This window comes from Mustela putorius, unplaced genomic scaffold (assembly GCF_011764305.1).
Source record: "Mustela putorius furo isolate JIRA1106 unplaced genomic scaffold, ASM1176430v1.1 tig00003845_pilon_pilon_pilon, whole genome shotgun sequence".
Taxonomy (NCBI): domain Eukaryota; kingdom Metazoa; phylum Chordata; class Mammalia; order Carnivora; family Mustelidae; genus Mustela; species Mustela putorius.
In genome coordinates this window covers 83,374,738-83,443,767 of record NW_025421998.1, presented here as the reverse complement: position 1 = coordinate 83,443,767, position 69,030 = coordinate 83,374,738, and the positions used below count along the sequence as shown (strand labels likewise).

The following is a 69,030-nucleotide window of genomic DNA, read 5'->3' as shown; positions in this document are numbered from 1 at the left end:
TGCTTATGACCCCCTTCCTCCTGTGAGGACTCGGCCACTTGCCTGAGCTTTCCTGTCCCCCTTCTCGTAGGACTCCTCCCAAGGGAACTCTGTGTATCAGATCGCCATGGTGCACTACATCAAGCAGAAATACCCCCACCTCCAGGTGATTGGGGGGAATGGTGAGTGCAGGGTCCCCGTCAGCCCCCAGCCCTTGTTCCCTCGCTGTGTAACTTTCCCTCTGTCCTTCAGCCTCTCTAGGTGATGGCATTGCTCCTGCGTGGGGGCAGAAGACTGAATGAACGGGCTTGGTCGGTGGGGGGTGCTGAGGAGGACTAGACTGGGGTCCCAGGCAGCCCCAGAGCAAGGCAAGGGCATCCCACCCTCACAGTGTTTCTTGTTCCCTGCTTCTCCAAACCCTTGTCCCCACCCCTTCAGTGGTGACAGCGGCTCAGGCCAAGAACCTGATTGATGCCGGTGTAGACGGGCTGCGCGTGGGCATGGGCTGTGGCTCCATCTGCATCACCCAGGAAGGTAGGTGTCAGGAGAGCGATGCCAACAAGAATGCCCCCCGGGCCTTCCGCAGGCTCTGGGGACCCACTCATGTCCCACAGATGCGTGCTGAATGCTCGCTGTACCAGGCCTCTTCCCAGGATGAGGGGTGCTTCAGGGGTGACTTGGGCTCCAACTCTGTCTCTCTGGCCCACTGACTTGGGGGAGGCTGGTGTGAGATCAGGTTACTGTGAGTTTTGGGGTGTGTGCCAGCCTGCTTCTCAGATTCTGGCCCAGGAGGCCCAGTCCAGAGGGCCAGGGCTGGTGTGAATCCTTCTCTGAGGGGCTCTCTGGAACCCAGCTCAGAGTTGGGATCAGCTTTGTGAAAAGGCAGGAACTTGGGGACATGGAGATAGCATGTCCCTGAGTGTGTAAGGACATAGGAGCTTATCACCGTGTGGCAATAATGGGGAACGGGGATCCAGCTCAGTCACAAAGCCCTTTTTTGGGGTGTGCTCCTACCCATGAAGTGGGGGAGACCCTGCTGTGTATCTCCATGTGGTTGAGGGGTGCTCCCTGGAGGCTGGGGTCTGACTTGTAGGTCCTGGCTTGGCTTGAGGGGATGTATCTGGCCCCTCGAGGGAAGGTCATTTCTCCACAACACCAAGTGACCCATTTGGTCTTGGTCTTTTCTGCCCAAACGTCTCCTCCTTTTGGTCTTCAGAGCCTCTGCTTTTAAGTTTTGAGCCTTTGTCTTAGCTGACCACTCTGGTAAAATGGGGGCCTTCCCTTGGTGACTCGACAAACTGAGCACCTGCTGTGTGTCAGGCACTGTTCTAACTCTTGGGAGGCAATAGGGACCAAACCAACCACAGGTACTTCCCCAGAAGGCCTCTTCTCCACTGTATCCCACTTCACCTCCATCCCCAGGTACATGCTAGTTCCTTAGACTTCCCACTTAAAACCTCATACTTAGAGACCCTGGACAATTAAACTCAGAGAAACGCGCACCTGTATCCCAAAGGAGGCTGTGAGTACCTCACCCTGGGAACAGGCTTCGCAAATCACAGAGGTCGAGAGAGAGAGAGAGAGAGAGACCTTGAGCCTGGGGACCCCCTCCCCCAGACCCACGTGCCCCGGTCTGGGGGTGGGGGCGCTCTACTCTGAAGGCCACCGGAATCCTGCAAGGTGCGAATGTTCTGGGTGAAGTGGGCCAGGTCCCTGGGGCGCCATTGCCCCTAGTGTTCTTTGCTGCTATCTCTCTTGTGCCTCGGAAATACTGTCTAGCCTGGTCCCTTTCCCCACGCGGAGGTGGGGCACACGGAGAAGGGGGGCTTCTCCCTGTGTTGCTGCTGGAGCTCTGATGGGTATCCCCTCCAACACACAGTGATGGCGTGTGGTCGGCCCCAGGGCACTGCCGTCTACAAGGTGGCTGAGTATGCCCGGCGCTTTGGAGTGCCAGTCATAGCGGATGGTGGCATCCAGACCGTGGGGCATGTGGTCAAGGCCTTGGCTCTGGGAGCCTCCACAGGTGAGGGGGCTCTCCTGGGGTCGGCGCGTGGAGGGGTGGGTGGCCGGGAGGTGGGCAAGGGCAGTAGGAGGTGTGTGGTCCTAGACACACTGACCCCTCAACCGTCGCAGTGATGATGGGCTCCCTGCTTGCCGCCACCACGGAGGCCCCTGGCGAGTACTTCTTCTCCGACGGGGTGAGGCTCAAGAAGTACCGGGGCATGGGCTCCTTGGACGCCATGGAGAAGAGCAGCAGCAGCCAGAAACGATACTTCAGGTGCCCCACTGTGGAATCCCGGCCCTGGGCAGACCAACCACAACCCTCCTGCGTCCCCACCACCTGTGACTTCCCCATGTGGTGCCCGGTCCCCACATGATAGTTCTGGAAACAAAGCACAGGGTACAAGTAGTGGGCCTGGGATGGTCCCTGGGCCGTCTGACTCAGAACCCAGGGAGGGGCTGCTCTTGGGGGCCTTCTGCATGGTGTCCCCTCTGCTGGTTCCCTCAAGAGGCAGGGTGGGCTCCCCCGAGCCAGGGGGCCGCTTGGCTTAGTGTCTTTGACCTCCACACAGTGAGGGGGATAAGGTGAAGATCGCACAGGGTGTCTCGGGCTCCATCCAGGACAAAGGCTCCATTCAGAAGTTCGTGCCCTACCTCATAGCGGGGATCCAACATGGCTGCCAGGATATCGGCGCCCGGAGCCTGTCCGTCCTGCGGTGAGTCCTGCGACTGGGGCTGGGGCCGTTGGTTGGGGGCACAGGTAGGGGTCCCTGGGAGGCTCCCGGCTCCTTCCTGCTTCCTCTCTCTCTCTCTCTCTCTGTCCTCGGTGTCCCTGACCCTCTCCGCCTACCTGCCCACAGGTCCATGATGTACTCAGGAGAGCTCAAGTTCGAGAAGCGGACCATGTCGGCTCAGATCGAGGGCGGCGTCCATGGCCTGCACTCGTAAGTGTGGCAGCCTCCTCACCCCAGCTGGCAGGCACTGGGTCGGGCAGGTGGGGCCATGGTTCTGAGGCCAGGCTGAGGTCTCAGGGAACCCGTGGACCATCTGCTCCAGGGACGGTGCTGCCGCAGGAGGAGCCCATCTCCCTCCAGGGCTGGGCCCACTGTGGGACCCTGTCCTTTAGCCCCCAGTGAGTCAGGCCCTTCTGCTCCCCTCGGGCACCTCCCCGAGCAGGACATGGGAGGCTGTGGCCGCTGACCTCTCCTGGGCTCCCAGTCCCTCGCTTGCTCAGCAGCTTGGTGGCTGGTGGCAGGGGCTGGTGGCGCCGGGCTCTTGCTGGTGGCAGCGTCAGGCAGGCAGGCCAAGGCTGGGGGCACGTGCCCTCTGGCGGTGACAAGGGCAGAGCGACAGATGCCAGGGCCAGAGCTGGGGCGGCCGTGGGCGGGGGCAGTGCTAGTTGGCAGCGGTAGTCGCAGAGGCATGTGTCCCTGCCCTGGTCGAGAGGGCCTACCCCCCCCCAGACACCAGCGGGCGTCTAACCTGTGTCTCTTTCTGCCCCACCCTCCCGTAGCTATACCTTTCTGCCGTGTAAGTAACCGCGCTGCCCGGGCCAAGCGTAGAGTAGAGCAGGGGCAGTCTGGGTGGGACCTGGGTTGGGGGCAGGGGCTGCTGGGTCGGGGGTGGCCCTGGGGTGTCAGCAGGGGACATGGACCCTAGGACCAGCACTGAGCTGGGGGCAGCCAACCGTGGCCTCTTCTCCAGTGGAAAGGAGGGGTGCAGACCCATGCCCTGACCACAGGCCTCGGCTACCCTGTCTTGGACTGGACCCAGTGACCACCTAGGCCTAGGCCGCTGTGTGTGCAGGGGTGGGGTGGAGATGTGGGCGGCAGAGGTGCAACTCGGTCTGAGCTTGCTCGTGAGGATGGACTGTGTCTTCATAGCTCCATAGCTGCATCTCCGCCCCCAGCACTGAGGACAGTCCGCTCGGCTGTGGCTGTGGCCAGAAGGAGCATGGCTGTCTCTGGACCTGGCATGGTTCTTTCAGGAGCCTTGGCCTGGGGAACACAGAGGCACAGGGCCTGCTCTTTCCTCCCCCACACCCCCCATGTGGGGGTGCCCTGGCAGCCCAAGGCCTAAAGGCAAGGGGATCTGGGAAGGGAGCAGGGTCCAGAAACCCACCCTTGTCTTCCCTCTTGCCTTGTCCCCACAGTTACGAGAAGCGGCTGTACTGAGGATGGTGGTGGAAGCCGGGGCAGTGGAGGGGGTGCGCCCCAGGGTGCCCCTTTGAGCACCGCCTCCCTCCATAACTGAGTGTGGTCCATAGATTTGCACTACGGATTCCGCAGCTCCTTTCCAGGGAGAGAGGAGGGGAGCCCCTGAGGGTCTGTGGCCCCCTCCTGGCCAACCCCTGCAGAGTTCGGACTGCTCCCAGGGCTCGGCTGCCCTGGGGGTCCCCCTAGGTTCCCCCTCCTTCAGTCCCCCTGAGCCTAGCCAGCCTGGGCTCTCAGGCCATGTGCCTGCCTCAGGTCTTTCTCGCTGCAGCCTGCTCCGGCCTGGCGCCCACCCCTGGGGCAGGTGGCCCCTCCTGGCTTCCGTAGGGCACCTCCCTCCCCACCCCCCACCCCAGAAATGGTGCTCTCCTGGCCCTGCCTCTGGCCTTTCTTGGGCTGCTGCCCCCTCAGCCATGTGGCACTTCTGGGCTCCTGACCTAGGCCAGAGGGAGGTCTCTGCCCCCTTCCCCTGGCCCTAGGCTACTCGGGCCGGCTCCTCAGGCCGCTGCCCCCACCCCCACCCTTGGCCCTGGCCCTGGGGAGGAGGCTGCCCTTCATTCCTGACTCACCGTCATCCCCAGGTGTACCATTCCTGCCCTCTCCTCTCAGCTGCAGTCGAAGGCTTTAACTTTGCACACTTTGGGGTCACAGTTATGTCATTGTATATTAAATAATCGGAATAAATCAAGAGGTCTTAATACCTCTCCATCCTGTCTCTGCCTCTTGTCCACTGGGCAGTTGGCCCCCATCCTGGTAGCTCCAAGCCCCCAACAGAGCCGGGCTGGGGTGGGGTTGTGCAGGGCTGGGGTGTGGTTGGGGGACACCAGGCCCAGCCTCCCCAGGAAGGGGAGGAGGGCATTGTGGGACTCTAGGGGGCGTTGGCACAATTAGGCCGCATGGCCAGGCAGAGGGGTCTCCCAGGCCTGGGCCTACGCCAGCATATGCCCCCGCTGCCTGGGGCCACCGAGGTCGCAGAAGACAAATGTCAGGAGTCTCCCTGGTGGCCGACCACAAGTCCCCACTGCGGCCTCGCGACACCAAACGGTGCCGCCCGGACACAGGTGGGTGCAGAGTGGGGCTGCAGCCCTGACCGGCACCTTCATCCGCGGAGACCCGTGTGTGGTACCGGGTGGAGGGGCCCAGCTCCCACGGTTCGTCCGCTCTCAGACCCCGCGTCCCAGCCTCAAACCCCGCCCTGTGGGGACGGCACCTAGGCGTGGGCTGCTGCATCTCCTGGGGGCCACAGGGGTCCTGGGGCGTTCCCCTTGCCTTCCTCTGCCTCTGTTGCAACTGGGAATTGGTCTCACAGCCAAACCACCCAGGTACAGACACCACTCAGGCGCGTAAGCCAAGAAGATGGCCCGAGTGCTCTAGAGGCAGGAACGAGCAAAGGCTGTAGAAACAAAACCCAGTTTGTGGCTCGTGAACAGCTGGAAACATTCCCCTGACTGTCGGGGAGGGGCTGCCTCAGGCTCCTCTCCACCCGCCTGCCAGGACCTGCCGGCCCTCCGACCTTTCCGGAAAGAGCCCCTTGGTCGGGGGGCTAACCTTTCATGGTGGCTTCTTCAGGGGTGAGAAAGAAAGAGCTGCTGGGCAGGACTGTCTGGTGTGGGGGGGGTGCTGTTCAGAGTCAGTTGAGTTGCTGCGAAGTGACTGGGTCACTGAGAGTCCCCAGAGGCCTCAAACCCTGGAGTCTGTGGCCTCAGTGAGCATCCAAGAGTCCAAGGTGACCCAGCTATGTGGGAGAAGGATCCACGGATACCAGGGGATGGTAGAAGCTGCGAGGGATGGACCAAAACGAGGCCGTGTCTCATAGTTTGTCCTGTACGTTGGTTTACAAAAACCGTACAGGAATCGGCTTGGCCAGATCTAAGGGTTTTTAGAGAACTCTGGAGTCACCTGGCATCAAGGGTGTGAGTGGTTCAAAGGGAGCATTTTCCTTCCGTGCTAGACCCCGGCGGTCCATTGGAGCTGACCAGGAGAATGGGTTACCTCGGATCGATGACTTCTCTGTTACTTGAGGTGTGTTAGCCTTACTTTGGCACTCCTAGAGGGAATTCAGGCACGGTGGTCCTTAAATTTTGGTGCATATCCAACCCCACCAGAAAGCTAAGAACAAACCCCGAAGCCTGGGCTCCCTGAGTTTGGACAGGGTCTGGGCCTCTGAGTTATCACTCAGTCCCGGGAGATTCTGACACATTCCCAAGCTTGAGAATCACTGTTGTAAGAAATTAGAGAATCCAGTTTCCGTGATTTCTGAGACTTGCCAAAGCATGTGCCATGAGGCCTTCAGATGACACGGCACCCACTTCGTGACCTCATTGTAGCAATGTGAGAGAATGTGTGGAAGGTTCTGGGCGCTCTGTAAATTAGTCTTGGCACACCCTATTTGTCCTCCTCTTCTGCAAAGGAACAGAGGCTAGAGATGAACGCATGCCAGGCTGGCCCGGACAGTACACTCAGGCCCAGGTGGGACAAGGGGACAGTTGCTCTAGGGAGGAAGGCCACATCATATGGACACTCCGAGGTGGTCCAGAGCCACGTTTGGGACAGATGCAGATCACAGACCTCACAGTCAGCAGGATGTGTCCACCCGCAGTCCAGACTGGTTCGTGAAGTGCAGGTGTCCCCTCACCTAGACCTGGCACCCTCGCCCAGCTCTGTGCGGCCCAGGGTGCCTGCCACCAGGCTGTGGAACATGTGGCTGCACAGGCCTCAGGACTCGCTGCTACAGCACCCCAGGTCTTGCCTCATGAGCGGTTGCATCTGTGCAGTGAGCCGGCCAGGGTCCCAGTGGTCCACAGCGACTCCAGCACCCAGGTGGCTCACCTTGGGCTCTGGTGCTGGCACAGGAAGTGGCTTGGCACACTCCGTGGCCTGCACCTTGAAGCCACGGGCCAGGGAGAGCAGCAGTTTCTTGTTCTGGCTGGGGCAGGAGCAGAAGCAGCACTGGCTGGCGGGGGCCCAGGGGACCCTGGGAGGTGCGGCTTGCAGTGCAGGTGAACAGAGCCCGAGAGCTGGGGGGTAGCCGTGCGGCTGTGGCTGGCCCACCCTGGAGGACAGATGGAAGAGTGGTGGGTAGCCCTCGGCTCTACCTTCCCCCTCACATCTGCCAGCGGAGGGCAGGGCTCTCAGATAGCTTCACTCGTAGGTAGCTCTGGAGGAGCTGCACTAGCCCTCTGAGGGCTCTTTCAGCTTCTGTGCTTCCAGTGCTGATCAGGAAGTGGGCGGGCAGCCAGCCAGGAGAGGGGTCAGCACCCCAGCTGTGTACGACTCCGCCACCCTCAATTCTCCCTCCACCCCATCTCCTTACATCCAGGAGTGGGATCTAGAGAGGAAGAGGGGCCAACCCTGGGGAGAAGGGGGGCACGCAGTTCCTCCCTCCAACCTCGAACTAAGCTTTTTTGTTCCTTCAGAATTCCTCCTGGCGTCTGAGAACCGCACTCCGACCCCAGCCTCTCTGGGTCCGTGCCTCTCCCCACAACTTTATACATGGACCCCTCCTTACTCAGGGGCTGGGGGCAATTCTGTCCACCACCCCACAACCCCAACGGCACTGACCAGGCCCCAGCTCCCAAACCCTGCTCCCCATACCTGTTGTCCCCGGGATGGGCCCCTCCCCTGCAGAGTGTGGGAGTCACTTTCACCAGCCTCCTGTACCTTCCTCCCAGGTCAGTTCCAGACGGAAGATAGGCAGGGTCAGGCACCGGAGAGACCTTGGTCCCAACCTCCTGCCCCACCCCTTCTCAAGGCCATTGGCAACAGCAGTCTCTGGGCTGAGAGCTTGGTGTCTGGCTCCCAAGTGAGCCGTGTTCCCCAGCCCAGCTAGTCGGAAGGAGGCAGGTGGGTGACAGGGTGCTGTATTAGCCTGGGACAGGTAGAGACCAGCCTTTCCCTCTCTAGGTGCCTCAGTTTCTCTACTTAGGAAGAGGGAAAAGGTGCCTCGGTTTCTGTTCTCAGGGAAGGAAGAGCGCCCCCCCCCAACCTGCACGTCAGGCATCTCAACGGCTTCCTGTCTCTTGACCCCGCACATCAGGTCCGCTTCACCCTTCACCTCTCAGGGCAGGGTCATCTCAGAGTGGCCAAGGGCAGGTGGGGGCTGCCTCAGGTGGCAGACCAACTCAGGAGACCTGGTCTCTCAGAGTAGTTTTCTGCTTCTCTCTCTTTTCTGCCCCCTGGGGTTGGTCTGAGACGGGATCATCTGAGGCAACCAGAGCTTTCTCTGACAAGCTGTCAGGGTGGGTGGGAGGATTCTCAGGGAAAGCCAGGAGAAGGGAGGCCAGGACGAGGCTCACCCGGGGTGGAGAGGCGGGGAAGGAAGAAGGGAGCCAGAGGTGGCTGTGATGTGAGGTCCTTGTCACTGTGATGTGAGCCTGTCACTCTCCCACTCCCAACTCTGATGTCTTCCTCCCTACTGCTCCTTCCCTGCGAAACGGGCTGGGGGGGAACAAAACGTGATCTGGGCTTCAGGGAATCAAGAGGAGGAACTTCATTTGGACTTGACGCCACCAGCAACCCTGCCCCCCTCCGCCCTTCTATGTGGGTAAGGATGGTCCCTCCCATGGTCCACAGTACCTCTAGCTCCTTTCCATGGCTCTTGCCTCTGGGAATATCTAGGGACATAAAGGAGAAAAGGACTTTTTACGGTGGAGATGTTGGGGGTAGAAGAGCGGAGGCCGTCGCCTTCCCTGCTTGGGAAAGGAAGCAGGAATCCCGGTTCCGCGGGCCTTAGGAGCAGTGTGGCACTGCGTCCAGCAGGTGGCGCCAGGACCCGCCGACCTGTGAGACCTCGGGGACCCTGGAGTGGGGCAGTTTCCTAGGCAACAGGCAGCCTTTCTGAAAGCCCAGCCCTTGGCAACCATTCCTTGGTTGCCAGCGTCCCCAGTAAAATTTGGTTTCTGAAGGACAGGAGGAGCACGGGAGTAAAGTAATCTCTCAGAAAGGAGAGAAGCTGGGGGGGGGTGTGTGTGGAGAGGAGTCTAAAAGGCCTGCTTTCCGCCGCCATGTATGACCAAGCAGCAGTCTCTGTGGTGGGTGCATCTTATCCTCAGCAATCCCATGAGGTGGGAGCAGCACATATTCCTTGATTACCGACGGGGAAAATAAGGCCTGGGGAGACAGCGACTTCCCAAGTCGCCAGACGGCAAGACGTGAGCTCAGTTAGGAAGCAGGGCCTGCCCAGATGTCTTCCCTTCCATTCCGCCCTACCTCCTGGGGAGCATGGTGTCCCAGGTCCCTCAAGGAAGCTGGCAGGAGGGGGCTGGGGACCGGGAGCAGTAGGCGTGGGTGAAGAGAGCTGAAGACGAATTTGCCCCTTGCGACAGGGCTGCTACCTTGGCCCAGCCTGCGTGGGGCACCCCTCTGCTCAGGGTTCCCCTGACCTTGCACTGAGGCTCCCCTCGGTCTGAAGCCCACAGAGGTGGAGGGGAGGGGATTTAGGAATTCTGGAGCTTCTGTGAACTTTCTAGGGAAACCGAGGACAGGCGAGTGGTCTGAGAAGGACGAAGCTGGCGTCCAGGACTGTGCAGGATTGGATTCCGTGTCAGCAGTTGTACAGAGAAAGCCGGCTTCAACTGGGTCAAGGGACAGATCTGGAAGATTCAGATTCAGTTCAAAGATCTGATCTACTCTCACAGTGTTGTGCTGGCATCCACCTGCTTGCTGCACATGTCCGTCAGGATATCGAATAGGATCTCGCCCTGAACATAATCATGAACGAGCACCGATACCTGTGAACCAGAACAATCCAGTCGGAGTCTATGTCCAACAGCAGGGGAAGGCCAGTGTCCCAGCTCGAAGACAGGCAGGGAGAGCAAATTCTCTCTTACTCAGCCTTTCTGTTCTATTCAGACCTTCAATAGATTGGATGAGGCCCACTCACATTGGGGAGGGAAATCAGCTTTACTCAGTCTACAGATTCAAATGTTAATCTTACCCAGAAACACCCCCACAGACACATCCAGAATAATGTTTGACTAACCATTTGGGCACGCTGTGGCCCCGTCGAGTGAGCACATAAAATAAATCACCACACGTCCTCACCATCGTCCCGGACCTGATCCTCCTTAAATCGACCGCATTTCAGAAAATAGCAATTCTCTTCTTCTGGTTGCCGAGATAAAAAAAAACAAAACAAAAATCGTGGAGCCACCCTGCACTCCTCTTTCTCTCACGTTTGTGTTAAATTCATCAGCAAATCTTGTTGGCGAGCTTCCATAATGTGTCCTCGGTCTGGTCACTTCTTCCAGTCTGTCCCCCAGCAATGGCAGTCCGGGCCACTGTCGTCTCTTGCATTGGTCTCTTGCATTGCCTAGCCCCCGGTGTTGCCTCCCTACAGAGACTTCCAACATAATGGCCTGGGTGGTTCTTTTCATGCTTCTTCTCAACCACCATCTGGCGGCTTCCCCAGGGGTGAAAGTAAAATCCAGGGTACAAGGCCCTTCACCATTTAGTCCCCTTTAGCAGACCTTGCTTTCCATCTGTTTCCCCTTGCTAGTTCTGTTCTAACGACGCCGGCCTCCTTGCTGACCTCAAATGCTTCCACCAGGCCTGTTCCTTCTGGGTCCCCCAGACATCCACACGACTCACTCCTTCACTGCCTTTGGGCGTCGGCTCCAGCAGCAACTGGTTGGACAGACCTTCCCTGACCCCATGCACAGAACAGCAAACCACTCCCCTACCTTCATCCCTAGCACTTCCTTTTCCTTTTCTGTTTTTTTCCATAACACATCACAAACATACTCTGTGTTTGCATATATGGGATCTGTTTTCCTTTGTAATGTCTTCATCATGGAAAACAGCCTTGCTCCGAAATACCTGTTGAATAGAATGAATGAAAACATAGAACTCATGTTCGTCACCTAACGCGAGTACAGCAAGCAGAGGTGGCAAAGACAGGGTTGATGCTACGCTGGGCACTGTGTTTCATGCATTAGATCATTTAATACTGCCGCATGTCCTAGAGGCTTATTACCATCCTCTTTTCTGGAGGAGAAAGCAGGCTCAGAGAGGGGAAGTGACGTGCCCAACGCGGCCCAGCTACTCCACCACTGAGACAATTGTGACCCAGCCCTTGCTCTCTGACCCCAAACTCTGTATCCCTCCCTCTCTCCCAGGGGAGCCCAGGAGACCCCAGGGGCAAAGAAGGAAAAAGAAGAGGAAAGGAATGCTCCTGCTCCCTCTGCAGAGAGATAGAGTAGGACTGAGCTGGTGGGGCCCTGGGTAACAGGAACCTTGCCAGCCCCTACCGGCCTCCTCCCTCCACTCGTGTGGCCTCTACAGCCCCAGGGCTGATTGGGCTCCCTCCCCTGGCACCAGCCTTCTTTGCCACACCCCCACCCTTGCCTGGGGCCTGGCTACACAGGGATCCCTTTCTGGCCCAGTGAGGCATGTAAGCCCAGGCTGACAGGCGTCCGGATGCCAGGGCAGCTGTGGCTGGCCAAGGGTGAGGTCACGGGCTGAGCACTCCATACCCAGCCCTCCTCTCTCATCACAGGCCCACTCCTTGCCCTGCCAAACTGCAAAAACTCCTCTCCAAACTCCCTCCTGCATCAAAGCTTTGCCCCCGTGGGCTCTGATCCCTCCTGGCAAGGCGTCTTGTATGAGTTTACTGTTGCTGCTGTAACAAATCACTGCAAACAGAACGGCTTAAAACAGCACATGTTTATTAACTTACATTTCCAGAGGCTGGAAATCTGAAGCAGATCCTCCAGTCTGTGCTCCTTCTGGAGGCTGGAGAGGACAATCCTTTATCTCATCCAGCTTCTAGAGGCCACCTGAATTCTTTGGCTGGTGGCGACTTCCTCCCTCTTCAAAGCTGACAGCTCAGCGTCTTCTAATCCCCTTGTCTTTCTGACCTCTGCTTCTGTTTGCACATCTGCTCTGACCCTGACCCTCCTGTCTCCCTCTTATAAGGACACTTATGATGACATTGGGCCCACGGGGATTATCTCCCCATCTCAAACCCTTGACGGATCCACACCTGCAAAGTCCCCTTTGCCATGCAAGGTAACATATCTACAGATTGTAGAGATTAGGAGGTGGACGTGTTTGGAGGTCCATTATCCAACTTTCTAGGACCGAGTGAGGATGCTCACTGCCTCCAGAGCTGAACCCCGTGAGTATTATCTCCCCGTTCCTCGGAGGTGGGCATGGATCCCCACAGTATAGGTGAAGAGCCCGGCCAACTTCAGAGCCTGCAGGCTTGCCTCCATCCCAAGCCTGCCTCCTCAGACTGGAAATGAGCTGCTTCCTCCAGGAAGCCCTTTGCTTTGGCTCCAAGACCTGGGGGTTGCATCCTGGTCTGGCCTGGAAGCACCTTGAGACCCTCAGGGCCCTGGTGTGGGACACAGGAGGGATGTGGGCAATGTTGAGATAGAAGGAAAGATGGGATTTGTGGACTGGGCTTCAGGGACGGGCTCTGCAGGATCTATGACCCCCGTCATGGGTGTGTAAGCTTCTGTATCTGTCCATTTTTCTAGGCAGCCGGAGCAGAATTCCCACCAGATTCTCAGAAAGGGCTCACTCTCCGAGGATTAAGAAGGCCTGCTAGAGGGTCTGCTCCTGCCTCCCTTTCCCAGGCTTCCTTCTCTGAACCAGCTCGATGCCAGGGTTCACTCAGCCCCAGCGGCCAGGGCCAGGGGAAGCTATGAGGGGGTGCTGGGATGCGGAGCTGGTCCGCGGGAAACGCAGAACAGCATGGTTCGCAAGGACTCACCTTCACTCTCTTCTCCTCTGCACCCATTCAGTGATTCCATATTCTTTCGATCTTATAATATACCATTGTCTGCCCTCCCTCCCATGTTACTGACCCCTCAACCTCGCCCCGGTCCCCTACGGGCACATTGGCTGGGAGGACACGTTCCTGCTCTGCTCTGTTCTTGGCAGAGTCTGGCACTTCAGGAAGGCGCACAGTCCTCCCCAGGAGACCAGGATGAAGCAGGCTTTCCTCACCCCTGGTTTCCCTTATCACCTTCCAAGTCCCTGCCTGCCCTGAGTCTCCCAGCAGCCCCATCCTCCAAGCTTTTCCTGTCACTGCCCTTGCAGACATGACTTCACCCTCCTATCAGCCCTGGCCCAGCCCCGAGAGAAGGGGTGGAGCACTCTTCACAGTGCTGGCAACGGGACTGGAACACAGGTCTCCTGGCTCCCCCGTAAGACAGCTTCAGATGCATTGTGAGGATCTCAAAACTGGGGATGGAGTTTGATGAATGCCTCATTTCACCTTGTAAAACAACCAGTGTATTTTAAGCAATCTGCTCTACGAACTGGAAGCAATGGAATTTGCTGGTTTGCCCTCTTCACTTGCACCCTTCTTCCTAGAGGTTTCGCAAAGGAGTTCCTCTATTTTCCCTCCTCCAGGCAGCTGACCAGGGAACAAGCCTGTGTCGGGAGCAGGGCACAGGGTGCAGAAACAGAACACCAGTCGGTGCACCCACAGCCTGCTGCCTATGCTCACTGCTTCCATAGCTAAAGGGGTATGTACGCAACATTTACCAGGAGCCTCGCTCTGCTCCATGCAGAACCCTGTCAATATTATCTCGCACCGTTCCTCGGAGGTGGGTGTGGATCCCCACAGTATAGATGTGAAGTATATAGTGGGTCCCCGCTGTACAGTGAACTCCCCACTCACTGCCCAAGAGAGAGGACAGGAGGGGCGGGCGAGGGAAAGAGAAATGACCCAAGGGCATCCAGAAGAGTTCGTCTCTTTTTTCTCTCAGCAGCTCAGCCACAGAGAAGGTCCCCTCCCTCACACCCTGCCCAGCCCAGGCCCTCTGGGAGGTGAGATTTGAGTGTCCCCAGCATCAACTTCGCCATTTAGCGATCCTGCCGTTTACATAACCAAGGCATCGAGTCTCAGGAAGCAGGGGAGGAGGGCTGAGATGAGGAGCAAAGATTGGTCTAAGGTTCCTCCCCAGCCCTTGGAGGTGGAAGCAGGGATGGGGACAGCCTGCCAAGGAGAGCTAGGGGAATGGGACCTGTGCTGGGGCTGCTGGCTCCTCTTCTGGCCTAAAGAGGGGTGATGCTCCCTCCGCTGACACTCTGATCAGGCCTCACGGGGTGTCAACCTAGTAGCTCCATTGTCCCCCCTCAGCCCTGCACGCCTCTCGGCTGCTCCCACCTGTCCCACCTGTCCTCCAAGCCTGGGAGGAGTGGGGAGGGGAGGGTCATGGGCAGAAGTGGCTCAGGGTTATGGGTCTCCACGCCCCTGCCAGGGGGAACAGCTGAATTCTCTGGGGCACTTGTGGGAAGCCTTCAGGCTGTCAAAAGCCAAAGCCCAGCTGAGTTTGCTCCAGTGCATTTGTGTGGGAGGAGGGGCTTGTGGCCCAGCTGGGGACCTGTCCCCTCACGGCCACCCCCATCTTGTACCTGGGTGGTCCAGAGGAGGGGACTGCGGCTCCTAAGCAGCGAGTCTGCTTTTTCACAGGGATGTGAGAACCAGGACACTTTTCCCTGGGGCCTCCTCTGCCCTATAAAACTTAAACAGATCAACCTTGCAGATGGCATCCCAGCTCCTACCGGCCCCAACCTCTTTACCTCTCCGGCCCCAACCTCTTTACCTCTCCCTGCTGGCCAGCGGGGATCTTGCAGCCCAGCCCCTGGAAGGAAGCCTCCTCCCCCAGCCACTCTCATCTCCCACTTGTCCCCACCACACTCCTGTTCCCGCAGCCCCCACCAATCTATTCTGTCCACTGCCCCCCAACTTCCCCCAGGTCCTCATTCCCTGCAGCAGCTTCATTTCGTCCCTCCTGGAGCCCTAACACCGTAGTAACACGGTAGTAAGCCCTGGCATGGTATTTCAGTGTTCAAAGCATGTCATACATATCTGATACATAACTAACTGATTTAGCGGTCTCAGAAAGTTTATGAAGGAAGGACCATTATTATCCCCATGTTACAAATGAGGAATCTGATAGGCTGGCAAACAATAGGGTTGCGTTAAGTCTAAGGGCTGAAGCAACAGGGAGACACAGACCCACCAAGCGGACACTAGGGAACAGCTGTCGTCGTCAAAAGGTTAAAACACTGTTTTGTTTTGTTCTTTTTAATTACAAAATAATGTGTGCAACAGACCTCCCTGACCCCAGCCCTATCCACCCGAATCCCCAAGAGCAAAAATCACAAAGAGATGAAATGCAGGGACTCACTGGAGGCACCCTCCACCAGCTCGCCCCAGCGACCTGACCCTAGGAGCCAGCAGCAGGAGGGAAGAAGGATGGGGAGCAGAGCAAAGTAGGACTCCTTGGTCCCCATCTTCATTCCCCAGTTCTCCTTGCCCTCCCTGCTCTGCTTCCTGTTCCTTTCCATTTTTCTTCATTTCTCTTATAGACAACAGGCAGTCACCTGCCGGCACCAGCCTTCTGGACACTGAGAGGATGCTTTGACCTCCTGGGGGAGAACTGTCCCACAGAGCTTTTATGTACGGTTTCCCCACATTGTGTATATTCATAAACAAGGGCAAGGAGCAAGAATAACCTAACTGGGAAAGGAAAGGATGGTCTTGTACTAGGCAGAGACTTCCTGGAGAAGGGATGCTGAGCAGAGCCCTTGGTTCTTGGTATGGCTTTGGCTCCTCTGAGAATTACAAGAACCTTTTCTGGAAAAGCCCGTGGACAGGGTCACAACGGGGTCCTGGGAAACCCAGAGCAGTGGGTTGGAGGCTAGCTAGTGTGTCCCCCAGCCCTCAGAGCTCTGTGCTCTCTGCTTCTGAGCTCACTCCTCTCTCCTCTCAGGAGCAGGGCAAAGTGGAACACTTCCTGAGTGGGCAGAGGGGTGTGGAGGGGAGAACAGGAGCTTCATTGCGCATGGCCAAGACAAGGCAAGGCCACAGAGGAACTGCGGTAGGCTCACCTAGACAGTTCTGACCCAAGGTTCCAAAGATGGCACACTGGCATCGAAGATCTTGGTGATGACAGCTGTCAGTATGTCTTCTGTGTTGGTCACAAGGCTCCAATCGGAACTCCCTTGTGGGGCACAGCTGACCTCCTGGGTCTCCCTTCATTGTCTTCCAAGTGAGCCCCTTTGCCTCTCTCCTGTGGTGGATATCCCGTGTTCTGCACCCCACGTTTTCTGCTTTCTTGGTTTACTTTCTGGTTTTGCTAGAACACTCTCGCTAGTAGCTTTTCCAGAAACTGTACAAGAGAGGTAAACATTTTGAAATGTTCTATGTCTGAAAATTGATATATCCTGTCTTTCTACCTCACTGAGAGCTTGAATGGATATAAATTCTAGGTTGAAAGTAAATTTTCTTTGTGGTGCCTGGGTGCCTCAGTGGGTTAAAGCCTCTGCCTTTGGTTCAGGTCATGATCCCAGGGTCCTGGGATCGAGCCCCACATCAGGCTCTCTGCTCAGCAGGGAGCCTGCTTCCTCTTCGCTCTCTGCCTGCCTCTCTGCCTACTTGTGTTCTCTGTCTGTCAAATAAATAAATAAAATCTTAAAAAAAAAAGAAATAAAAAAAAGTAAGTAAATTCTCTTCAGTATTTTGAAAGCATTGCTTTGAGCTTCTGTCCTTGCCGCTGAGAAATCCAAAACCTTTCTGGATGTTATTTTGTATACAAACCTTTTATGTGTTAATTTGTTTTGGAAGTTTCTAGACACTTCTCTTTAATTTTCCTTGGTGTGAGTTTATTTTCATCTACAGGGCTGGACACACCTTTAATGAGCTGGCAACTCATGTCCTTTGGTTCTGGAAAATGTCCTCAAATTAGTTTAGTGAGGATTTCCTCCCTTGCATTTTCCTCTGGTGTGTGTGTGTGTGTGTGTGGGTGTGTGGGTATGTGTTCCTTATTGGCTTCTGTTAACTTAGCATTGAACTCTTGCAGCTGTCCTCGAATGTTCTTATGTTTTGTCTTTATATATACATTTGTATAATCTTATATTTTCTTACTTAGGAAGTAAAGCAAGTATCCTTGCTTTACTTCCTAAGGGGACTTAATCAGTTTTATCTTCTCATCTTTCTACTGATGTTTTGTTGCCGCTGTCACGATCTTATTTTTCAAGACATAATTCTCGCCGTTGCTATGTTCTGGTTGATCCTTTGTATACAATCTTGTTCTTGTTTTATGGATGTACTAGCTTGTCTTACTTCTCTAACTTTAGCAATGGGCTTTTGACACTCCTCGAACTCTATATAACCTGTTTCCTGCAAGTTACTTTTTGCTGTTTGTTTTGTCTCTCTTTGCATTAGAAAATTTCCCGGTTAAACATCTGCCTTCAGCTCAGGTCATGATCCCAGAGTCCTGGGATCAAGCTTTGCATTGGGCTCCTTGCTCAGTGGGGAGCCTGGTTCTCCCTCTGCCTGCCGCTCCCCCTGCTTGTGCATGCTCTCTCTCTCTCTCTCTGACAAATAAATAAATAAAATATCTAAAAAAAAAAAAAAAAAAAAAGAAGAAGAAGAAGAAGGAAAGAAAAGAAATTTTCCGGATGTCTGGTAACTTTTGGCCATGATTAAGGTTGTGGAAGGTGAGACGGCTAGTCAAAAACCCTGAGTCAACTCACAGGTTGGATTCGCCACTGTAGGATTGATCTAGTTGGGTTGTTTTGAGGGAAACCTGTATGTCAGTATCTTTCCTCTTGGGCTTGTGAAATACCTTAGGGTAGAGTCTTCCAGTTTCCTGCCCAAAGGGCAAAGGTCCTACTCCCAGCTCTTTGGGAGCCCAATAGTAGGAGAAGGTTAGGGGCCTTCGCATTCAGCGTCCCATGTGAGGTGGTCACTTAATCCCCCTGTTTCCAGCATTTTCAGTAAAGTATCTCTGTTCACAACTGCGTTTGGAGCTTCTTCAATCCAGATACCCTCTACCTTACCTTCCTCAGGGGAAAATCTTCCAGACTCTGGGCTGGGATGGGCGAGGAACTTGTAGTCCACTGGCTTGGAGTTAGGGTAGAAACCTAGAGATCTAACTGCTTTTTATCCTAGCCCTAATCTTAACAACCTCTTCCACAGTTCCAGAGGGCCCTTGGCTTGCCAGTTCCTATGTCTTCTGAGAACCCTGCAGTGTAAATCAAATCGGCTCTCCATTTTCCCCACTGCCAGTTGAGATGTCTTTTTTTCCTCAGGGCTGATAAGTCAGTAACCGCATGGCCGTTTGCCATCCTGCTTCAAAAATTCTGTGGCTGTTGTCTGTTTTCCTGTTTTCTCCATCCTTGAGGATTTATCTCTTGATTTCAAAATCTCTTTATTGAAGTTGTTTAGTGGGGTTTTAGGAGGAAGTGAAATTAGATATACGTATTTAATCATCATCTTAATTCAGAACCCTAACTCCCCTTTCCAATATATTTAAAAATATATATAATCCCTGGGAATAACTAACTCTACGTGGTCATGGAAGATTGCTGTTTTAATGTACTGGGGTATGTTTATTTCTGGTTTCCCATTTAAAGTCTTTAAGTGAACACGATTAGCAGGAAATGAGCCTTTCTATGAGGAGAATTCAAGAGAAATGTCTCTAGCAGGATAATGCTTATTAAGTATATGAGAGAAAACCAGAGGCTGGGTCCCAATAAGCAGGCTTCAGGCAGCCCCTAGAGGATTTGAGGGAGTTCCCTACTAGGAGAGAGATCCTATAGTGATCCCGGAGGGTGCATCCCAGGAATGCCCTTTGTAATGTTTTGTTTAGGGACCCAGAATACATACCAGAGTTCATCATTGACACTCCCAGGAGAGAGGATCAGTTGTTGCCTGATTTTATCTTACATCAGTTGAAGGAATTCTGTGATTTAAAAAAAAAAAAAAAGATGAATCCTTGATGCCTTTCTGAAACAGATTCCACTGCCCACTTGGAGCCCAGAATTCATCTTTTTTTTTTTTTGTTGGTGTCATTATTCACTTATCTGATATTCACTGAGCCCTTACCCAGGGCATCTCTCTACGTGAAATTTCTACGACTCTGTGAGCCCCTTTTGCAAACTCTCTGTGACTGAGACAGAATCTGCCCTCAGTAACTCTTTCAACACAGCTACCCCCAACTTCACAGAGCAGCAAGAAAGGTGAAGATGGAGCCGGGGTCAGAGGTACATCCAACGCCATCACTCAGTGACAATAATTTTTCTCTCTGTGGCTTGTGATGAGGAATAAGTGAGGATATTCCTAAAGCATCTAGCACGAAGCTTGGCACACAGCAGGGTGTCTAGATTTTGAGGGACAGATTTATCTGGGGGAGCTTCCTGTCTTATGTTCTCCCTATACGTTTAAATATCAGCATTTTTGTAGGAACGCTTGAAGGGATTTAGAGATTTGAGATAACACAGATGAGCTGGAACCACTTAAACCAGTCACTGGGACAGCCCAACAGGGTCCATAGAGTATCCACAGTGACCTCCCTGCTCCTTTGTCATCTTTAACCCCGGGTTAGCCTTGGTCTGGGCTCTCCTATATTCCTGAAGCTGCACATTCTTTGATTCCTCTGTTCCTGGAGACAGGTTATAATCCACCTCTCACACGCAGCTGAAGATCACCATTCATTCTTCCTGGCAGACATTTCTGAAACTCTGAGTATTTTTGAAAGATCAGTTTTAGTTTAAAAAAAAAAAAAAGTTACACACTGATGGGTATTCTGCAGTTCAACTGTGAAGTGTTGCAGGCCCTCCCGCGTAGCGGTACAACTGTTGGAAGCCACCAGGTTGTGGAGCGGGCAGCACATAGACTGGGTACAAGTCCCTGCCAAGCTGCGTAATCTTGGGCAAATTTGGGACTTCTCCGAGCCTCACTTTACCTACCTGTGAAATGTGGACACCCAGAGGACTGTGGAGAGGACTAATGAGCCATTACACTTCTGCTCACGGCGGCTCTTCTTGCCTAGGGTGCCGTCCCGGGGCCAGCTGCCGGGGTCGCGCGCGCGCGCGGGTGTGTGCAGGCGTGTGCGCGCGCGGGACTCCGGCCCACGGCTGTGTTTCCCAAGGAAGGAGGGCGCGTGGATGCGCGTGACCGGCCGCCAAGGGAGTGCGCGGCTGCCTGTGCCCAGCTGCGAGCGAGACGCCCGCACCCGCGGCGGATGGGCAGCGCGGGGTGAATGAGCGCGCGTCGGGGCGACGAGCACAGAGGCGGCGGCGCGGGGCGCCGCGGTGCGCGCCCGCCGCCTGCCCGGGTGGGGGGCGGGCCGCGGGTGGGAGGGGGAGGGGAGAGGGAGGGAGGGGCGGGCGGGAGGGAGGCAGGCGGGGAGGGAGGGCGGGCGGTCAGAGCGCGGCTGCCGCGGAGCCCGGCGCGGGCGCCTCTGCCGGGGAGCGGGGCGCGCAGCCAGGAGGCGGCGCCGCGGGGAGGGAGTGCGGGGCTGCGAGCCGGACCCGGCCGGCCGCGGGGGACAGCGCTGCGGGCCAGACCGGGGCGGCGTGGCGGCGTAGCCGCGGTCGCCGGGACGTGCCGAGGGGGTCGTCGGGCGCGACCGAGAGAACCGGCGACAGTCGCCGGAGCGTTGTCCAGCTGAGCGCCTGGGCCGCCGCGACCTTCGGTTCTCGGGGGACTTGGCAGAGGAGACCCGCCTGCGGGAGGGAGCCGGAGGAGCAGGTCGGCGGGGCCGGGCAGGGGGAGAGAGGGAGAGAGTGAGAGCCAGCGGGAGCGAGAGAGCCAGCGAGCCTTCGAGGGGTGGGTGGGTGTGTAGGGCGACGAAGGTGTGTGATGTGTCTGTACGGAGTGTGTGAAGGTGTGTGTAGGGGTGTGTGTGCCTCCGTGTGACTGTCTATACTGTGCGTGTCTGTGAGGGGCGTGTGTGTGTGTGTGTGTGTGTGTGAGAGAGAGAGAGAGAGAGAGAGAAGGCTGGGAGCTCACAGAGCTTGGATCTGAACCCGAGTAAGAGGGAGGGGGCTCGGCAGAATCGGATGTGTGTGTGTGTACACGTGTGTGTGTGCAGGGTGTGTGAAGGGTGAGTGGGTGAGTGTGTCTCGGGTGCTAGGTGTGGCTGTGTGTGTGATGTAAGGGTGCCGGGTGCACGTGTGCCCCTGGCTTACCCTCCCCTTCCCCCACCAGATGCGTGTGCGTGGAGGGGGTGTTCAGGGGGGAGGTCGGACTCCACTGCAGCAGCCCCGCGCGGGGCTTGCCTGCCTGGCCATCATCCCCAGGAAGCCCTCGATGGCCAAGAGGCCCCTCCCCCCAATACTTCTAGGGTTAAGGGGAAGGGAGCAGGGCCAAGCCCCAGGAAAAAGGGGGCAGGCTGCATGGGCCAGCTTCTGCCAGACCAGCCCACCCTGCTTCTCTGGCTGGAGCCTGGCTGGCTGCCTTTTCCCGCTGGGCCAGATCACCCAGCGCTGTGCTTTGCCCCTCCCGGGGACTGCATTCCCTGGGGTCTGAGTGGGAGACAGAGGGCCAGCACCTTAGGTTGGAGCGGAGTGGGGGTGGAAGCAGGCCACGTTCCTCTGTGAGGGTTTGCTTGTTCACAGTTGTATCAGCAGAAGGGCTCTGCCCAGGGGGAGTTGCCAGATTGCCAGTTGCACATAGTAGGCCTCAGTAAATATCTGAAGGTGGGGGGGGGTGGGGGGGTGGTGTTGGAGGTGGGGGGTGGTGGAGAGAAGTGAGGAAAGGAAGTGATCTGAGTCTGGGAACCTGAGTCCACCCCCTCAGCTGTTGGGAGAGGATAGGGGCAGCTGGTCTCCTTCAGACCCCAGTCCCCAGAGTGAGCAGGTAGGGGAGGCAGGGGTTTAGGGAAAGGGGCTTTAGCTGGAAGAGAAGGAGGGCTGCCGGTGAGACATGTGGTCTGGGGCCTGAATGGAGGAAGGAGCTGGCAACTCCCCCTGGGCAGAGCCCTTTGCGTCCTGCCCCCACCACCTGCTCCTTGGTGATCAGCAGTCTCTCTCCGGGGGGCATCCGACCCCAGGCAGCCAGGGCTCACAGCGCCTCTCCTCTCTCCAGGACCTTTGGGCTCAAAAAGTGCCGAAGAACTGAGCACCCTGCCCACTGTGGCCACCTGAGGCCAGGTGGGGCCATGGCAGGGCAGGGCTGCCTGGGGCTGGGGCTGTTCTGCTGGGTCCTGCTTGCTGTTCCAGTGGGCCCCCAGCCTGCCTCCTCCGTCCCAGGTGTCCCTCTCACCACTCTGACCCCACCACCTCAGAGTGAGGCCTCTATGCTGTCTCTCAACCTGGGACTGAACTTCAAATTCCACCTTCGGGGACCTGCTGCCGCCTGGGGGATCTCAGTCACGGAGACCCAGCCACTCTCTCCTGGGCCAAGCCGGGAGCCGGAGGAAGAGGTGGCCAGTGGGCTGAGGACTGATCCCCTTTGGGAACTGCTGGTGGGCTCTCTTGGGAACTCCCCCCCAGAGTGGGGCTCTGCTGAAGGCAGCTCTACTCCCTGGGCCTCCTCCCTGTCTCCAGAGTCCACCTCCCCCCTCTCTGGGCCCACTGACCGGCCCACTGCTCCCTATCAGCCCAGGATGGGCACTGTGACCTGGGACACTGCTCTGACAGCCACAGCACCTCTGTCCAGTGCTCCCAGGCTCCGCCAGAGTGAGCTGGAGCTGAAGTTTGACATGGCGCTGAGGGCAGGCGCAGCCCCCACGCTTGGGCATCGGACCCTGCCCCTGCTGCCCAGCCTGCGGGCCAGTCTGGCAGAGATTGCAGGGCGCCTGGGACCATTTGGTGAGTACCCACCCCATCTGGAGGAGAGTCCCTGCTGGGCAGCCTGGCAGGTAGGAGGAAGCTTCAGCCTGGGCTCCTTTTGCAGGCTTCTTTGGCACTACTTTGTCCCCACTGCGGAACTTCTCAGGCCCAAGCCCTCCAGGCCCAACTCCGTCCCTAAGCTCTGCGTCTAGAGTTTCAGATTCTCCAGGTGAGTGTTGATTTCACTGCAACAAAAACTTAGGGAACACTCCTATGTGCCAGGCACTGTGCTGTGGGCCTAATCCGCACCTCCCTTTCTCTTTTGACTCTGTGTTGCTGCTCCCAGGGCCTGGGACACGGGCCACTGCTCCCATGGGGAAATGCCTGTTTGGTGTACATTGGCTCTCTCAGCGTAAGCCCTGGGGGAAGGACAGGATTTTCTCCAAAGCCCCAGAGGCCAAGGCTGGCTGGTAGGATGGCCCTTGAACCCCACATGCTCCCTTTGCAGGGTTCTTTGGCACCACTCTGTCCCCGCCCCCATCCCCCCTGGAGAGAAAGCTCCCAAGCACAGGCCCGTGGGACCCAGCCGCCTCCTTAAACTCTGCCACGATGGCAACAGCCTCAGTAGGTAAGTGTCTGATTCATTTGAACTTGACGATTATTTAGCACTTACTCCGTGCTAGCCACTCATCTGCATTCTGGGACTCTTTTCTTTCCTTGTCCTCATCATCATAATCACCATTCTCTTCATCACCACCATGGAGATATATATTAACGGTCTGAGAACAAGTGTCACTGGGGGCAGTCCCACACAGAGTTAAGTAACAGTCCTCTGAGAGATTTGTAATCCCAGGCAAAGCAGGATGTAGACAGATGTATGAGAGGCAGACAGATACAGGAACTCCCTCCTGGTTCCCACAGCCTCAGTACCAACTTCACCCTTCACGCCAGTCTGCCTGGCCTGCCTTTCCACCCTGCTCCCTCCACCTTGGGGGCTCTCTCCTTTGCTGTCTGATCTGACAGGACATGTTGTCAGTTAGGAACAGAGCTGGGCCCCTCATTGGGAAGACATTGAAGACAAGACTTTGAATAGACAGATGCCATCTTTATTCAAGGAAACCTTTCCGAATATGTGCATGGACAGCTGGTGATGCAGGGGAAAGAGCAGGGCCTCTGGAATCTTGAGACTTGGTTTGGAATCCCAGTTCACTTACTAACTGGCTGGGTGAATTTGGGCAAGTTATTTAACCTTCCCAAGGCTGAATTTTCTCATCTACCTAGGGTTTAATATTAGTACCTATCTTGTTATCATGAAGCTTCCAGATAATGCAAGCTCCTGGCAGGAGGCTGGGCATGAAGTAGAAGTTTATTAAGGGTGAGCTGTTAACCTTGGTTTTTCCCAAGTTCACTTCCAGACCCTACCTAACACCGTACCCTTGGCCCCAAGGCCAACCAGCCCAACCCACAGGGCAGGGGGCACACTCAGGGAGAGTCTCTAGTAGGTGAGGCCAAGGGAGCCATGTAGAGGACCACTAGGCCCAGTTTTGTTCTGCAAAGCCTTTATACTGTTGCGAAGCCTCTCTGGCCACTTCACAGTAGGAACCAGCTCAGCAGTGGAAACCGCTGATCTCCTAGCTTCTTCCAGTTCCAGACTTAACACAGAACCTGACTCTAGCTCCCTCCCAAGCAGTCGCTGTACTCCTGGGCTTGTGTTTGGGGGGGGGCGGGGGGAGCTGCTGACCCTTCCCCCCTCAGCCCAGTGTGTAGTAGTGACCGGATCTGCTCGGGGTGGGGGGGGGCTCTGTGGTCCCTGGGGAAGGATGCTGGCTGGCAGTCTGTCAGCCTTGGTGACAGTGCTGGCCAGGCAGGTTTAATGAGTCTGGACAGTATCAGAGGAAGCCCAGCTCACTGCCCCACCCCTCCCCCCTCCTCACTGATGGCTGCAGGAACTCAGCCACTTCCTGGCTCTTTCTCTCAGATAAACCCAGGAGTGCTACAGGCCCCTTGGCCAGAAGGTCCAGGGCCTTGCTCTAGCCAGCAGTATGTGTAGAGGGTAGTGTGAGGCAGTTAGGGGACAAAGGGAGCCTCTGTGTGTCTCTTCTAGGATCTTTCTAACCTAGGTGTGTTTAAGCTTTGAATCTAGGTCTCTTCTCTTGCATTAGCTCCCATCACCTGGGGCACAGCTAGTATGCAGCCAGTACACCGTGGGAGAAGTTGGGCTGGTCATTTACATATTGAAAGACTTTCAACCCGGTTGATAAGTACCCACTGGCCTTAGCCCCCTCTGCCCTCCCCTCTACTAGACCACCCTTGGTGACATCTGTTCTGATTGGCTGCCGTCTGTGCCATTTTTAGTGGTTAAATATTTCGAATGTCAGTTACCCTTACAGAGAGGATCAATCTTCCATGATCCTAGAGGAGGGGGTGGGGAAGAGGAATGGGGCCAGGCAGCTGCATGGGCTACCACTTCTACTGGGAGAGTGATTTCCCAGCCCTTTGATCTGGGCAGCTGGTACATAATCAGGCCTGACTTTTCCATAAATCTAGCAGGCCCTGCTCCCTGACTCCTCCCTGGCCAGCTATGACCTCACCAATCCCTCACATTGACATCCTACCTCCTTTCTTGCCCCTGAGGTCAAGAGGGGCCATGGGGCCAGAGGGGGATCACCTTGTAAGAGAGGGTTGCTCAGGAGAGGGATCGGAGGAACTTACCATCTTCTGGGGGGAGACTGAGGGCTCCTTCTGGGGAAGCCTCAAGTGGGGAGATAGGGGAATGAGATCAAGTGGATTCTTCTAAGGCTGAAGAAGCTAGGTTTTCTCTGCCTGTCCCTATCCACGATATGGCCCAGCCCTGGGTCCACAGGGCAGGCCCACCTCCTTTAGCTCTGCCTGTGCTTTGTCTGTTTTCTGGGTTTCCTCTTTTATTCCTAGCTTCTTAGTCACATTAAAAATCTGTTCTAGTTGCCGTAGTGCTTGGGGGACAGAGGTGAGAGATGGGTTTCTTGTGGCCCTCGGGTAAGAAGTGGAGCTGGAAGAAGGCAAGGCAGAGCAGATCTCTGAGAGTTGTGCTTGTCTGCTCAGTGAGGCTGTGAGGCTCAGAGGAGGCTGTGAGGGGTGGCAGTCTGGCTCTAGCCATAGTCCTCCTGGGCACGGTCCCATTGCCTTTCTGCAGAGCCCGCCAACGCTGAGGAAAAGCCAAGCAAAGTCATCCACTTTGCTGAAGTGGGTTGGGCCAGAGCTCCAGAGGGGCAAAGGAATGAAGCTGATAGAGGGGTTGCAAGTTTTTGATGCAGCTAACCTCAGACTGATACCCACCCCTGATCAACAAGCTATCCCAGCTGAATGAACCTCATTTAACTCATGGCTGTGTCTTCCTTAAATGTTCAGGGGTAGTCAATCCAACTAAAGGGTGTTTTTTAAATAGGGTTCACAAGGTGAAACAATGTGTTGCCTTTCTAAGCAAGATTAGTATGGGCTAAGAAACAACAGTCGTTTTTTTTTTTTTTAAAGCTTTTATTTATTTATTTAAAAGATTTAATTTATTTATTTCACACACACACAGAGCACAAGCAGGGGGAGCAGCAGGCAGAGGGAGAAGGAGACTCCTCGCTGAGCAGAGAGCCCCCCACAAAGGGCTTGATCCCAGGACGCTGGGATCATGACCTGAGCTGAAAGCAGACGCTTAACTGGCTGAGCCACCCAGGCACCCCCAGAGACAACAATCTTTTGTTGATTATATCAAGAACTAGTTTGAGGCCAGAAATAGTCACTGTCGCATGAACACAAGTTGATGATTGATCAGTGATACACATTACCTAATAATGATGATACCAACACCAAACACATACCAAAAGCTTATTACACACCAGGCACTCTGAAGAGCTCTGTCCACGTCGAACATTTATCCTCTTAACAGCCTTAGGCAGAAGGGACTCTTCCCATCTCAGACTTGGGGAAGGCGATGGAAGGGGAAGCAGGGCCCATGCTTCCATTTGTAAGAGGCAGTGAGCTGTGTAGACTTAATTTTTTGGCTGCTCCCTCTCTGCCCTCCCCAGATGTCTGATTCTGTCTTCCCCCCTTCTCTCCAGAGCCGCTTTCTGCACACCCCTCCACACCCCTTTGTCTGGTACTGGGGATTGCTGTTTTGCATGCTCCTAGCAGGAACTGGCATGATCTGGGTGAGGAGTGCATCTGGGGTCTTCCTGTAGTGTGTGCCTGACACCAGGCAGGAGTGCGGCCAGGCCGTTGGGGTAGGAGTCTCGCTGTCAGGAGACCCTCCCTTCCTCATCCTATGTCTGCCTTCTGTGCCCCTCCCCACCCTCACCAGGGTGTCTCCATTCTTCCCCGCCATCTTTCTCCCTTCATACTCCTTTGCAGCTGCAGATCTGCTGAGCTTGCTAGGTGGAGGAGGGAGAGGTTGAGCCGGAAGCATCTTCCTTTGCTGCCTGGCCATGGGAAGAATCCTTGGATCTCTTTTTAGCTCTTCTCTTGCTCCAGGAAAGTAAATTAGGGATCTTACTCCTCATCCTCTTTTACTTGACTCCCCCCTCCCCTACCTTTAAAGATGTATGTATTTATTTTAGAGAGAGAGCAGGCAGAGAGAGAGAGAGAGAGAGAGAGAGTGAGCGTGTGTGGTGGAGGGGCAGAGGAGAGAGAATCTCAAGCAGACTCAATCCCATGACTCCAAGATCATGACCCAAGCAGAAACCAAGAGTCAGACACCCAACTGACTGAGCCACCTCTGGTGCCCTGTGACTTCCCTTTTCCGAAGGGATGTGGGGAAGGTCTTGGAGCCCACACCAGGGCTGGGAGCTTAAGTTAGCAAATCATAGAGCACCTGAGGAGCTCATTCACTAAGAAGGCATCTATCCCGCTGTGCTCACCCCAGTAATTCCTTCTGGAGAGTTCAAGGGTAGCCTCGAGACCCAGGGGAGTCCATTTCAATGTCAACTTCTGTAAAGTGGAGTGAGAACTCAAGGGGCTATGTACCTTAAGAGCCTTGGATGAATGACTTTGTGACTGAGTTGGGATGGGGACCATGGCCATGGGTAAGCTAAGGGTTGGGGGTGTGGCAGACAGGAAGGCCAGTGATCAGGAAAGGTTGTGTTCTCTTCAGATGCTGGGAAGGGAGTGTCTTAACTGTCCCCCCAACCCCCTGCTGCTGCATGTGTCCACATGTGAGTGTAGGGGCTTTTCCTGAAGAGATGGGGGAAGGAGGAAGCAGATGAAAAAAGGGCTGGGGATGTTTCTCCCAGCACCAACATGGGAATTGGGAGTTAGGGGTGCAGTATGAGAGATAAGCAAACTAGTCTTATGAAAAAACTCTGGAATTGTGAGAAGGGGCTCAGACCAGTACTCAGATCTGGATTCTGAGATCTGCCGATTTGTCACCTTGGACAAGTCGCTTTGCCTCTCTGTAGAGCCTAAGTGTCTTCACTGGAGAAACAAGAGGATTCATTTATTCAACAAATATCTGCTCAGTGCCCGCTCTGAGCCAGGCCCCATTTTGGGCATGGAAATTCAGATGTAAGCAGAACAGACCGATATCTTTGTTCTTATGAAGCTTACTTTGTGGTGGGAGGATTGAACTAGAGGGACCTTCTCCAGTTCCCTCAGTAAAATTCTGTAGCTTCTTAAGAAAAACCCTTTTCAGGGCGCCTAGGTGGCTCAGTCGTTTAAACATCTGCCTTCAGCTGGGGTCGTGATCCCAGAGTCCTGGGATAGACTCCCACATGGGGCTGCCTGTTCAGCGGGCAGTCTGCTTCTTCCTCTCCCAATACCCCTCCCCCAGCTTGTATGCACACTCTCTCTCTCAAATAAATAAATAAATAAAATACATATAAAAAGAAAACCCCTTTTCAGTAGAATCGCAGAGTGATGAGCAGAAATAAACAGCAGAGAGCGAAGGGTGGGTTAGGGATGCCGGAGGGATGACAGTTGAAGAGTTTGATGGGGAGGGGAAGACAAGGGGATGAGAGACCGGTGAATCTCTACTAAAGACAAGTGTGGGGCACCTGGTGGCTCAGTTGGTTAAGCCTCTGGCCTTTGGCTCAGGTCATGATCCCACTGGGATCGAATCCTGCATCAGGTTCCCTGGTGGGGGGGGAGACACGTGTGTCCTAGATGTTATGAAGACTCTCTGGTACACAGGCTACTGGCTGTGGGGAAGGGAGGGGAAGGCTGTACAATTGCCTCAGACGAATGTTCTTTGCCCACAGACCCCACCATCCCCAACTTTGGCCCAGATGACTCCTCTCCTGCCAGCCTTGGGAAGCCTTCGGTGGAGCCAGAGTGTGGGTCAGGGTCCTGCCACATGGGAGAACTGCCTGAACCCGAAGGGCCGCCTCCCGTGGCTCCGCTGCCCCTCTTCTTCCTGACCCTGGAAGCCAACTGGGCAGAGGCCAGAGCTCGCTGGGGGCTGGCCTGGGAGGCCCACGTGTACGGGGTAGGCGCGCTCTTCGGCCTGGTGGCCGTGCTGGCGCTGCTGGCCCTAGCCCTCTTGCCCTGGCGCTGCCCGCCGGGCACCCCCTGCCTGGCGCTGCTAGACCTGCTCCTGCTCTCGGCCGGGACCACGCGGGCCTTCCCGCTCTTCTACGACGCCTATGGGCACCGCGATCGGCTGCCCCCGCTCGCCTGGCTGCTGCTGCAGGACCTTCCGCTGCCCTGCCTGGCTGCCGGCCTGGGCCTGGCCTGCCTGCTGCTGGCCCGGCCGCGCCCGCCGCGGTGTCCCGCTGGGCTGGCCGCGCTGCTGCTCCTGGGGCTGGGGCTGGCGGCCGCCGCCGCCGTCGGGAGCGCAGCCCACCGCCCGCTGCGGCCTCTGCGTCTCGCCTCCCGCGGGCTGCACGCCTTTCTCGCCGCCCTCCTCTCCGGGCTCCTACTGGCGCTCTCCTGTTGGGGAGGACGGCGGCGGCGGGCCGGAGCGCCCCTGGGAGGGTCGGGCTTCAAGGGCGCCACCCCGCTCCCGCAGGCGCGCAGCCCCTTCGCCCCGCGCGAATCCTGGCGGCGCGCGGCCCGCACAGCTCCAGTGGCGGGTACCTTCGGGCTGCTGAGCGGAGCCCTGCAGGGCTACGAGGTGCTGCACGCCTTGGGCTATGGCGGCCAGCCTGGCCTGGAGGGACCCTGGCCCTGGTGGGCCTTCCAGCTAGGCCTGCGCTTGGGCGAGGTGGGCGTCGCGATCCCATTGGCGCTGCTGGGCCTCTACCCGGCGCTCAGCAGCCACCGTGTGCCGCCGCGCTGCTGGGCCAAGCTCTTCCGCTTGTCCCCGGGCCACGCAGCCCCACTGCTGCCCGGGGGCTGGGTCACCGGGCCCCCGGACAAGGAGCCCCTGGGTGGCGCCATCGCGCGTGGCGACGCGGAGCTGCTGCAGCTGTGCGCCCTGGCAGGACCTGGCCCCGACCTCCTGCTCCAGGGAGGCGGCTGCCGGGGCTTCGATGGCGCGGCGGCCAACCCGGCCCCTTCTCCGGCCTCCTCCCCCTGCAGCGACTACACAGTGGACTTCCGCCCGCCCTCCCCAATCAACCTGAGGCGCAGCATTGAGGAGGCCCTCTGCAGCGAGGCGCTGCTCACGCCCGGCCTCTTCCAGGGCCCTGCCTTCGGGGAAACCGCGCCTGGGCTCGGCCTTTACCGCACCACCTCGCTGGTGGCGAAGATGGGGGTCGGGCCCAAGGGGAAGTCTGAGGAGGCCCCTGGCTCCCCTGTGCCCTTGGAGCTCCCTTCTCCCCGGGCCTGGCCCATGGGCAGCAGCGCCTCTTCGGGCTCACTGTGCGGACTTTCGCGGGACAGCTCGTCCATGCTACTGTGCTCCAGCCCCGACAGGCCCCCACGCTGTCCGCTGGTCTGCGTCCTCAGTCCCCCGCGACCCTCGGGGAGTAGCCCTAGCCTCCCGGGCTCAGGCTCCTACCAGGCCCTGTCCCCACCCTCCCGCGACTCCCCAGAGCCTACTCCTGAGCTGCAGGCCGCAGAGGCTTTGCTGCAGGAGCAATTCCTGGACGCCTGTCGACAGATCGACGAGCTGAGTGTGGGCAGCGACACCATAGACCTGTGAAGAGGCGGGCCCCCTGGCCGCCCCAGCCTACGCCCCCTCCTGGCGCCTGCTCTGCCTGAGACCTGCACACTGTAGCTCTTTCCCAATCCTGCCTGGCTCAGATACCACTCCCCGCTTCTTCCCCATCCAGGAGTCGCTGGGTGGGTGGGTCAGCAGCCAGGCTCTCTTGATTGGGGTTAGTGCCACCTCCCCTGGAGCCCTGGGCACGGATGCCCTCTGCTGCAATTCTAGGCTGGCAGGGGTTCCACTTGCCTTGGCATTCACCAGCAATAAAGCTCCAAGGTGCTCCACTCCTGACCACCAACTCCCCACTCCGGTGCTGAGTGAGCGGGGCTGTCCTCCAAGGACCTCGAGACTGGCTTCAGTCCCCACACCCACCTGTGCCATGCCCAGGAATCCCATTCCTGTGTGAGTGAGACTCCCTGTCCTCCACATGATCCTTCCCTGTAGAAGGGTCCATGGCCCATCCAGGAGACTCCACAGCAGTTGGGTGGGAGGTGAGTGCTTCCAGAGTTAATTTATCAATAAAATATTTTCAGAGAAAGGTCTAATCTTCTTGGAAAAGCTTAGATCAGCCCACAGCAGCAGCCATTCCATCAGAACTGGAAGATAAGCCTTGTTTGGGTGGGGAGGCTTCATCTCACACCTGGGTGACCTGTATTCTCGATTGCAAGGACCCTTGTTGTCCTACAGCTGGGATGAGTGAGGGCCCTGGGAGCGACCCTGTGAAAACCCTCTGACTCTCTGGGAAGTGCCTTGTCAGAGAAGAAGCAGGCCCTGGGAAGTGAGGCGGGACCTCTACACCCATTGGTAGAAACCTCTGCATTCCTAGGAGCCTGGCTGCAGGTTGTGGGGGACAGCTGGCTAGGGATGAGTGAGTCCATGGTGAAGTCCTCTATGGAAATGTTGATACACACATCAAGGGCTTGATCACTTTGAGCTGGAATCCCCAGCAACTCCCCCTGCCGTGTTCCCAGAGGAACTCACAGAGGACACTACCTACTCCGCCTACCAACAAGGCCTCTTCAAGGTTGGACTTACAAGGCCTCTTTCCCTGCACTCATCTCCAATGGTGCAGATCCTCCCTAACGGGAGCCTATCTTCCTCCAAACCCTGGCCCCAATCTACCCACCAAAGCAGAGTTCACAATGCAGAGACCCAGGCCTCCGGGGACCTTGGAACCTCTCCCTTGTCCAGAGCATTTGGCTCTGAGCTCTGGGGTGTGCATTCGTCATTTGGCTAAAATGCAATTAAGTTCAGAATGGCACTAAAACAGGGTTGTAGATTAGGTTTGGAAATAAAAATTTGGCAGTGTTTTGGCAGATGTCTTGCATGTCACAGGAAAACCGACAGGGGCACAACATCCCAGGCTTGAAATGAAAAAACAGGAATAGAAGTGGTTTTTCTCCCAAGTCTTCCCATCAGCTCATGGGGATTGGAGAAGGGAGGCAGGGGGAGTCAAGAGGAAAGCAGGCAGGGAGGCCCTGAGGCGTGGGGCCTCACCAGACTAGGTCCATGCACTAGTGGAAGAATTAGAGCACTGTTCTCCTTGCACGTGAAGATCTGTCTTGCCTGAGAAGATGGTCCAGGGTCTTGGACCTCGGAAGGAGGAAGAGTCAGTGATGTTTGGAGAGAGTGAGGGTCATGGTAAGGAGCTCAGTGAGACAGGAGCCACTGAGGAATGGAACTGGAGTGGTTTTTTGACTGTGTCTCCTCCATCACCTGGCTCAGCCTGGCTCAGAAATTCTTGCTGCATCGTCACTCTGGGCTGAGGCCCAGGGAACTGCCAGCCTCCTAATTATAGGCATTTCTCACTGGTGTCATAGTGGCTGTAGCAGACCCAGCATTGGAGCTGCTTTGTATCATGGAAGGGATTCTTGCTGCTTGGAAAAAATGGCTCCTTTTCTCCCCCCACCAACCCTTCCATCTGCCTCTGCTCACACCCAACTCCTCTTGGCTCCCTCTTCCTCGCCCTAATGCTTATCAGCTGGCTCAATCGTTTTCCTCACCAGGGGACCTGGCTTCATGCACAACCGGGCAGTCCAAACCCCACATGCCCTGAGTCAGTCTGTCGGCATGTGTGTCTGTCTCTCTCTCCCTCACACACACAATCATACACAAACTCCTTTTCTGTCTAGAAGCTGTGAATGGGGCTGATGAGATGGGGAAGTGTGGGGGGAGGAAGACAGCTCAGTGCTCACCAACTCCAACACTTCTTTGGTTTTCCTCTGCAAGGATTACTTCAGCACTTTGACTATAAAGAGGCCAAGACTTTGGTGAAACAACCCTTCCCTTTTGTCCCATGCCTTGGCCCTTACCCAAAGCAGGTTTCCCAGAGGAGCCCAGGTATATCCTAATGCACACACCCTTCAATCCCAGTTCTTAGTACTTCAGGGGATGGAGTGACAAAGTCATTCATCCACAGTCACTCAATCTCTTTAAAACACTTTATGGAATGCTTACCGTATGCTAGGTGCTGAGCAGAGAGAGGTGGACGAGGCAGACACCAGCCCTGAACGTATGAATTTGAAGGTCTTTGGGAGGAACGCAGACACTGAAGCACTAATCAAATAGGGGCACCAGGCTAGCTCAGTCGGTAGAGCATATGACTCTTGGTTTTGAGGTTGTAAGTTCGAGCCCCATGTTGGGTCTAGAAATAACTTAAAAATAAAATCTTGGGGCACCTGGGTGGCTCAGTGGGTTAAGCCTCTGCCTTCCGTGATCGATCTCAGGGTCTTGAGATCAAGCCCCGCATGGGGCTCTCTGCTCAGTGGGGAGCCTGCTTTCCCCTCTCTCTCTACCTGCCTCTCTGCCTACTTGTGATCTCTCTCTTTCTGCCAAATAAATAAAAAATCTTTAAAAAGAAAATAAAATCTTAACCCACTGAGCCACCCAGGCGCCCCAACTTAAAAATAAAATCTTAAAAAAAAATAAAGAACAAATCATATGAATAATTACAATAGCATTAACTACAGTTGTGAGAAGTGCTAAGCACAGACGTAAGTGGTATAATAAGAAGGTTTTACTTGCAAGGGGGAGTGGGACTTGAGGGATGGGGCCTGGGAGAGGCTGGCTGGGAGAGAGCACAGCCCAGGCCTCTCTTCCTTCCTTCCCGGGCTCCTGCACAGTGATGGATGAGGGAGAAGCCTACAGTTTATTTCCCCTGGAAGCCACGTTGCTGATGTGGTGCAGGGGACCACAACTCCCGCTATTTAATAAAGAACCCTGCGTGTGTCCTGGGGAGATGGATGAGCAAATATTCCTGACTGAAGCACCATGTGGTCTCCCTGATGTGCAGAGATAGGAGGGGACAGGGCTGAGGTTGAGGTTGGGAGTCTGAGATGCACACGCTCCCCCCGCCCCACCCCCGCCCAGGTCTGAAACTCCGGAAGTGTAGAAAGGGTCAGCAGCATTATTATCTACTCCTAGGGGTACAGAATTCCTCTGCATTGTGGGTGGCTGCTGCCCCCTGATGGGCAGAGGCACACAGTTTTGTTTTGTTCTTTAAGGAAGGTCTGAGTGACAAGTATTTTAAACAGCAGAGTAGGGGCATCCCAAAGGGGTGTTGGAACAGCATTCTTAGGGTTCTTTTCCTGGATATGCTGCACCCAGCACTGGGAAGGCCGCCTATACTTAGAGCCCCAAAGCTTGCAGTTAAGTTTTTGGGGATATAATTTTGATTTCTAAAGTGGTGAGGGGGCAGGAGAGGAGGAGAAAAAAAGAGGAGGAATGTGGAATCCCAAACCAACTTTATTCAAATGACCCATCCCACTTCCTTTGTCTACTTGTCTCTGTTTATCCTGGATAGGATTAACCCCATAGCCTTAAAAATCTGTTTTGTATTTCAGTACTTGCTCTCTTGAGTTATGTGTGTAAAAATAACTAGTGTTTTCTTTTGAGCATACATTATATACTTGGACTAGGGTTTCATAAATCTGATGTTGTGTTCTGCCCCCCCCCGTTACTGTCACCCAGCCATCCCTTCCATCCAAAATGTATCAAAAGCAAATGGGTTTTGAAGAGAAGCAGAAACTTACTTTTCACTGTACCTTTTGTACTTTCTGAATTTTCAGGTTATAGTATTGATAAGTTATTTTAAAAGTGCATTGATGGGGTGCCTGGGTTGCTCAGTGGGTTAAGCCTCTGCCTTCAGCTAAGGTCATGATCTCAGCCTCCTGGGATTGAACCCCCAATGAGGCTCTCTGCTCAGCAGGGAGCCTACTTCCTCCTCCCCCTCTGCCTGCCTCTGCCTACTTGTGATCTCTCTCTCGCTCTCTGTCAAATAAATAAATAAAATCTTTTAAAATAAAAAAGTGCATTGGAGCTTTTCTCAGCTGGAACCCTTCCAAGGTGCTTCAGTCTTGCACCAGGTCAGTTCCTGAACCCAGTGGAATGGCTAATGGTCTCTGCCTTCCAGGTTCCAGGAGCACCCAGATCTCCTGCTGGTGGGTGACATCCCTCAGCCTTGGGTCTGTCTGATAAGCTGACCCGAGGGAAGGTTTTCTCCTGTTTCTGGGAGGACCTGCATCCAGTGTCTGTATGTTATGTTTGCTTTGGGTGTGTTCTGTTATCCTGTAGGGTGCCTGCTATGATTTATTTGTAAGTTTTTAAAATGAATGTCTGTCTACCCCCACTAGACTTCATTCTCCATGAGAGTAGGGAATCTTGTCTTGTTTTAGCTCACCAGAACCGAGTCCTTCTAGAAAAGAAACTCCACTATGTGCCTGGCACATAGTAGGCGCTCAGTAAATATTTATTGGAAGAATGATTGTGTATGATCTGTGTCTGCGTGTGCTTTAATAGCTGTAATTTGCACACTGTTACAGGCACTGTATAGTGTGACAGATGTCTCATTCTCTGAGAATATGTGTGATATACGCATCTACGTGCGTTCTGTTTCCACTTTATACACGTAAACTGGGTGTCTTTGGTGGAACCGAAAAAAGTACTTATTAAATATCCAGTATGTGTCAGATCCTGGGTGAGACCCCGAGCAAAAAACGACTTCCTCTGCCCGCCGTCGCACTCTGGGATCATCTCCTGGAAATGAGATCTTAAACTAGGTAGGAGCTAGGATGCCAGTCTCCTACAGTGGCCCCCCCCGGGGGGGGGCGATAGGGACGGGAGGGACCGTGCTGGGATTAGGGGTGGAGCCCCGCTCAAGAAGCTCCGCCCCCGGGCAGAACGGCCCCTCCCCCATTCCGGAACGCTTTTTCCCCCTCCCCACCCTGTTTTCCTCCGGACTCTTTTGAGCAGCGAGCACTTCCGGAATCTCCGGGCCGCTTGGCGTGGTTGGCCTGCCAAAGCCCGATTCTTGCCTCGCGTGCGAGGCCCCGATTCGCTCGTGATCTCGCGCGCCTCCGTCCCCCGGCCTCATGGCCGGGCTGACCCTGTTTGTGGGCCGCCTGCCGCCCTCCGCCCGCAGTGAGCAGCTGGAGGAGCTGTTCAGTCAGGTGGGGCCGGTGAAGCAGTGCTTCGTGGTGACTGAGAAAGGTAGGGGGCGGGGCTGTGGAGGACGGGGCTGGGGTTCCTGGGAGCAGGGTCCGCGCGAGGACACCCTCCCAGACTTCAGCAAGCCGTGGAGTTCTTGACCCGCTCCGGGGAGAAGGGGCTGGGAATGGAGTTTCTTTTCTAGAAGGACTCGGTTCTGGATGAGGCTGACATTTCTCACCGTCAAGGCATTGCCTCAGGGTTCCATAGCGCTTTCCGTTTTCTGGGGGGCGCTCACATACGGTATCTTATTTGGTAACAGTGTTAACATTTAATATTTAATACAGTTAACATTTAGTAACATCGGTGAGGCGTATTGAGAGTCAGCTGATTGCCAGGCACGGTGCAGAATTCCGCACGTGTTAATCGCATTTAGTTTTCCCCAACAGTCTTGGGGTGGAGAGTCTGAACCCCATTTTACAGACCGGAATCTGGGGCTTGGGGAAAATTTGATAAGTTCAGTTGAAGTTCGTACAGCTTGTACGTAGTGGACCCAGAATTTGGTCACCCGACCCGGAGCTCCTAACCAGTATGTTACACATTTACCCATTCATTCATTGAGATATTTTTTGAAGGCCTGCTGTGCAGTAGGCACTGTTGTAGGTCCTGAGGATGCAGCAGTGCACCCAAACCAAGCCAAAAAAGTTGCTCTTAAGTCTGCAAGATGGGGAAGACATCCAATTAAACAAGCAAAATATAGAGTGGTAATGGTGGTAAATACTAAGGAGGAAAATAAGTCACGAAGAAGGATGAGGAGTCTCTGTAAGGGCATGTGGGGTGGGGGTCGTAGAGGAGTGAGGAATGGCAGTTTTCTATCGATGGAGAAGCCAGGGAAGGCCTCATGGAGGTGAGGGAGGGAACATGTGTCTCTTCAGGAGGAGGAGAAGGCTAAGCAGAGGAAACAGCAAGCTCAGGAATACTGAAGAGGACTACTGGTATATGGAAGGACTGGCAGGGAGAGCAGGGTGACCAGAGTGAGTGGAGGTAAGAGAAATAGGAGATGAGATTCTAAGGGACCAGATCGTGGAGGACTTACGGGCCATTGCAAGGACTTTGGCTTTTACTGTGAGGTGAGAAACTGAATAGGGAGCAGTAAGTATGATCTGGATTAAAGATTCTGAGGCTGCCGTTGGAGAATAGGACAGAAGCAGGGAGACCAAATAGTGGGCTTTTGCAATAATCCAGGTGAGAAATTATGGTGTTGGACCAGGATGGTACAGTGGAGGTGGTAGAAAGGGATTGGAATATGGATATTTTTGAAGGTAGAACCAATTTGCTGATGGATCAGATGTAGGGTATGAGAAAAAGAAGAGTCGGGTCCTATTCCCAAGGCTTTTGGCTTAAGCCAAAAGTGTAATCCTGCTGTATGCCTCATACTCTGTGCGATGCTCATTGCATCACTGTGAGAAAGGGTTGGCAATGAGGAAGGACTGTAAGGATTTTAATTGTAGAGAAGCATTCCTTCCTCTCACTTAGACTTCAAGGGACACTCGAGATAGGCACCTGATGTTTTATTTAGCTCCCTTCTAAGTCATCAGGCTGTCTCTGAAGGCAGCCGCTTCTTTGCTTTTCAGCAGAACAACTGAAGGGAACTGGCATCTTGTGGACTCCTGTTTCCCTGCATGGTATCTGAGTGTGCGAGCAGACACGCTAACTGTGTGCTAATAATCCCTCCGTTGCTAGCTCCTATTTTGTTAATGACAGAGGCTAGAGTTGGGATTGTCCCCATGGCTCTGGCTGCCATACAGGCCATGACACGAGCCTGGTTCTTTGTCATTTTAGGTATAGATATGGGTGTGTGAGAGAAGGGGAGTGCTCTACAGCCGTGTTTCTTAAACTGCAGATCATTACTGTTAGTGGGTTTTGAGTGGGTCATGACAAGAATTTTTTCAAAGATAAAATATATGTATATATGGTAAAGGATTAATATTTATAATTTTCAAAAAGGATTATTTATTTATTTATTTATTTGACAGAGAGAGAGAGAATGAGAGAGAGAATACAGGCAGGGGTAGTGGGAGAGAGAGAGAAGCAGGTTTCCCTCTCAGCAGGGAGCCCGACAGGGGGCTCCATCCCAAGACATGGATCATGACCTGACAGGCGTGTAATGACTGAGCCACCCAGGCACCCCATATTTATAATTTTTAAAACATTTTATTTGAGGGGCGCCTGGGTGGCTCAGTGGGTTAAAACCTCTGCCTTCAGTTCAGGTCGCGATCTTAGGTCCTGGGATCGAGCCCCCACGTCCGGCTCTCTGCTCAGCAGGGAGCCTGCTTCCTTCTCTCCGCCTGCCTCTCTGCCTGCTTGTGATTTCTCTCTGTCAAATAAATAAATAAAATATTTTTTAAAAAAAGATTTTATTTGATTCTTATTTGTTTATTTATTTTTAAGGATTTTATTTGTTTGTCAGAGAGAGAGAGAGAGAGAGAGAGAGAGCGAGCGAGCGAGCAGGTTACCTGCTAAGCAAGGAGCCCCTTGTAGGACTGATCCCAGAACCAGGATCATGACCTGAGCTGAAGGCATATGCTTAACCAACTGAGTCGCCCAGGTGTCCCTAAGGATTTTGTTTTTAAATAATCTATACACCCAATGTGGGGCTCAAACTTACAGCCCCAAGATCAAGAATTGCATTCTCGGGGGCTCCTGTAAGGCTCAGTGGGTTAAACCTCTGCCTTCGGCTCAGGTCATGATCTCAGGGTCCTGGAATGGAGCCCCATATTGGGCTCTCTGCTCAGCAGGGAGCCTGCTTCCCTTTCTCTCTCTGCCTGCTGCTCTGCCTACCTGTGATCTCTTTCTCTGTCTTTCAAATAAATAAATAAAAGCTTAAAAAAATATAGAATCACATTCTCTACTGACTGAGGCAACCAGGCACCCCTTTGGTTTTATATAAAGAGTATATATGTTACATTCATTACTGTGGGTTGTCAGAACACTTTGAGAGACACTACTGTCCCGTGCTTGGTGGTTCTGTTCCAGGGAAGAACAGGCATTGAATGGCAATTCTCTTTAGGGTCCTCTATAACTGAAGTGTAATCTTACCTTTTGTCTTATGTATGTGGTCTAAATATAACAAACAAGCAAACAAACAAACAAAAAAACCCAAAACAACTCTGTTTCCTTTTTAAAAGACTATGTGCTCTTCTCTCCAGATAGTCAGGATGTGTTGGATGGAGTGTTACACTTACTGGGATGGGAAGGAGGTCTTAGTAGTGATGACTTGGGCACGTCAGTTAACCTCTTGAAGATGGGAACAATTTCACAAGATGTTGTGAGGATTCAAGTAGAATGAGAGTGCTTTGTGCGAACAGTGAATGGCATTTATTGTGAGATAATGCTTTTATTTTCTTGCTGAACTCCTTCACATTTCAGTGTACTGATCAGGAAGGGCCCTGATTTTTCTTGTTCTGATTTCTGACAGTGAGTGGGCAGGCTTTTGTGAGGAGTGCCAGGAGAAAAACGTTGATATCCAGATCACAGTATGCCTTCCTAGTACATAGTATCAGCTTTAACCATTTATGTGGATCATCGTCCTGTGTTTGAGGGCTTGTACCCTGAAGTTGGTCCGAGTATAGTTGAAAAAGAAGCAGAGCGTGTGAGCTGTGTTTCTTCTTTGGGTCGTAGGCAGACTACCTGGTCTTTTCCTTTTCGATGCAGTAGATGGCTTAAAAATTTTACTACACAAAAATGTTAAATCAAAAAAAGCATACCCAAAAGGGCAAAGGCGAGTTTTTATTTGCAACTGTTCATGCTTGGTCCTAAATATTCTTCTCTGTGGCCTTTATATTGGTGGAGTCCCATGGAAAGAACATGAGGCCAGTAATAAGGAATTAATTTAGCTACTAACACCCTGGCATACCAACCAGTTCACTTACTTTCCTCCATCTCAAATTATTCATTTGGAAAGAAGGGATGGTAATATTCACTTTACCTACCTTAGTGTCTTCTGAAGATGAAAGTGAGCTAAGAGATTTACAGCTACTTTGGACAGGTTAAGTTTGATATTGATTGCTAAGGCTTGGTAATAATGGTAATAGTATCTGCAGGCTCCCGAAGCAATGCTTATTGTTTATTGAGGTTCTTTTGTCAGGGCCTCAGGCATCCATTTCTGATCTGCTGATTATTGCCTTGCAGTTCTCAAAGCTACTGTACTTACCTTTCCCACCTTCTCTGGTATGTTCCCATTCTGTTTGATATGAGTTATTCTTTGGGGCTATAATGGGTATCATGGATCTTCCGTATTCTCAAGATTATCAAGAAAGGAGGAAGGGGACGCCTTTGTGGCTCCGTGGTTTAAGGCCTCTGCTTTCAGCTCGGGTCGTGGTACCGGGGTCCTGGGAACGAGCCCTGCATCGGGTTCTCTGCTTGGCGGGCATCCTGCTTCCTCCTTTCTCTCTCTCTCTGCCTGCTTGTGATCTCTGTTTGTCAAATAAATAAATAAAATCTTAAAAAAAAAAAAAAAAGAAAAGAAAGGAGGAGGAAGACAAGCTAACACTGAAGACAACAGATTAGAAGAGGAAGCCTAACAATTTCTGAACAAAGTGGAGAAGGGGCCACTGATGCCAACTTTGTTTCTATTTTTCTGAGGATTTTGGCAAACTGATAATAGGATGGTCTGGCAGTATATCTGCTGGTTAGGACTTTGAGAATTTACTGGGTTTTAAAGAGAGAATTTAGTGTTTTAGGGCTCTTGACTAACCGTGCTCCCCCTCCCCCTTCATTGTTCAGGGAGTAAGGCATGTCGAGGCTTTGGCTATGTCACTTTTTCTATGCTGGAAGATGTTCAGAGGGCCCTCAAGGAGATTACCACCTTTGAAGGCTGTAAGATCAACGTGACTATTGCCAAGAAAAAACAGAGGAACAAGTCCAAGGAAAAGGGGGAAAATGGTGAGTTTCTAGTAACTGAAGAGAATTTTCCCTCAGGTGGGAGGAAGGGGAGTTTGAAGAGGGGAGATGGGCGATAGCCTCTAAATTTAAAACTTCCTTTAATTTCCTTTTGATGTCCAAAATCATCTAATGTGTTTTATTACCCATTTTTGTCTTTTATTTAATTCAAACTTTGGAAATCTGATGCTCCTGGGTGTTGTCATACTTAACCCTTGGGAAATGCTGGTAGCTTCTTTTTTTGCTAGTAGCTTCTTTCCTGTGATCAGGGATGAGACTGGATCACAGACTTATTTTGTTGCCTCTAATTTTTTAGAAAATTCAGAACCCCCAAAGAAGGAGCTGAAACCTAAAAAACCCAAACTAGCAGATAAGAAAGCCAGATTAATTATTCGGAACCTGAGCTTTAAGGTGAGTAACTGAGAGCACTGACACTACCTGTTCTGTAGGCTGTTGGTACTGATTGGTGGAGCTCCTCACCAGGATAGTATCATTGGACCTAATTCCTTCTGGGCCTGAATCTTAGCCTTGTTGGATACAGAAAATGGGCCTGTATAAACAATTAAGGATTGTAAGTGTAAAGGAGACTTCCTTTTGGGGAGGGAGGAGGGGAAGAGCTCTTTGATATCTATCTTCTTTGTTAGATCCAAAGCAAGGTGTTTTGTGTTTAGAAATGTTTGATGTCCTAGTCTCAAAAGTAAAAAAGGAGTGAAAGTATTCAAGTTCTTTGTAATGCGCTAATTTAATGTTTGATGTTTCATGTTTATTTTTTGTGATAATATCTTTTCACTTGTGGCATCAGTGTTCAGAAGATGACTTGAAGACAGTATTTGCTCAGTATGGAGCTGTTCTGGAAGTAAACATTCCCCGGAAGCCAGGTACCGGCAAACTTTCATTTGCTGTGGATTAGGTTAAGATTATTTAACATAATGGTGTTTTTCCATTTCACCCTTGAACTAACTGATATTTGACATAGAAATACAGGGGGATCTGGGTGGATCAGTCTGTTGAGTGTTCATCTCTGGATTTCAGCTCAGGTCATGATCTTAAGGTTGTGGGATAGAGCCCCAAGTGGGGCTCACACATGGAGTCTGTTTGTCCCTCTTCCTCTGCCCCTCCTCACCACCACACATGTGTTCTTTATCTCTCTCAAATAAATAAAATCTTTTAAACAAAATAGAAATACAAGGGTCATGTCATACTCCTTGTGAGCCCCCGATTACATGACATATATAAAGTATGAGGCACAGTGCTTGACACATAGCAAAAACTCAAAAATAATGCTTATGCCCCCAGTGGCATTTTTAGTTAGATCGGAACAAATTTTAAAAGACAAGTGATAGTTTGAGAAAATGCATTTCTCCTCAAGCTTGAGTCAGGGTATACTCAGCAGGAGAACAAAAGCTATTGCTCTGGGCAAGGAGCTGACTTGTTGGCAGGATTTGGGTCATCTTGCCAGCCCAGGTTGCTGTAATGTCCTTGGTGTTTGTTGGCTCCCCACCTGCTGTCTCTAACTTCTTTGTACATTTGCACACAGATGGAAAGATGCGTGGTTTTGCTTTTGTCCAGTTCAAAAACCTTCTAGAAGCAGGAAAAGCTCTCAAAAGCATGAACATGAAAGAGATAAAAGGTAAGTTTTCTGTACCCATACTGTTCACCCAGATATTTCTGCTGTTTTGTGAATTAACACAGTAACCCACTTTCTACATTTTCAAAAAGGTGTTTGAATTATTGAGAGTCTTACTGCTAATACAGAAACTGTGTGGTGAAATATTCCTAGTGCTTGATCTTAGGGTTAAACTTGAAAGAACATATACCATTGTTTGCTTTTCTCTTTGGGTGATGAGTGTGCATTTAAATCCTTAATGAAAAAATGTTCCTGAAATAATCACTGATAGATGCAGGTTTTGCAGGTTTCTCTGTCTTGGTGGTGGTCCCTCTTCAGCACCCGTCAGCATCAGTGGGCTGTTGAACTGGCTGTGCTCCTTTACTAGATTCTAAAGAAGGGCTTGGCTTGGAGACTTTGTAACTTCTGTGCAGATTGCAAATTATTCCAGAGCACTTGTTTTGGCTGTTGCTTAGTCTAATTAGAAACTTGTCTAACTGGAAACACTGTTCCCATTCTTTCTTTCTTTCTTAACTTTTTTACTCTCTTATCCCAGGTGTGGGGGCTGTGGTAGAAAGGCAAAATAACTGTTTAAATTGATAAAAAAAGTTTAAGGGTTAACAAGGGTAGGCAACTCTGAGCTTTATTTCAGGACCAGCATTCCCTGAATTAGCAGTTTCTTTTGTCTGTTTTGGTTCTGTCACGGTATTCAATGAATAGGAAGTCATTTACAAGCGACATTAAAAAGAGGAAGACCTTTCTGATGCTACTTTTCTGTTTGCCAGGACGGACAGTGGCTGTGGATTGGGCTGTGGCAAAGGATAAATATAAAAATACACAGTCTGCCTCTGCCCCAGGTGAGATGTGGTTGTATTGGGTAGGAGGGGTTATATATCCTCAGGTGGGTATGGAAACAGCTCTATCTACAGTAAAATTATAAGGGAACCTGCTTGTCAGTAAGAATACTGGGTCAAAGGTACCAAAATCACAAAACTAATGGAAAGAATGAGACTGAGAATTAAGAGAAGCTCCGAGTTCCTGCGGGCTCAGAAGTGAGCCCAGGGCTGTTTGTCGATTCATATTGTACCATCTGGTGATCTGGTCTCAAAACATAGGGTCTTTTGAGTCTAAGCCCAATCCTGGGTATGAATGTGAATGAGGAGTGGGACCTGAGTTCATTGTCCCCTCTGCTGGCTGTCCTTTCCCAACTTCTCATAAAATGATGGAATATTAAGAATAGAGAAACTTAAAACTTGAGGGTTTTTTAGAAAGCAGGTGGCTTTTAAGCCACCAGGAGCTCTGAGAACAGAACTCACCAAGATGACAGTTCATGGCTGGTCCCCTGGGTGAGCATCGTGCTGGCTGTGGTGCACAATGACAGACTGTTTGCGGAGGCTCAGTTGCTACTTCTCTCATTCAAAGCCTGATTAACCTTCAACCTTCTGATGAATGGGACAGACTTCCAGGGAGTCTAGTGATGAGGGGTTTTGTTGTTGTTTTTGTTTTTTTCTCTCATACTTTCTCTTACATATAGTAAGAAAAATACTGAGAAAAATAGTTAAGGTCCTAGTCCTAGTGTCAAGGAACTGGGAACTTGGGTTGTTAAGTTAATTTTGGATTCTTTTTTATTTTTTTAAAGATTTTATTTATTTATTTGACAGAGAGAGACACAGTGAGAGAGGAAACACAGCAGAGGGAGTTGGAGAGGGAGAAGCAGGCTCCCTGCAGAGCAGGGAGCCCAATGCAGGGCTCGATCCCAGGACACTGGGATCATGACCTGAGCTGAAGGCAGATGATTAACCCACTGAGCCACCCAGGTGCCCTTTAATCTTGGATTCTAAATGAATACCTAACTTTCTTTATCTCTGTTTGTAGGTGAGGAGAAGAGGCCTGAACCTAAACATCAGGAATTAGGTAAAGAGAATGGCAGCGAAGAAAAGGATATGGAAGAGGAAGAGGGAGAAGAGGATGACACAGAAGAGGAAGAAGATGAGGAGAGGGAAAGGGAGGAGAACGAAGAAACAAGGGTGACCAAGCCTGCAGAAATTCAAAAGAGGTAAGCAGCTCAGCTTGTTCTGAGACAACAGAGGCAGATGTAGGCTTGTCTCTGTGAGGGACAGTGATGTCTTCCCTGCCCCCTTCATGGCGGAGGTGACGTGTGTAGTGACAGTGGACAGACCCCTCCAGTAACCCAGATCCTCAGTGCTGAACTGTTGCCATTGCAGAGCAGTCCGGAGGGCCGCGCCTGGCGAGAGCAGTGAGGAGGAGCTTTCTGATGACGACAGTGACCTGGGGGAAAGAGAGAGTATCGATGGTGGAGAGGAACTGGCTCAGAGTGATACCAGCAGTGAAGAGCAAGAGGACGAAGGTTTGCCTTTGCATTTAAAACCAGTTACTGGCAAATGTGCTTCAGTTCAGTGCATGCCTCTTTTTAAATAGACCCTAAGGTGTTCTGTCAGATTTATGTTTCAGTGCTGAAAAGGATACCTTTATATTCCTTCTCAAGGTTTTTGTTTTGTCTTTTAAATACATTTGGAATAGTATTTGAGGGTTACAATTCTCAGCGAATTTAAAACCTGGCTTAATGCCGAGGTAGTACTTCTGTCTTGCTTATCCAAGATGAATGAAAAACTGGATAAACAGGATATTGTATCCTAACATCAAGTGGATTTTAAACCAACTCTGACGAGTTGAGATGGGGCTAAAGGACCTCTTGGGGCATTTTGTAAAACTGTAAACAAACTGTAATCATCAAACATTCTTTATAAAGAATGTCGAACATGAACTCAACTTATTTGTTGAGGGCGGCAGGTCATTACAGAATGAGGAATGGTCAATAACTGGTTCTTTAGGGTTAAGTCTGGCATGTTGGCTTGGCCATACAAAAAATCTGAGGAAGTAAGCTTTTTCCATGAGGAGAGAATGGTAGACACCTTAGCATTAAAGAAGCTTCTGTATTGGTGGGATTACGACCATTCAGTAATCAGGTTCATCTCTTATCATTCTCTACTTTGAAAAAATTATTGGGCTAATTCATGATAATGGCAGTAAACTAAAAAGACTAGTGCAGGAGAATGTCATAGAGAAAGAAAAGTTCCTCTCCACTCCCCCCGAGAATCTCTCAGAGTAACCACAGCTGTTTCTTTCACATTATTTGAGAAATTTATGTATATGTAAGCATATATGTCTATTTTTATTTTTTTTATTGTTTTTTAAAGATTTTTTTGTTTATTTGACAGAGAAAGAGAGGGCATGAGTAGGCAGAGATGCTGGCAGAGGGAAGGGGAGAAGCAGGTTTCCTGCTGAGCAGGTTGTGGGACTCAGCCCCAGGACCCTGAGATCATGACCTGAGCCAAAGGCAGATGCTTAACCAACTAAGCCACCCTGGCGCCCCTATATGTCTATTTTTAAAAACATTGAGTCTTCCTTTTACCCAGGTCCTCAGCCACTTAGGGCCCCTCCCCAGAGACAACCAGTGTTAAAAGATTCTTACCTATCTATGTAATACTTTTATAAGCGGAAACACACGTGCATGCACACACACGTCGAATATAGTGTTTATTGTTTAGAACATTGTTTTTCTTTGTACTTTAGATGTGCAAGTCTCAAAGAAAAAGAAGAGGAAATTACCCTCTGACGTGAATGAAGGGAAAACTGTTTTTATCAGGTATGTCTTTGTACCTTGGGAACTGCTGTTAGTGTTGCCGTCACAGGTTTTTTTCTCCTTTTTTTCTTTTCTTCTGTCTCTCTCTCTCTATTTTTTTAAAGATTTTGTTTTTAAGTAAGCTCTACACCCAGAGTAGGGCTTGTACTTATAGCCCGGAGATCAAGAGTCTCATGCTCCAGTGACTGAGCCAGCCAGGCACCCCACCTTTCCCCACCCCGGTACTAGTTCTGTTAGGTAGACCAGAAAATTAGATGCCTTTAAAACCATTGATACATCTGGCCATAGGAACATAGCAAACGGTGAGAATAGAGGAGAATCAGAACTGCACACACAAGATAAAGAGCTGGGGTCTCCAGATTTTGTCCGCATTTACATTTCCTTTTTTGTAATTGAGGTAGCATCATTTGGAATAAATCAGTTCTTCAACTATTAGAAATGTCTTGCTTCTGGCTTTTGTTTTAGGGGAAGTACTGGAAAGGGGTGATGCCACTGCCACTTGTCCCAGATAATTTTTCTCTCTGCCTAACTTACCTTTTAAAGTATTGTTCAGAATAAAATAAGACATCCATTTGTTTCCAGGAAAACTCAAGGAGGCAGTCAGGTGGAGATGGGTTTTATTTCATGTTGCCGTTGCCCTTTTAGTGCTACTGACTGTGGCACATCGGTCATTTCACAGAGTCAGGATATCTTAAGGTTACCCCAGGCGTGCCTTCTTGTCCTTTCTTAAGTGCCAGTGTGCTAGGGTTATTTGGGTCTTATTTTATTTTTTAATTTTTATTTATTTATTTTTTTAAAAAAAGATTTTATTTATTTATTTGACAGAGATCGCAAGTAGGCAGAGAGGCAGGCAGAGAGAGAGGAGGAAGCAGGCTCCCCGCTGAGCAGAGAGCCCGACTCTGGGCTCGATCCCAGGACCACGGGACCATGACCCGAGCCAAAGGCAGAGGCTTTAACCCACTGAGCCACCCAGGTACCCCAAAAGACACAAAATATTAACCTTACTGATTACTCAGAGAACGCCCCAAAACATGTCCATATCAAAGACGAGTTTAGCCTCCCCAAGCTGCGCTTTAGCCCATTCTCTTCCTTCACAGCTTGTCTTTTCATAGTTGTTCTTACTGTGTTGTTAGGAATAGCCCTATCAATAGTTTTGTATTTGTAGAGGATGCTGTCTAATGGGAAGGAGGAAGTGTCTTACTTAGGAGCCTGTGACCTTAATACCAAGGGTACCATGCCTTACTATTTCTACATCTTTTAAAGAAACTTAGGAAAGTAAAGGATGGGGGAGAGAAAACTATACACAATGAAACAAATTAGGAGAAGTGACATGGCTAGGGTATGTCTTATTCCAGAACATCTGTTTTGTCTCGGTTACTTCATAAGATGGAATTGTTTATGGGGTTGTTAACTGACTATAGAGAAGAAAAATTATAAATATTTATTGGGGACCGTTTTTTGTTTCTTTGTTTTTACCCTGGAAGGATGTGCATAGCTGGGGAAATGAAAGATCTTTACAATGTATTGAAATTTGCTAGAAAATCTTCCCACATTTTTTAATCCCATCAAGAGAAATAAGTGCTTTTCTTATTTTGCACTTACCTAGTAAACTTTATTGTGTTTGCTTTTGAGTCATTATTTTGAAGGATTTTCTGACCTTTGTAAAGTTTTAACTGAAACCTGGATTTTACAGCAATGCAGAGAGGAAAATGGGTAATCAAGAGAGACAGACAGACACATGCACACACTTGACTTTTCTCATTGGCCTGCTGTAAATCTTTTGGTTGTAATAAGAGAAACTAATTTTGGCCACGTAAATGGAAAAGTGGGTTTGTTGGATGAACATTTGGTGATTCATGGGATCAAAACTGTCGAAGAACATACCTGAAGGAGGAGATGAAAATCTGAGATGTTTCATGCCCCAGCTGTAGGAGGCTGTGGGTCTTTTCTCTGGGAACATTCACTGCCTTTTTTTTTTTCCCTTCTCAAGGCATAATCTGTATTCTGTAAATTGCCTTAATCTAAATGTACAGCTGTGTATATTTGTACAGTGAAATTTTTCATGCATATATATCCATGTAACCACCACCCAGATCAAGATAAAGGACATTTTCAGATTTCCGCTTCCCAGAAGTTTTCTTTGGGTGGGCTACTGCTATTTTGAAATAAATCTGCATCAACAGCTTCTGGCCTTTGTGTAAGTCTGTTCAAGTTTTAAATCCTGAGGGAGAGAATCTGATTGACATAGAAAGGCCAATCAATTATGGCCAAGGTGCAGAGTCACATATTAGAGGCTGGGCCACTGGGGGCCTCCCCTATGTATTGTTGCTATTTTTGAACCACAGGGTGGTCATAAGCAAGAGTACCACTCAACTTGGTGTCTTACTCACCTTGTACTAGAACACAGGATCTCACTTTAGTAATTGACCTTTGTTGTGACTTGACTATCTTCCATAGAAACCTGTCTTTTGACTCAGAGGAAGAAGAACTCGGGGAGCTCCTCCAGCAGTTTGGAGATCTTAAATATGTCCGTATTGTCTTGCATCCAGACACAGAGCATTCTAAAGGTACTTGTTGTCAGCTTGTCAGGCCCTAAAAAGGTAGAGACTGCTGCCGTGGACACTGACTAGGTTACTTGAGGGCATAATGTGTGCCATTGTGAGGGGCCTACAGTCCATCCAGCCCAGGTTTCTGTGGCCCGTAGAAGCACCAAGGACATTCTGAGGTTGTCTTCTAAGATATCAAACTCAGCATCTTTAATGGTGCTGCCAGCCACAATTTTGTCTAAGCTTTTTAAGCCCTTGCTTATTTACTTTTGGGTAATGAATTCCATTTGTTGTTCTCCTTTGAATTTCAAATGTGATAGCATCTCATGGGTATTAATCATTCCACATTGCTTGAAATTACTGGGATTTTTTTCAGTTGCTTTTGTTAGAGATGGAAGCTAACAGAAATTTTGTTGCAATGGCAACAGTCAGAAGGAAAGCTGTATATAGCAGGACTGCTGCCTTAGATTTTTCTCCCTAAAGCTATTTCTTTTGAACTTTCAAGGATCGGCCCCAGTTCATTCTAGAGTACTGTTGTTAGGGGAGCAGCATCTTTTCAGTCTATTCATAATCTTTGATTTCATCAACTGCAGTCATTCTCCTAAAGCAGTGAATTCTTAATTCATTCTGGTTCTTGCTTCCTTTGAAATCTAGCAAAAGCTATGAACCCTCTCTCTCTCCAGAAAAATGCCACTCCTGAGGGTTTGTGGGCTTTCTGGAATCTATTCAAGGGGTAAGAACCTCTGTTCTAAACCTTACTTTCCAAATTGATGAGACCTGATCATTTTTGGTTTTCCCTTAGCCAAAAAGATATAAGTAGGGCAGGATGATGGAAAGAAAGATGAACTGCTTCCTGGAGATTAGGGATCTAATTGTAGCTGAGCCATAGACCAGCTGGGTGATTTTGGCAGAGTGTTTAACCACTGCAGGCTTCAGGTTCTTATCTGTAAAATGAGTAGGTTCAACTAGAGTAATCACTTAATGTGTCTTTAGCTCTAATAGTCAGCTATACCTCTTGGACCTTCTCCATTTCCAGTATGTTTTTGGAATTGGAAACTAGAATTGCATAGAATGTTCCTAGTACTGTAGGATATTGCATTATTTTGATATCTTTTGTTTCTTTTTGAGTGCGGTAGTGTGTTGGGTTGGTATTTTCAAAGTGTAGTCAGTAGCTGACTTGCTCAGTCTCTTTTGATCTATTAATGTTAGCTGAGAGTTAATGATCTTAATAAGTATAGTTTTCATTGTTATTAGTTTTTAAGATTTTATTTATTTGTGAGAGAGAGAGTGAGCACAAGCAGGGGGAGCAGCACGCAGAGGAAGAAGTACTTCCCTGCTGAGCAAGGAGCGTGATCTGGGACTTGATTGCATGACTCTGGAATCATGACTTGAGCTGAAGGCAGGTGCTTAATGGACAGAGCCACCCAGGCATCCTGCATTTTTTTTTTTTTTAATACATTGTGTGTTTTTTTTTCTTTTTTGAAGATTTTATTTATTTATTTATTTATTTGTTAGAGAGGAAAAGAGAGAGCAAGCACAAGCAGGGAACAGCAGACAGGGAGAAGCAGGCTCTCTACTGAGCAAGGAGCCTGATAAGGGACTTGATCCCAGGATCCTGGGATCATGACGGAGCTGAGGCAGATGCTTAACCAACTGAGCCACCCACGTTTCCCAAATACATTGTCTTTTTCTAGCTCTTATTAAATTTTTTTGCCTACTCACAAAGCCTTGGCCACCTCCTACCAATATCCAATGTCAACATGCCATTTTGCTGTAAAGGAGAGCAAAAAATTATTTGTAGACTTTTAGGGAAGTGTTAAGACTAAACCCAGTACTGACCTAGGGATTTCCAGTGTTAAAATTCTTACCACTCAGAGAGAAGTACCCATTTTCTTCATACTGGATGAATAAGCTGATCTTTCAGTTAGAACATTTTTCTCCCATCTTCCTTCCTTTCTTTCTGTATTGTTTGTTTCTTCCTATTGAGTATCTCTTAATGCCAGACACTATGGTAGATGCTAACAGCCTAGAAACATAGCCCTTACTCCTGAGGCATTTCTTCTGTTTGAGAAGATGGCATGTGACCAGCACTGTAAAAGAGAGATGTGATTGGAGGCCCCGTGGATGGGGCACTTGGCCCTGCCTGGAGGAGTCAGGAAACACCTCACCTAGATGGTGATTCTTGGGTTGGCCTGCCATGTGTGTTATCTCAGTCTGCTGCCATTCATTCTTGTGGAGGGCAAAAAAATTAATCAATGCCCCAGTAACTCTAGGAAATATGGTTTTTTTTCATATATGAGGGAATATTTAAATTTGTATAAAGGAATACTTGTAAAATATTATGAAACTTGTATTTCTTTTTTGGAGCCTACTGTAAGGTAACTTTTTTCCTTTGCTGACAAAAACTGCTTTTTATCAATATTAGAAATGAGGGTGGGTTGATTGACTTTGCATTTAACCAGTGATAGGTTAGCCTGTGCAAATTTGAGGGTATGAGTCAAGAATTGAGCTTATGGCTTTCTGGTTCACTGCTGTATTCATGTGATAGAGGCCAGTCTACCTATATCTGATGTCTCCCAGGTGGCTTTGATGACAGTGAGATTCTGTAATTAATTTCAGGTTAAGTGGTTCCTGCCTCATTTTTTTGTCCTCTAAAAAGCAAGCCAGTAAATAATGCTGATTTAAGTGGAATTTCTCTACCATATCCTGTGGCTTTTTCTTACTAAGGAGAGCAATGGTGAGACTAAAGTTCTAAGAAGCATTAGAAAAGATGAAGTAATAATAAAATTTCATTGTAAGCATGTGTTTTAGCTATCTTTGAACCTTCAGTGCATGGCACAGTGCCTGTCTCCTAGCACCTGGCTGCGCCCCCTTCCACCCTGTGTCAGGCTGCCACCGTTTGTAGCATCATTTTCGGCATCCTGGCGGGCCTTGGTAGTTTGGCATCTCACTTAATTTGTTTCTCCATGCAGGTTGTGCGTTTGCCCAGTTCATGACTCAAGAAGCAGCTCAGAAATGCCTTGAAGCTGCTTCTCCAGAGACTGAGGTAAAGAGGACATTTGACCCCATAACTTAGGGCATAGTGGCTCCCAGCATCTGCTGTTTATACCCAGCTTTATTAGTACTGTCAATAATGCCATAGTAATAAAGCTGACCACTTACTGAGCACTTGGTATGTGTTAGGCACTCAGCTTTACATGTACTACCTTATTTAATCCTTACATCAGTTCTTTAGGAGTATGTAAGATAATTACAATTATTATACCTACTGGAGTGCCTGGGTGGCTTAATCGGTTAAGGGTCTGACTCTTAACTTCAGCTTAGGTCTCCATCTCCAGGGTTGTGAGTTCAAACCCCATGTTGGGCCCTATGCTGGGCATGGAGTATACTTAAAAAAAAGATCAGTTATTATACCCATTTTATAAATGAGGAAGCAGGTATAATAATGTGTCTAATGTTTATTAAGCACTGTCTGTATGCCAGCCTCCATCATAGGCTGATAACATGAAAGGTTGGGACAGGAAGGGATTAAGGTCATCTATAAAGTGGAGTAAATGAGAGAAAATGTATGGGTGATGGATTTTTCTGTGTATTCTAAAACCTAGTATATATTGTTTTGAGATAAGTTATCCTGTATTGCCATTATCTCTTACATTCTTTTAAGTAGAATTAATACTACCATGTCATTAGCTTTCCTTAGAATTTTAAAAAAATTGGCTATATATGGTTTTCCTCAATTTGGGCTTACTTTGGGCCTATTCAACTCCCATAAAATAAATTACTACTAACTGCCCTCAGTATACACGTGGCCTTTTGCACAGCTCTACTAGGTATTAGGCTTAGTGGTCCATTTGCAGCTGTCGGGGCTAAAACATCCTATGGGTTGGGCTCCGTAGCATAATTGGGATTTGCTGTTTTCCCTTTCCTTGGCATTCCTTGTCAAGTGCTTAGTCTCTACTCATTATGAATTTTAAGAGAGAAGGTTGCAATCTGTTACAGGGTGGTGGGCTTAAACTGGATGGCCGGCAGCTCAGGGTCGACTTGGCAGTGACCCGTGATGAGGCTGCAAAGCTCCAGACAAAGAAGGTGAAGAAGCCAACTGGAACCCGGAACCTCTACCTGGCCCGAGAAGGCTGTGAGTAGTGGAAGGGAGATGTGAACCAAGCTTCTGAGTGGCGGGTGCCGTGCTATGACTGTGACCAGCAATAATAGTATGTCTGGGGGCACGTTTCGGATTCAAAACCCACATGTCCTCGTCAATAGTGTTACATTATTATTCCACTCGAGCAGATGGGGCTTTCTGTTAGGAAGCCTTCACTCAGTTTGTGGTTTAGCCAGTCCTATTCTCCTTCCTGCCTGCTTGCCTTGAGACCTTTAGATTAGAGGATTAGCAGGGCAAAGAGGGAGGAAAAGCTCAAATTACCTTCACTTCTTGTCAAGATTCCTGATAGTTTTTCTGAAGGAGTTGAAAATTATGACTAAAATTACTCTTTTGAATTATTCATAGATTTAAAATGTGCACCCAGTACCTTTCCTTTAATGTCAGAAAGATAATCAGAAATTAGCTTCAATTAAAAAAAAACGCAGAAGATTCCCTTTCTCTAGGTCATATGGTATTTGTCAGTCTACCTGCTGCACAGCTGCACAGCCCAGACTAGTGATGCAAGGTTTTTTAGCCGTTGGTTCTAGGCCTCTGTATGGCCAGGTGGCTGTTTTCAGGTTGGCTTAACTCACTGCTTAGAACTGACCCCAAGTACATGAAGAACAGTAAAATTCTAAGGGCAGGTTATAGGTGGAGCATTTTGTATCCCAAATACCTAAAATGTACTTGTTTTCAGAACTTCCTCTAGGCCTTTCCATCTGATGTTGGACATACACATGGAGATTTGTGAGAGGAGGGAAGGAGAAGAAGAACAAATTCACAAAATGTTCAGTTTTAGTCCTTGAGAGCAGCACAGAGCTGAGAACTTAGCCCTGTAGCCTATTTCTGGACCTACCCAAATGCCACTATGTCCTGGCCAGCATAGTCCTCTGGGCCCTGTACAAAGAGCTTGCATCATTCAAATCACATTCCTCTTGTTGCTCAGTGAAAATTCCCTTGCTGATGTCTTGGCCTTTTTCCCTCTTTTTGCAGTGATTCGTGCTGGGACTAAGGCTGCCGAGGGTGTGAGCGCTGCTGATATGGCCAAAAGAGAACGGGTGGGTAGATTAGGCACCAGCCTTCAGGTTCTGCATGACTTACTATAAATCAATATATAATGATTATTGAATGCTGGAGGTGCCTGTCAGAGAGCCAAGCATCAGTCACAGACCCTGCTTGCTTGCGGTCTTGTTAGAGGGAAGCATACAGGTGAAACCGCAAATAACCCAACATTGTATATCATATAATGTGAGCGTTGTATGCCATTAAAAGGACTGGATCTTATTCTTTAATTTCCCAATGCTCAGCAGTAAATGTTTGCCAAATAGTATGCTTCTACAAAATAGAATAGACACTTAGAGGCTAAGGCTATATATAATTAGATGTCAGTGTAAAGGCAGATCAGAATGGGCTGGAGTTAGTAGGTAAGGAGATAGATGTGGGTCTTAGAAGGAAGAGTTAAGATGTCCTTTTTTGGTAGGGGGTTATGTCCAGATTATAAAATCCTCTTAGGAAGACTCCATATCATGGGAGTTCCCCCTGATAACTGATACTGAGTTTCTTTGCTGCTTAGTTTTTCATTTCCAGTAATTTTTAACTTTTACCCAAGTAGTGTACTTTCAAAATAGCTAAGCCATCCTAGAATGATAAAGAGGCATGATCATTAAAGAGAATGAGCTTTGAAACTTGAAGGTACAGAAGATGAAGAACAGAGAAGAGAATGTAGACACCAAGAGTCAGTGTGTTTTTCCTTTGTACAGTTTCTAGTCTCGTGTTCACAACTTTTTTTGTTAGTGAGCATCTGGAAATCATGGTATTAAGAGAGCATTGTATGCCTTTTTCTGATCATGGTATGATAGTGAAACATTTAATTTTCCCTTAGAACAAATTTTTCTAGCAAAAAGCTCAGTAAATTATAAGCATTATAATTCACAGCAGGCACAGTTTTTCCTGGGAGAAGAATCATACTGTTGAACTCAGGCATGAGAGCCTCTTCAAATAACCCTTTAATACTCATTTTCAGAGTATTTTTATTTTGTAATTTGTTAGCACCTTTACCAATTAAGAACAGCAGAAATAAGACTTGGTAAAAGAAAAAGTTTAATTTAAAACTCTTTTTCTACTAATCTGATTTTTAAAAAACATACCAGGAGAAGAATGTTCTCCTCTTACTTTAGCAAATGTTGCCCTGGAACTGGTGTTTTGTGCAGCATAGTTGAGTCCAATACTCTAGAAGCAAAATTCATTTCTGTGGTCATGGACATTCTTCTGCCTCAAGGTGGCAGAGTTGAGATAGCATTCTATCAAGTATTTAAATAAATTCCTTCTCGTTTTGGAAGGACTAGATAATTAGCTTGAGTTGGTGGGCAGATAAGGACTGGGCATAGATGGTAATCACAGTATTACTTATTACTTGTTTTGGGCTGCGTTTCGAGTTTGGGATTTTTTTGTATATTCCCTCATTTCAGCCGCACATCAGTGCTGAGAGATGGGTATTTTGACCTATGGTTCTACTTTGTAGAGGGGAAAAACTGAGGCTTAAAAAATTTCATGTAACTTCTCCAGTTAGAGATGAATTTCCAATTTAGTCTGTTTTCTAGAGCCCATGATTTTACTACTTAACCCCCATCTTGCCTCTCTGTACCTTTCCTAATCTAGTCATCATAAGACTGTAGGTGGGTGATTTCCTTTCTTTTATCTATACGTGTTGTTGTTGGATGGGGGAGTGGTGATCACAGTTCTTTCCTTTTGGAGAATTATGAACCTGCATTTTTAAAGGGTGGATTGTATTGTTAACAATTTGGTGTTCTTTCAGTTTGAGCTGCTGAAGCATCAGAAACTCAAGGACCAGAATATCTTTGTCTCCCTGACCAGGCTGTGCCTGCACAACCTCCCAAAGAGTGTGGATGACAAAGAGCTCAGAAAGCTGCTGCTGAGTGCCACTCGAGGGGAGAAGGGGGTGCGCCTCAAGGAGGTGAGATGGGCCCTGCCCACTCCGAAGTTTGATTCTCATCGTGGGTCAGACTGAGCAGTTCAGACTGTGCTGCTAGCAGACTGACAGTTTCTTTTGCGTGCATTGTCGACAGATGAAGCTGGGTTTGGCAGTTTTCATGTGTTTGTTTTCTCTTCTTAGAACTGCCTTTCACATGCATTGTCCAAATTGCAGCAGAATGTGAGGAAGTGTCTGCCCTCGTGAATTAATTTGAATGCTTGCTGTGTGCTCAGCATCATAGCAGGTGCTGTAATGTTACTTTTCTCACAGAGAAAATACTCTGTGTAGTTTGCTCTTTAGAAGGACATTTTAGTGCCATTTAGGCTCTTACTGTATGAAAGTGCTGTGTGGCAAGCACAGAGAGCCATGGGGGTCTTGGACAGTCGTATTAGACAAACACTGGATTCATACCAAGTCTCTGAGTACAAAGACTTCCCTGCCCCCCCCACCGCAAGCCTTTGTCATGGCACTTACTGTTACACCGTCCTGTCATTGTCTGCTGGTCATTTCTTCCGACCACACTGAGCTCTTTGAGAGCAGGTAGGACATTGCTCCCAGTTCTTGGCAGAGTACCTGGAACATAGTAATCTCTCAATCTGTATTTACTGAGTAAGTAACACAGGCAGTATTATAAATCTACTTTGCTCTGATTTGTGACTAGAAACTGTTTTCCTAATCCTGGAAAACCTCTTCAAAATGTATGGCATTGGTATTTGGGGAAATACATGAGAGAATGTGAACATATCAGCACATATCGGACACCACTCTTAGTAAAACTGTTCAAAGTGTTACTGGCGTAGAGGTCAGTTGTGTAATTTCTCATATCAGCATCCACAATACTTAGTAAGTGCCGATACACATTGAAAACCTGTCATCAGAAAGGGAAATTTTGTTTTTTTAAGATTTTATTTATTTGTTTGCGAGCAAGAACAAGCAAGAGAGCACAAGTGGGGAGCAGCAGAGGGAGTAGCAGTCTCCCTGCTACGTAGGGAGCCCGATTCGGGGCTCAGTCCCAGGACCCTGGCATCATGACCTAAGCCAAAGGCAGATGATTAACCCACTGAGCCACCCAGATGCTCCCAGTTAGGGGAATTTATGTGTTTTACTATATTTGTGTTGTATTGAATTTTCTCTTTACTTACTTTTTAAAAAACTCCCACTATTGTCATTTTAAGGGGACTTACTTTCTTCCTTCCTTCCTCCCTTCCTCCCTTCCTTCCTTCTTTCTATCCCTTCCTCCCTTCCTTCCTTCTATTTATTTATTTATTTGAGCAAGAAGGAGAGTGAGAGTGAGCATGAGAGGGGAGAGGGTCAGAGGGAGAAGCAGACTTCCCACTGAGCAGGGAGCCTCGTGCGGGATTCAATCCTGGGACTCTGGGATCATGACTTGAGCCAAAGGCAGTCACTCAACCAACTGAGCCACCCAGGTGCCCTCTTTTTTTTTTTTTTTTTTTAAAGACTTATTTATTTATTTGGGAGGAAGAGTGTGAGCAGGAGGGGCAGAAGGAATGGGAGAATGAGAATCTGAAGCAGACTCTACACTGAGCATGGAGCCCCATGCAGAGCTCACTCTCACTATCCTGAGATCATGACTTGAGCCAAAACCAAGAGTTGGATGCTTAACCAACTACACCACCCCAGCACCCCTTGAATTTTCTCTTTAATTCTTTAATATGTGTAGATATAGAATCTCAGCAAGATGGTAAACTTCTTGAGAACAGGAACCTCATGTTCAGCTTTTTGTAACTTCCCCATAGTACATGTCACAGTTGTAGGGACAGCATAGGTACTAGAAGTATGTAGAAGTAGTTACTAGCAGCATCCATGTATCTAGATGTCTCTATTACATCAGAACTATGGCTTTCAGGAGTAATGGCCTGTAAACAATCAGTTTTTCCAATATATGCTACTACAGTTTGGTATTCTTGATGCCCCTGGACACCTATTACATTCAGCTTAAGGATTTAAGAAAAAATCATGCCAGAGAAGATCTGAGCTCTGAGCAAAGCCAGCGGAAGCTTCTTCCTGTAATCCAGAGGCTATATGTTAGGCAGGCCCTTCCCCATGCCTGAATGTTTTTCTTAAAGATTTATTTATTTATTTGAGAAAGAGAGAGAGAAGGGGCAGAGGGAAAGAAGCAGACTTCCTGCTGAGCAGGGAGCTTGATGTGGGGCTCAATCTCATAACTCTGAGATGATGACCTGAGCTGAAATCAAGAGTCGGATACAAATAACTGAGCCACCCATGTGCCCCTAAATGTCTTTCTTGACTAAAGCCATCAAGCCTTCTTTTCCTTTTCCTTTTTTTTTTTTTTTTTAAGACTTTCTTTATTTATTTGAGAGAGAGAGAGTGAGAGAGAGCATGAGAGGGGAGAAAGTCAGAGGGAGAAACAGACTCTCCATGGAGCTGGGAGCCTGATGCGGAACTTGACCCCAGGACTCCGGGATCATAATCTGAGCTGAAGGCAGTTGCCCAACCAACTAAGCCACCCAGACGCCCTTGTTTTCCTTCTTTAGTGATTTCCTTCCTGAGTGGCTTCTTCAGGGATGAGGTCTATGGACAGCACTTCAGAATCTGTGATAACCTACACCGTTTAAAGTACCATATACCTCTCAACTTGCTTGTATTGTCCACAGTTGACTGTTAAAATGAGGGGGGGGGCGTACTTTATTTACATGCTTATTTATAGGTTTTTGTTGATCTCTATAAACTCTTAGAAAGCCAGAAAATATCTGTTTAATTGGTTTTGTGCTTTCAGTAGGGGTGTTCTAATAAGACCTTGGTAAGCGTGACTTCAGTGTGACTGCTGTGGCTGATCGGATGAGGGTTCTTTTCCAGTCACCTGATTTCTCAGTGAGTCTGTTCGTGCTCTCATCCTGTAACCACGGCTTCTTTCTCTTGTTCTACTCTTAGTGTAGGGTGATGCGAGACCTCAAAGGAGCACTTGGGAAGGTGAAGGGTCAGTCCCTGGGCTACGCCTTTGCAGAGTTCCAGGAGCACGAGCATGCCCTGACAGCCCTACGCCACATCAACAACAACCCAGAGATCTTTGGGCCTCTGAAGGTGAGCCTCGGCCTCTGGGCACACCTGTTCCTCTGAGGGCCGTTTGCACAAAACTATTTCTCTCCTTTATGTCCCATGTCCTCTGACTTGTGTGTGGTGACAAAGAGTAGCCAGTTGGTGGAGGGAATAAGCAGTGATTCAGCGGATAAGATTAGAATGAATTGGAATCTAAATTGGATAGACTGTGTGCAGAACGGCCCCTTACTTTTAAGTAGAGTAAGTGAGCAGGTGAGCGGGCAGTGGTGGGGGACAGCTCAGCTTCTTGCACTCAAACTAAGACATATAATGAATGATATTCTCTTTCTGACCTAGAGACCAATAGTGGAGTTCTCTTTGGAGGATCGAAGGAAACTTAAAATAAAGGAACTGAGGATTCAGCGCAGCCTGGTACAGAACTGAAATGTTTTTCTGTTTTTGCCTGTTTTCTTAAAATTGTGGTCAAATACACATAACATAAAATTTATTACTTTTAAGTGTAGTTCACTTAAAACAATTTTTGTTCAGACTACATTTAAACTCCTATTTTGTTCAATTTGTGGTTCTGCATCCTTGAAGTAGGTCTTTACCCCATTAGGTTACCCTCTACTCTTAGTTCCCCAGAACTCTCCAGGCCATCTTCTCTGCTGGCCTTCCTTGTGATAGCTCTGTTGAGGGGAAAGGAAGGAGAGAGGAGAGTCAGGCTAAGGTTATTAGCAGTGAACAATACCAGTACAGTGTTTTGTGACATACCTGTCAAAGGTAATGGCCCACATGAAAGTTTACATTGCTGTAGATTTCAGCTGTCTATGCCATGATTCTTCTTCTTAGATGTGATGCCTGATAGTTTTAGTATTGTTTTTAATCTAGTGTGGTGTAAAGCAAAGAATGGAACCAGGAATACTCATGTTCAGACTCAGGCTGTACCCCTAAGTTCTGTGGTAAGTTAGTACCTCTCTCAGCTTCAGTTTATAAAGTAAGATTACCACTGTCTGCCTCACATGACTGATAAGGATTAAATGGTCACAGTGCAGGGTCAGCACACAATCAGTACTCATTCTCTTACCCTTCTTGCCCTAGGACTTAGAAGGCCAGAATAATCCTGATACCGTAACTGCTACTGCTTTCATGAATAATGTACCTGGATTCGCTTATATACCAAACATCTGCACTCTTTGTGGTGTGTACCATGGGCCTGGGCCAATAGAAGAGCAGTTTCAGGAGTTGAAAATATAGGATCTGGTTCTTGTTTCAGGCAGCTTTGTTGTCCTTACTGCCTTAAGCTGTTGCTTCAGAGTGCTTCTGAAACTAGAGGTTTAAAAAATGATTCAGATGGCTTTATTTGGTGCTTATACTTATGTACGTACTACTCTGTGTGAAAGTGCCCCTTTCCCCTGACTCAACGATACTTCTACTGAGTGTCTGTATTCAGATCAAATGTGCTTCCTCAAGTAGCGTTTTCACCACCTCTCTCAAAGGAGGTAAGACCTCATAACTTGTACTTTCATGAATTTCCTTAAGGTCTTTAGTGTTTTTTTTTAAGGTTTTTAGTTTCACCCTATTTGTATGTGTCTAATCCGCCACCAGGCTGTGAGTCCTGAAAGGCAGACACCCTTTGTAGCCTTACCTTAAAAACTGAGACTGGCACTTTACAGGCATATAGTAGATCTTTGTTGTGTCAATGATTACACTAATTTAATGTGGATCTTTTTCTTCTTCCACTATAGTGCAGCTAAATCTGTAACATACTTTATGTCTTCCTTCTTACAGCATCTTTTCCTAGTCTTCATTTCAATTATTCCTTCTCTAGCATTCTTCCTTTTTTTTTTCTTTTTAAAGATATTATTTATTTATTTGACAGAAAGAAAGCAAGGGGAGCAAAGCAGGGGGAGTGGCAGAGGGAGAGGGAGAAGCAGGTTCCCCGCTGAGCAAGAAAGCAGGCCTCAGGGACTCAGTCCTAGGACTCTGGGACCATAACCAGAGCTGAAGGCATACACCATGAGCCACCCAGGTGCCCTGCAGTCTTCCTTTCTTTATGCAGATTCGAGTTTCTGACCTAGGTCATCTTCCTTCTCTGAAGAAATTCGCTTAGCCTTTCTTGCAAGACAGGTCCCTTGGTGACAAACTCCTTTAATTTAGTTTGAGAAAGTCTTTCTTTGACCTTCATTTTTGAAGGTGATTACACTGGATACAGAATTCTAGGTTGGTGACTTCCCCAAAACTTTTTAAGTATTTCTCTGTTCTCCTTTCTTACATGGCTTTTAAGAGAAATTCAGTGTAATGTTATCTTTGTTCCTCTGTAGGGAAGGTATTCTTTACCTCACCCCCACCCCTTCTTTCCAGATCTTCATTTTGTCTTTGATTTCCTACAGTTTGGTATGATATGCCTGGCTAGAGAGGCTGTGGTACGTCTCCGGTTCGGTGTTTGCCTGAGCTTCCTGCATCTGTGGTTTAGTATCTGCCACCAAGTCTGGCAAATTTTCACCCCTTATTACTTCGAATATTTCTTCTGTTCCTTTCTTTCTTCTCCCTCTGGGATTCCCGTCACATGTTTAGTAATTGCCCCATGCTACTGGTTTTTCTTTTTGCTTTCTTCCTACTGGCTTTCAAGTCTTGGGCATGCATACACTTTCCCTTGTTCCTGTATATGGAAAGGGAAGTGGTGGTTTTGTGTTCCCCAACCTGGTAACCAGCTATTACCACGTCAGGGCCTGTGAACTTGAATTCACTTCCCTGTAATTTGTACTCTATAGGGGAAGAATTCTCCTTTCACTAAGCTTGCATAAAGCTCCTTTTCTGCTGAGTGTTTTCAGCAAATAAACCTCATCCGGAAACTAGATGGCAGTCTCTTGTTTTGTGCAGCAAAAAGTGAAATCCAAGCTTGCAACTGGTGGGCCCCAGCAGGAACAACCAGCCCTTGGAAAGGACCAGCAGCGGCAACAGAAAGCAGCTCAAAACCACACACAGGAACAAACCAAGGCCCCCCTGGAGCAGAAGGGGAGGGTGCATCCGACCTCGTGGACAGGGTTCCAGACCAAGGCTGAAGTGGAACAGGTGGAGCTGCCTGATGGAAAGAAGAGAAGAAAGGTCTTAGTGCTCCCCTCACACCGAGGCCCCAAAATTAGGTGAGATGCAGAGTGGCGGCATAGCAGGGTGGTGGGCTTCTCCCAGGGTTTGGCTTTGCTCTACCCTTTTCCTCTTTGTGGCTTTTGTTTGGATGAAAGGTACATTTAGCACTCTGTCAGCCCCCCATAAAGGGTTAATGTGCAGGCATCTCCACACTGACAGAGCTGTGCTCTGGGAGCAGTTGGAGGCCGGAATAGGAATAGCCTGGGAGGAACTCCTGGGGTGGCTTTTGTGCCATTCTCCTCCTCTTGTGAAGAGCTGCCTCCCATCCTGTCAGCTGAGGCCCTCTTACTTGAGCTTATCTTGCAGATCCTGTTTGAGGCAACGGATTAGTGCTATCAACAAAAGTCAATCTTTACAAAATACTTGTTAAATAAATGATGGTTTTTGAGAATCCCTTGAGGTTTTAAGCCAAAATAAAAAGTATACACATGTTGAGCCTTAGGATATTATGTTACAGTTTCCTCTTTTAGAATGACTTATCCTGGGCTTAGAAAGAGCCAGTGCAAGAAAAAGCATTTTATCTGGCAGTGGAGACAGCCTCGGAGGAGCCAGTTAGAGGGGGAGCTCAGAGTGACACTTACCTGACCTCTCATTTCAGGCTGCGGGACAAAGGCAAGGTGAAGTCTCTCCCCAAAAAGCCAAAGCCCCAGATGAACCAGCAGAAGCCAGAGAAGCAGACATTACCTCCCAAGCAGGTGAGTTCTATAGGGCACGAGGCTTTGGTACAGCAGGGCTCTGCCATGGCTGGTAGCCACTTTTGTGCTTTGATTAGTTAAGCAAAAAGAAAGGGCTTCTGGATTGCAACACCCTCTTTTAGAGGCTGTTGAGGCATGCAGTTCTAAAAGTGGAGAGAACCTGGGCGCCTGGCTGGCTTAGTCAGAAGAGCGTGTGACTCTTGATCTTGGGGTCATGAGTTCAAGACCCATGTTGGATGTAAAAATTATTTTAAAAAATAAGGGCACCTGGGTGGCTCAGTGGGTTAAAGCCTCTGCCTTCAGCTCAGGTCATGATCCCAGGGTCCTGGGATCCGCATCGGGCTCTCTGCTCAGTGGGGAGCCTGCTTCCTTCTCTCTCTCTCTCTCTCTGCCTGCCTCTCTGCCTACTTGTGGTCTGTCAAATAAATAAATAAAAAATTTTAAAAAATTATTTAAAAAAATAAGTAAATAAACTTAAAAAGAAATGGGGGCACCTGGCTGGTGGAGCATGCAATTCTTGATCTTGGCATTGTAGTTTGAGGCCCATGTTAGGTGTAGAGATTACTTAAAAATAAAAATCTTAGGGGCGCCTGGGTGGCTTGGTCGGTTAAGCATCTAACTTTGATTTCAGTTCAGGTCTTGATCTCAGGGTTATGAGTTCAAGCCCCACATTGGGCTCCACACTGGGCATGGAGCTTACTTAAAAAAATTTTAAATAAAATAGATAAGAAATAAGTAAATAACTAAGTTATTAAGTAAGTAAATAAATAGATAAAATAAAAGTAGAAAGAACCTGCATATTACTTTCTTTACTTCGACAATTCTCTTATTTTACTTTTTCCTCAAGCATACTGACCCTCTGCCCAGAGTATGTTAAGACGAACTCAGCTTCACATGTAAATATGCCTTCTATGAAAATGAGGTGTATTGCTCAGAAAAAAAACCTCGGAATGCATCTTCAACTGACTGGTCTTAAAAATATGTATATATTATGCCATGATCATATCTAATGAAATTAATAAGAAGCCCTTAATATCCTCTAATATGCAGCCCGTATTAAAATGTCCCCAGTTACCTCAAAAATATTCCTTTGTAGTTGGTTAGTACAAATTAAGATCCAGACAGATTCATACATTACATTTGGTTTTATATCTCTTAAATCTTTTTTTTTTCCCTATAAAACTCAGTTTTCCTCATCAGACCCCTTTTTCCTATACTGATAATTTGTTGAAGAAACTGAATGATTTGCCCTTTAGAATGTATTACATTTTCGGGTGCCTGGGTGGCTCAGGTCACGATCCTGGACTTCCCGCATTGGGCTCCCTGCTCCGAGGGGAGTCTTCTTCTCCCTCTGACCCTCCCCCTTCTCATGCTCTCTCTCTCTATCTCTCTAATAAATAAATAAAATCTTTTAAAAAAAAAGAATGTATTACACTTTGAGTTTAGCTGCTTGCTGCGTTGTGGTATCATTTTACCTGTTCCTGTGATACCTGGTATTGCCTATAAACTGGTAGTTAGATGTACAGGCTCGATTAGATTCAAGTCCAGTTTTCTTTTACTTTTTGTAAAGATTTTATTTATTTTTAAATCATCTCTACACCCGGTGTGGGCCTTGAACTTATAACCCAGAGATCAAGAGTTGCATGCTCCAAGCTGAGCCAGCCAGGCGCCCCTCAAGTTCAGTTTTCTCAGCAAGAGTTTTTCACGGGTGGTGCTGGGTGCTTGCGGGTGCATCAGCATCCTAAGGCACATAGTGTCTGGTTGCCCCATTTTTAGTGATGTTCAGGTTCATCAGTAGATGTGTAGGCTTAGAGATTGTCTGCCTCTCTCCCATTTGTGAAGTTCCCATCAGCCTCTCATCTAATGGTTTTAGCACCCACTGACAATTACTGTCTATATCCATGATTTCAATATGGGGTGCAGAATGGTGATTTTCTAGCATTTTGGTTTTGGGGCTTCCCCCCCTCCCAGTTCTTTTGCATTGTTTTGGTAGAATTCTAGAAAAAATAATCTTCCCTGGTCAACTATATGGTTACCATGATATAACCATTTGTATAGGAAAGGCAGGATAAATGCTTGATTTCATTTCTCTTTATCAGTTTTCAGAGTAATGAGTTGGTGCCCTACCACCCTCCTTTGGTGACCAATAAGATCTTTTTAGTATTATAGATTCCTGAGTTTTTGTATACTTGATGTGTTGCAATCAAATGCAGCTATTATTTTTGTCCAATTTAGGCCAGCAGAAGGCCCTTCAGTTGGGTCCTGAGTCCTTCTGATATGACCCTATCTTTGGTGGTGTCCTTGCTTTCTGGTAGAACTGATGTCCCAGCTCATCTTACATATTTCTTCCCTGGTTCTGGCATTAGCCATTTTTCCAAGCAGCCCTAGGTCCTTTTAGTAGAAAGTTGTGGTTTTACATTCTTGAACATTTGAGGTCAAGATTTTTTTTCCCCTTCCCTAGTTCCTTCTAAGTTTTAAGGGTAAAAGAAGCATTAGCTTCTCTTACTCAAGGAATCTGTGCCTCTGGGAAGTCTGACCCACACCGTACTGTCTTATAGAGCTCCATCTCTGAAATCACATAAGCAGGATTCTCGTTGAGGGAAAAGGCCAGCAAGAAGCTGCAAACTCTGGGCTGACTCGTGTGAGAAGATTCTCACAGGAACAGTTGAGAGTGAGAGCTCTGTAGCTCCTGCACGGTGTTTTAGTGGGACTTTCGCTTAGGTGTTCCCGGTCTGGTTTCTTGCCAACGGATGGTTCATTTGGGTTTTTCTAAGGGTCACTCTCTGAATGTCCACCTCTTGTGGCTGACAGGATTTCTTATTTTCTCTCGTGGTTGGCATAAAGGCAAGGTGATATTCAATGCTTGAAATTGATGATCTTATTTTTCCTTACCTTTCATTTATAGGCCCTTAGGAAAAAAGCTAAGGGAAATAAGACCGAAATCCGCTTCAACCAGCTGGTCGAACAATACAAGCAGAAATTACTGGGACCTTCTAAAGGAGCACCTCTTGCAAAAAGGAGCAAATGGTTTGACAGTTGATGGTGGCAGCGGACTGGATAAGAAGCTGGATTCTTGGTCAAGCTCCCAGGTCGCCACCCCTTAATGTTATTCTCTGAGGGAAGGACACCCCCCCCTTCCTCCCCAGGGCACTGCCACTGTTGGGAGGCCCCTTGGACTGTGCACATTTGAACTTTGGACCCCTCCTCAGTGCGTGATTAGTGAACCACAAAGAGAAATCTCAGAAAAACATCGATGCTTTTTGTGTATTATCCAAGTTACTATGTGAATTGTGTCTGTAATTATTACCCATTCAGTCCTTTGTTTCTCAAATGGAAAACAGTAGGAAAGAGGTTTCTTGAGGGCTGAATTTTTAAGATGTGTATTTTGTTAAGTGTTTCCTTTAAATGAGGTATTTTTTGGCTTTTTGAATAACAAACTTATTTCTCATTTCTAATAGATGTGAATCCTTTATTATTTATGAACATTGACATTCCTAACTCTAGTTCAGTTACATAGTTCTACATAATGCAGGAATTAAGTAAGAATGGAGAAAAATGATTTCCAACCTAATCTCAGAGAATGGGAGAGACTGGGAAAGTCACTGAGGGCAGTGGGGCCTGGCAGAGAGAAACCCCTGATAATTGCTAGCCAGATAAGTGGGTTATTATGAGCAGTTGACTAGAAATCGGTTTGCAGTGGCCCACTGTCAGTAGCCTCGCTGGTGATGACCCACATTTTCCCTCCTCAAAAATTAGCAGAGGTAGGAGTTGGTGGAGGAAGCAGTGAGCATGAGGCCTAGGCTCTAGGTTGTCCGGCCTTTACCTAATGGGTGGCCTTGAATCAGACGCAGCCTTGGTTTTCTCATCTGTAAAGTAAGCAGTTGAACTAAAGGTTTTCTCTGATCCATTTTGGCTATACTCTTTTTATAATTCATTCATTCTAATTCATACTCTTTTTTTTTTTAATCCTTTCTTTTTTTATCCTCAGAGAGGATAGAGATGACTCATTACTTCCCCAAATTTTGGAGGTATTGCAAAAGCTGGGAGGGATGGTGAGTAAATATTAGAGAGTCTAGATCCAAAAAACATCATGATAGCCTGAAGGGATGGGCTGAATCTGATAAAATGAAAATCACTGGGAGCAAACATAAATTCCTTCACTTGGGTTCAAAAGCCCTGCGGGCACAAGTTGTGATTGGAGAGTTTGAGTTGAATGAATTCACATTCTGAAGCAACAGTATGGCTGCCACACATGTAATGGGATCATTAGCAGGAGAAATGGGACGTCTCCAGTGAGTGAGCTGCTGGTATTCTGGGTTGGCCATATCATACCTATGAGACAAATGTAATGACCAAGTTGGTGAAGGAAGTCAGAAAGAGAGATGGAAACACAATTGGTCATGAGTTGGTTGTTGTTGAAGCTAGTCATAGGTAAATGGAGATGTATTATACGGTTCTCTCTGCTTTTGTGGACATTTGAAATGTTCCATAATAAAAAATTAGACTTTAGAAAGTCCAATGAGTAACTGAAAGAAACCGGTCTGACTTGCCTGAGAAGGGAATTTTTGGAGTGTTACTAGCTGTTGGTAGAGCGCAGAAGGATATATGGAGGCAAATGAGCAAAAGTCACAAGGAATTGGGTTTTGGAAGAACTTCAGTGTTGCCATCAGAGGGGAATGAGTCCCATCTCTGGAACAGAACAAGTAGAGTAAATCCGGGATAGTGCCAGGGTGTTCCAGTACCCAAGGACTGGGCTAGAGGAGACCATAAGGATTGGTCAGCTGAGTAATGTTTGACCCCGGGATGACCTGAAGATGGGCTTTATGTCTCTACCCTAGTCCCTGAGGCCCCTTTCTAAGGCAGACGTCCTCATTCTCTCTGTGGTGTTCTGCAGCTACTTGGTCCTCATGAAGTCTGCCCCAGGCTGAGATGGTGTAGCTCCTGCAACAGGCAGTGCCCTTGTTTCTCCAGCCCCTGCCCCCTCTTCGTCTTGTCTCTATCTGTCTCCCTCTATTTCATTTTTGGCTTCTCAGCCCTTCCTTCAGTTCCTTTGACTGTACCACCTCAGAACCTTCATGTTTGTTCCCTTCGCCTGGAGAAGTTTTCCCTCAGATCTTTTGCTTATCACTCAGCTCTCCACTGAGCTGTCACTCCTCCTGGAGCTCTTTCCTGGCCAAAGAAGGGCTCTTCTTCCCCTCCTCTCTATCCTGCCCCCATCACTGAGTCCTGTTACTGTGCTTATTTTCTAACGAGCGCTCAGTCTCTCTGAGAGTGTGTTTGTTCCCCTAGTTAGAATGTATGCTTTGTGAGAGGAATTTGATTTCTCAGTTGTCCTGGAGGCACAGCACCTAGAGTTGAACCTGGCACATAGTAGGTAAGGAGTAAATATTTTTTGAATGAAAAAAAAAATGGGCAAAGGAAGAAACAATACCCAGTGGGTCAGAGAAAGAATTGGAAATATAGTCCAAAGTTCTTGACTCTCTAGTCCAAGCTGGTGCTATAATAAATGGTGCTTACTTGAGAACTGTTGCAACCCTAGGGCTATGGCTGTCGCAGTATCTTGGGAGGACCAATGAATGCTCAAAAATGCCCTCAATTGGTTAAAAATGGATAAAGGAGAGACCCTGAAAATACTTAAAACCTTCCTTGGGCAAGAACCAAAGGACAGGGGCTGTACCTCCAGAGTTCTCTTGAGACAGTGGGACCTAGGAAGTTTGAAACATTCTTTTAGTAGCTTGGCCACACACCTGTCCTAGGAGGGTCTGTACACTGTGGAGGGAGCAAGATGCATTATCAAGGTGTATACTCCACCACCTTCCTGTCAGCTGGTCTGTTTTCTCTTGGCCAACTCTGCTCACCAGATCCTTTTTTGGGGGGGTTTACAAATATCTATAAATTAACATTCATATGTCTTAACATTTAGAAGAGATAAAAATTGGTGTTCATTCAGATAGCTTTGCCATATTCTCTTGGATCTAGATGCTGCTTCTGATAGCGTTAGCAGTCTAGCAAAGTTAATGCTTGGTGCTTTTAAAAAGTGATATGCAGATCAGTCATCCACTATCTCAACAACCAGATTCCTTATATG

At 49.3% G+C, this 69,030-nt stretch overlaps 3 protein-coding genes across 5 annotated transcripts in view; all 3 read left to right on the top strand.

Annotated features, from left to right (window-relative positions):
* IMPDH1 (inosine monophosphate dehydrogenase 1) overlaps positions 1 to 4,899 on the top strand; it is a 16,116-nt gene extending 11,217 nt beyond the window's left edge. For all 3 annotated transcript variants that reach the window (XM_004741825.3, XM_004741824.3, XM_045062956.1), the window contains exons 9-15: positions 71 to 161; positions 418 to 513; positions 1,859 to 2,002; positions 2,113 to 2,257; positions 2,553 to 2,696; positions 2,841 to 2,924; positions 4,133 to 4,899. In XM_004741825.3, coding sequence (XP_004741882.1) covers positions 71 to 161; positions 418 to 513; positions 1,859 to 2,002; positions 2,113 to 2,257; positions 2,553 to 2,696; positions 2,841 to 2,924; positions 4,133 to 4,154 — 726 coding nt within the window. In that variant the 3' untranslated portion in view covers positions 4,155 to 4,899. The remainder of the gene's footprint in view (positions 1 to 70; positions 162 to 417; positions 514 to 1,858; positions 2,003 to 2,112; positions 2,258 to 2,552; positions 2,697 to 2,840; positions 2,925 to 4,132) is intronic.
* Positions 4,900 to 20,382: 15,483 nt separating this feature from the next.
* Positions 20,383 to 31,301, top strand: PRRT4 (proline rich transmembrane protein 4). Its single transcript, XM_045062955.1, has 5 exons — positions 20,383 to 20,691; positions 22,030 to 22,754; positions 22,840 to 22,944; positions 23,224 to 23,343; positions 28,934 to 31,301. Exons 2-5 carry the CDS (start codon positions 22,103 to 22,105, stop codon positions 30,757 to 30,759), a joined length of 2,703 nt encoding a protein of 900 aa, XP_044918890.1. The 5' UTR covers positions 20,383 to 20,691; positions 22,030 to 22,102; the 3' UTR covers positions 30,760 to 31,301.
* Positions 31,302 to 35,999: 4,698 nt separating this feature from the next.
* On the top strand, positions 36,000 to 66,399 carry RBM28 (RNA binding motif protein 28). Its single transcript, XM_004741827.3, has 19 exons — positions 36,000 to 36,252; positions 40,975 to 41,133; positions 41,447 to 41,541; positions 41,933 to 42,008; positions 42,668 to 42,760; positions 43,522 to 43,593; positions 44,612 to 44,792; positions 44,962 to 45,104; positions 46,331 to 46,403; positions 48,858 to 48,967; positions 51,919 to 51,992; positions 52,946 to 53,081; positions 54,081 to 54,145; positions 55,903 to 56,061; positions 58,993 to 59,142; positions 59,455 to 59,529; positions 61,981 to 62,243; positions 62,846 to 62,942; positions 65,848 to 66,399. Exons 1-19 carry the CDS (start codon positions 36,135 to 36,137, stop codon positions 65,980 to 65,982), a joined length of 2,274 nt encoding a protein of 757 aa, XP_004741884.1. The 5' UTR covers positions 36,000 to 36,134; the 3' UTR covers positions 65,983 to 66,399.
* Positions 66,400 to 69,030: the final 2,631 nt, after the last annotated feature.

Bases quoted from the DNA above. Each gene is read 5' to 3' on its own strand.
- PRRT4 (XM_045062955.1), top strand. From the start codon at position 22,103: ATGGCAGGGCAGGGCTGCCTGGGGCTGGGGCTGTTCTGCTGGGTCCTG. The intron at 22,755-22,839 runs GTGAGTACCCAC...CTCCTTTTGCAG, and splicing joins AGGGCGCCTGGGACCATTTG to GCTTCTTTGGCACTACTTTG. The intron at 22,945-23,223 runs GTGAGTGTTGAT...CTCCCTTTGCAG, and splicing joins TAGAGTTTCAGATTCTCCAG to GGTTCTTTGGCACCACTCTG.
- RBM28 (XM_004741827.3), top strand. From the start codon at position 36,135: ATGGCCGGGCTGACCCTGTTTGTGGGCCGCCTGCCGCCCTCCGCCCGC. The intron at 36,253-40,974 runs GTAGGGGGCGGG...TTCATTGTTCAG, and splicing joins CTTCGTGGTGACTGAGAAAG to GGAGTAAGGCATGTCGAGGC. The intron at 51,993-52,945 runs GTAAAGAGGACA...AATCTGTTACAG, and splicing joins CTGCTTCTCCAGAGACTGAG to GGTGGTGGGCTTAAACTGGA.